We start from the raw sequence: 72,089 nt of genomic DNA, 5'->3' as shown, positions 1-72,089 counted from the left end.
GGTGTTTTTTTCCCAGAACTGCCAACTGGGCGACAAATGAGGACCTATTATGGACTTGTGTGTATAGGAGTACAGAGGCTCCGTGCAAAGGCTGGTGTGGTTTCACCAGGACTGTGAACATTAGTTTACACTCTGCATTAAATTATTCTAACACAAAAATTTGAAATACAGTAGTCTTCATACAAGTATTACCTGCTGCTTTGACAGAGTACTACTGTACTGTATTACAGTATTCGGGGGATTAGCAAGGTAAATGTGTGGGGTTACGGGAATAGGGCTTGGGTGGGATTGTGGTCGGTACAGACTCGATAGGCCGAATGGTCTCCTTCTGCACGGTAGGGATTCTATTCATTACTCCCAGTGTGGTCTCCCGACACTGGGGAGACTAAGTGGAGATTGGGTGACCGCTTTGCAGAACACCCTCTCTCAGCCCACAAGCATGACTCCCAACTTCCTCGTGTGTGCCATTTTAACTGAGCATCTTGTTCCCATGTCCACATGTCTGCCCTGGGCCTGCTGCAATGCTTCAGTGAGCATTGCACAGCACAAGCTTGAGGAGCATCACCTCATCTTCTGATTGGGCACATTGCAGCCTTCAGGACTGAGCGTTGAGTTCAATAACTTCAGTCTGTGACTCTTCTCCTCCATCTTAAATATTTAATATTGCATATACTTATTGTCTCAATGCAAAAGCTTTCCCTTCCCCGCCTCCTCACGCCCCTTCACCGCCCCGCCGCCCCCCCCCCCCCCAACTCCAAACCAGGCCATTCCTAAAGACATCAATGTTCATAAAAAGTGCATAAACTCATTAGAACTGTTAAGATAACTCTCAAAAAAACTGTCAAGAGAACTGCCAAAACAACTGACATTTAAATGTCCTACCTTTTAAATATATGGAAAAAACTATCTGCAGTGTTAAAAAAAATTCAGTGCTTGCTATTTTTCTTTTGACATATGCCTGAGAGCCATCATTACAGGATTGTTGCTGAATAACTAATTCCACAACTGTAATTCCCCATGCAAGCCCTGGTGGGGAGGGGGGGGGTGATAACCCCCAGGACTTGCATAGGGAATTATTACAGCCTATCGTTATCTCATTGGGGTGCCAGTCAGTTCACAGTTTGATTGACAACTCAAAGTGGTTATAAAGTTGTGGAAGTGAGATCTGACTGCAAATGCCTGTTTTCATTAAGGCGTCAGGGGAGTGGCAGGGTAAATATTTTTGATTTGATTTGATTTATTATTGTCACACGTATTAACATACAGTGAAAAGTATTATTTCTTGCGTGCTATACAGACAAAACATACCGTTCATAGAGAAGGAAACGAGAGAGTGCAGAATGTAGTGTTACAGTCACAGCGAGGGTGTAGAGAAAGATCAACTTAATGCGAGGTAGGTCCATTCAAAAGTCTGACGGCAGCAGGGAAGAAGCTGTTCTTGAGTCGGTTGGTACGTGACCTCAGACTTTTGTATCTTTTTTCCGAAGGAAGAAGGTGGGAGAGAGAATGTCCGGGGTGCGTGGGGTCCTTCATTATGCTGGCTGCTTTGCCGAGGCAGTGGGAAGTGTAGACAGAGTCAATGGATGGGAGGCTGGTTTGCGTGATGGATTTGGCTACATTCACAATCTTTTGTAGTTTCTTGCGGTCTTGGGCAGAGCAGGAGCCATACCAAGCTGTGATACAACCAGAAAGAATGCTTTCTATGGTGCATCTGTAAAAGTTGGTGAGAGTTGTAGCTGACATGCCAAATTTCCTTAGTCTTCTGAGAAAATAGAGGCATTGGTGGGCTTATACCACGATCCCACCCAGGCCCTATCCCTGTAACCCCTGGGGATTACAGGGGTAATCGATAGGCCGAATGGCCTCCTTCTGCACTGTAGGGATTCTATGATTAAAGGGAGGTAAATGTAGTGAATGGAGTTTTTAATCAACAAGATATTTTTTAGATAATGGATTTATCAATAGTCACTTAAGAACTTTATTTACTCTCAGATGATGGTGGATAGTGAGTGAATTAGCATAGGAAAGGTTGGGGAGGCCAGGGGACGTGGGTTGGCACTAACTTGGCATAAAGATCAATGGGTGTGGATAGAGGGGTATAAATTGCCATCAGTGCTATAAAGGATCATCCAGGTGTGGAGGGTGCATTGCCTGACATGAGAGTCTGAGGGACCATTGGGGTGGATAGTGAGGCATTAGTGGACATGGAGGGAATGAATGGGCATGGGTTGGCATGGATGAGGCATTGGGAGTGTGTGGGAGCTGTTGGACCGTGAGGGGTGAGAGGCTAATTTTTGTGATATCTTTGTCTAAGTGTCTGAGCATCAAGTTGGGCCTTCTGTCCAGCCCGCCTCCACACCCAACAGGCTCCAAACTCTTTCCAGAGTCACCCCTGTTTCACCCACCCCCTGGACCGGAAATCGTAACTTCTGGGGCACTTCTGCCCGGATCAGGTTTGTGGAGCAGGAGGTGTCTTGATTCTGTAATTCTGACCAGGGAGCAAAGATTCAGGCCTTTTTCTCACTACTGCCCATCACCTTCACCAACTAATTTCTTTACCCCAGCCATTCTTCTCTCTGGGAACCTTCTTTCTTTCCCTATTCCAAACAATTGCTCTGTACTCCACATAACTCCACGTACCAACCGCCTCAAGAGCAGTTTCTTCCCTGCCACTGTCAGACTTTTGAATGGACCTACCTGATAAAGAACAAAGAACAGTACAGCACAGGAACAGGCCCTTCGGCCCTCCAAGTCTGTGCCAACACAGTTGCTTCTCTATAATAATATTTTCTTGCCTCTACGTAGTCCACATTCCTCTATTCCCTGCTTATTCACGTATCTATCCAGATGCCTCTTGAATGTTGTTGTCTGCTCTGCTTCCACCACCTCCTCCAGCAGCACATTCTGGACATTCACCACCCTCTGTGTGAAACATTTGCCCCTTACATCTCTTTTAAACTTTCCTCTCACTTTGATCCTATACCCCTGAGTAATTGACCCTTTGACCCAGGGAAAAAGGCTCTGACTAAGCTTGTCATAATCTTGTAAACCACTATCAGATCCCCCCCTCATCCTCCGACGCTCCAATGAAAACAATAATAAGCTAATCTTTCTCTACACCCGATCGATGATTGTAACACTACATTCTGCACCCTCTCCTTTCCTTCTCCTCTATGTACTATATGAACAGTATGTTTTGCCCATAGCGGGCAAGAAACAATACTTTTCACTGTATCTCAATACAGTATCCCAAAGAGTGGTGAGCCTGTGGAATTCATTACCACAGGAAGTATTTGATGCCAAAACATTGAATGTATTCAAGAGGCGGCTGGATATAGCACTTGGGGCGAATGGGATCAAAGGTTATGGGGAGAAAGCAGGATTAGGCTATTGAGTTGGATGATCAGCCATGATCGTGATGAATGGTGGAGCAGGCTCGAAGGGCCGAATGGCCTCCTCCTATCTTCTATGTTTCTATGTGACAATAATAAATCAAATCACTTTTCTCCCAATCGCAGTATTTTTTGTTTGGCTCATGCAGGCACCAATTATTTAAACCCATTTTGTCTGTAAACAGCAGAAAGCAGTTCTAAAGTCTCTCACACCGACGGTAATGGTGCTGTGCCCATGGTGAGGCAACTGAGCTGCTTTAGCCTTTAGCATCAACATTTTTCTCAAGCCTAAAAGGCTTGGCTCAGATGGCAACATCATCCTTTCATTTGAGAGGGTAAGGGGGCTCAAGCCACCTTAAGCGAATGAGTGCAATACTGATGTTCTGTTCCAGACAGCCAACGAGTGATACTGGAACCAAACTTGACTCACAGTCTCCCATTTATTTACAGAGTGAAGCATTATAAGCATGTATCTCCTAACACAACCACACCACAGTTTCAGTAAGTACCACTTTTCTTTCCACAAGTGAAATGTTAATTAATCCCCACTACTGGCAAATCATATAATTAAGCACAACTGGTGTGCAATTGACATTGAGAGTGTGTTACACTGTTCCTGCCAGTAAATCAATGCACTGTCCGTCTACTCAAGAGGATGTAAGAATTCATGGTCATTCATTGAGGACCTGGGGTGTTCTCCTGGTGTCCTGAGCAACATTTATCCCTCAACCAATGCCAAGACAAACAGATTTAAAGGATCGTCCCTTTAGCCTGAGGTTGTGGACCTCAGTTGTGTAGGGGCGGCACGGTAGCACAGTGGGTTAGCACTGCTGCTTCACAGATCCAGGGTCCCGGGTTCGATTCCCGGCTCGGGTCACTGTCTGTGTGGAGTTTGCACATTCTCCTCGTGTCTGCGTGGGTCTCCTCCGGGTGCTCCGGTTTCCTCCCACAGTCCAAAGATGTGCAGGTTAGGTTGATTGGCCAGGTTAAAAATTGCCCCTTAGAGTCCTGAGATGCGTAGGTTAGAGGGATTAGCGGGTAAATATGTGGGGGTAGGGCCTGGGTGGGATTGTGGTCGGTGCAGACTTGATGGGCCGAATGGCCTCCTTCTGCACTGTAGGGTTTCTATGTTTCTAGATTGAGTAGTCATCTGTCTCATTGCTGTCTATAAATCGGGCTAAAGCATTTGCTAACTAAACAAGATTGCACCTCAATTTCTGAATGTCGATGCACCCCATGTCGAAGGAAGGATGTGCTGGCCTTGGAAAGGGTCCAGTGGAGGTTCACAAGAATGATCCCTGGAATGAAGAGCTTGTCATATGAGGAATGGTTGAGGAGTCTGGGCCTGTACTCGTTGGAGTTTAGAAGGATGAGGGGGGATCTTATTGAAAGTTACAGGATGCTGCGAGGCCTGGATAGAGTGGACGTGGAGAGGATGTTTCCACCAGTAGGAAAAACTAGAACCAGAGGGCACAACCTCAGGCTAAAGGGACGATCCTTTAAATCAGAGATGAGGAGGAATTTCTTCAGCCAGAGAGTGGTGAATCTGTGGAACTCTTTGCCGCAGAAGGCTGTGGAGGCCAGGTCATTGAATGTCTTTAAGACAGAGATAGATAGGTTCTTGATTAATAAGGGGATCAGGGGTTATGGGGAAAAGGCAGGAGAATGGGGATGAGAAAAATATCAGCCATGATTGAATGGCGGAGCAGACTCGATGGGCCGAGTGGCCTAATTCTGCTCCTATGTCTTATAGTCTTATAAAAACACTTCAAATCACCCTCAGGATATGAAAGGTGTTGTAAAGTAAAAGTAAAATAAAGTTTATTTATTAATCACAAGTAGGCTTACATTAACACTGCAATGAAGTTACTGTGAAAATTCCCTAGTCGCTACACTCCGGCGCCTGTTTGGGTACACTGAGGGAGAATTTAGCACAGCCAGTGCACCCTAACCAGCACGTCTTTCTGACTGTGGAAGGAAACCGGAGCACCCGGAGGAAACCCACGCAGACACGGGGAGAATGTGCAAACTCCACACAGGCAGTAACCCAATCCTGGAATCGAACCCGGGTCCCCGGTGTTGTGAGTCAGCGGTGCCAACCACTGTGCCACCGTGCCGAGGGTTATCACAAACTGAAAATTCTTTAAGTTGCCAACAAGCTGAGGACATTATATCGGGGGCTACCTGCAGTCACCAGCAATTGCCTACAATTAACTCTGCCACCTGCTCGGTTTAGCAGTAGGTAAGATAAGAGAGCAGTACAGAAAGCGGTGAAACTGTTCCTCACAGAACAACAGTATGTGTCACAGGAAGCCCGAATGCGAGGAGGAAAATGCACAGCACTTTAAAAATACAGATTTAAAATAAAATCCATTAGCGCGGTCTGCTTTTCGGTGTCTAACTAACGAGTAAATCCATGAATCGTTTGTTTTAATCAATGACTATTATTCCTCACCTGTAAATCATTCATCACTATGGCTGATTTTTCTTCATCGAGGGAATTTTTAGACGCTGTATCCTTGTCAGTGTATTTCTGATTCATTTTTGCCATCTTTGCTGGAGGGCTGCCAATGTTACCCTCGCAAGAATCAATCTGATTACTCATTGCTTCCCTGTTGCTCTAACAAGACCAATGATTTTCATTTTGCTTCATGTCAGATTAACATTCGAGTCAAGTTGCACAAAGATTCAACTAGGTTCTAATCAGTAGTGTGCCACCATAGAGTTAACTCAGACAAATCAATCCAGCATACCTCCTCGTCCAAGGAAGAAAGGCAATAATTGATCATTCTGCAACTGGCTAGTGCTGGATTTGGGTTCCTCTCGAACCACATGGGGAGCAGCGCAACACATCATAAAATGTGAAGATAGAATCTACAGTGCAGAAGGTGGCCATTTGGCCCATCGAGTCTGCACCGACCACAATCCCACCCAGGCCCTATTCCCGTAACCCCTCATACTTACCCTGCCAATCCCCCTGACACTAAGGGGTAATTTAGCCTGGCCAATCAACCTAACCCACACATCTTTGGACTGTGGGAGGAAACCGGAGCACCCGGAGGAAGCCCACGCAGACAGGTGCGGGGGGGCGGGGGAACACGCAAACTCTACACAGACAGTGACCCGAGGCCGGAATTGAACCCGGGTCCCTGGTGCTGTGATGCAACAGTGCTAACCACTGTGCCATCATACTGCCCTATGATCCATCTGGCCACAGTAAGGACACGTACCCAATGTGGTTCAACCGCTTGAAGTACAGGCCTTCAGTAACCGCTTGGCTCTCTGCAACTCAATTAAGGCGTTCACATACCTGTCCTCTAAGCCTTGTTTTTTCTCAGCTGTTCTCTTGGGCTGCAGAGGCTCCTAGCTACTTAACAAACACTAGCCTTCAGCGCGGTAAAGGTAGGTTGGAAACCTCGCAGCACAGAGGTCCAAGATCAACGCTGTGTCCCAGGCAGGCTCAACAGGAACATTTTAATCCAGGACCCCAGGTAAAACACGAAAACAGTGGTGGAAGTCCACCAAAGGCTGTGTTCCAGTCTTTGAGAGAGATTCAAACCATCATCATTCATCATCATTCGACCATCGTCCTGGTACCTAAGAAAAGTCAGGCAGCGTGCCTTAATGACTATCACCCGGTGGCTCTGACATCCATCATTATGAAGTGCTTCAAAAGGCTAGTCATGGCACAAATCAATTCCAGCCTCCCAGATTGCTGGATTCACAACAGTTCGCCTACCACCGCGACAGGTCCACAGCAGATGCCATCTCCCTGGCCCTGCACTCAACCCTGGAACACCTAGATAACAAGGATACCTTTGTCAGACTCCTATTTATTGACTATAGCTCAGCCTTCAACACCATTATTCCCACGAAACTCATCTCCAAACTCCGTGGCCTGGGCCTCGGCAGCTCCCTCTGCGACTGGATCCTGAACTTCCTAACCCACAGACCACAATCAGTAAGGATAGGCAACAACACCTCCTCCACAATCATCCTCAACACCGGTGCCCCACAAGGCTGTATTCTCAGCCTCCTAACTATACTCTTTTTACACCTATGACTGTTTGGCCAAATTCCCCTCCAACTTGATTTTCAAGTTTGCTGACGACACCACCGTTGTGGGTCAGATCTCAAACAATGACGAGACAGAGTACAGGAATGAGATAGAGAATCTGGTGAACTGGTGCGGCAACAATAATCTCTCCCTCAATGGCCACAAAACAAAAGAGATAGTCATCGACTTCAGGAAGCGTACTGGAGAACATGCCCCTGTCTACATCAACGGGGATGAAGTAGAAAGGGTCGAAAGCTTCAGGTTTTTAGGTATCCAGATCACCAACAACCTTTCCTGGTCCCCCCATGTCAATACTATAGTTAAGAAAACCCACCAACGCCTTTACACCATAGAAAGCATTCTTTCTGGTTGTATCACAGCTTGGTATGGCTCCTGCTCTGCCCGAGACCACAAGGAACTACAAAAGGTCTTGAATGTGGCCCAATCCATCGCGCAAGCCAGCCTCCCATCCATTGACTCTGTCTACGCTTCCCACTGCCTCGGCAAAGCAGCCAGCATAATAAAGGACCCCACGCACCCCGGACACTCTCTCTTCCACCTTCTTCCGTCGGGAAAAAGATACAAAGGTACCAACCGACTCAAGAACAGCTTCTTCCCTGCTGCCATCAGACTTTTGAATGGACCTACCTCGCATTAAGTTGATCTTTCTCTACACCCTAGCTATGACTGTAACACTACATTCTGCACTCTCTCGTTTCCTTCTCTATGAACGGTATGCTCTGTCTGTATAGCGCGCAAGAAACAATACTTTTCACTGTATGTTAATACGTGTGACAATAATAAATCAAATCAAATCAGGCCACCAGCAGTGGTGGATGCCATCCAAACTTTACAACTAAATCACTGCATTGTAATTCACTGTCAGAAATACTTAATTATTTCTTACCCAAAGAAATTCCCCGACTACACATCACTATGAAGAACACCATGCAGGCTCCAGCCATTTTAACCTCCATGTTTGACAAATGCATGAGGATCTGAACTTGGACCTTTGCTTGAAGAACGAAGAGCAGAGTTCAGAGATATATATAGCTGCAGATATAATCTAAGTAAATTACTTTACACAAGCACAATAAATTTAATAATAAAATTAATAAAATTCCAGTGCCGTCACCCAGCGCATAAATTTATGCAGGTAACTACTGGACATCTACACTCCTTACATTGCAAATATTCTATCCACCTCAGCGTGGCGACTTCTTGCAAGCTGTGCCCTGCGTAGCTTCTAATTCTATCTCTTACCAACTCTTTTACACTCTCCAACAATGCTCTAATTCACTCTCTTGCAGATTTGGCAATGCTTAGGACCCTGGAGATACCCGCTCTGAAGTTGGCCTGAACCAGCCGACCCATGTGGAATCTGCGGCCTAGGCTGGGAGCCCGGAGCCGGGCCTTTTCCCTACACCGGCTCTCAGTTCTCAGGAAAATGCCCTAGAAGCAGAGGCCTTCACTCTGCCGGTCTCCACTGGCCAGACCTGCATACCTGGGGCTGGAGTCTCCGCCCACCCCCCCCCCCCCCCCCCCCCCTCTTCCCCCAGCTCCCACCGAACGCAATGGCCAGATCAACAAATTTGGAGCCAAAGCCTGCACCCCACCAGCCCCAACCTCTCTGACCCAGAGAGCTGTGATCTCCTGCAGGCCCCAAGCACTCCCCCCAATCCCCCCCCCCTCCCCACTTCTACAGTCACCCCCACACTCCTAAAAAAAATCAACTCCCACTGCCTAAAAATCATTAACACTGCTCTTTTAAACTTACCCGCGGGTCTAGAGGTCCTCCGACCTCCGAAGGAAGACCCCGACTTGGCAGTGACCCCGAGGACCCCAACACATGGACCTGGACATCAGCACATCCGCAACCCCAGAGACGTCATCGACTTACCGGCCCTCGTACCAATCTACGCCGGAACGTGGTCTGGACATCCTCCAACCTCCGAAGCTGAACCGCAGCCCGACAGTGACCCGGAACGCCGAATCGCGCAGAGCCATCTACCAACGCAGGAACCGCAAGCAAGGCAACAAATCCTCCATCCACACACCCACCAGAGTGAAGAACCTCATTGGACGCACCTATACCCTTAACACTGCATACTATTCTCACTGTCTCACAGGCCCGAAAAGAAGCAGACACTCCAGGGAGCATGGGAAACGTGCAGGCCTGCAGGTGAGAATGAAACAACACAGTCCCAACGCCCCCCCTCCCTAGCTTAATCCCAGCAAATGTCCAATCTCTGGAAAACAAGCTGGATTAACTTAAAGCTAGTCGCATTTTCCAAAGCGAACTGAGGGACTGCTGTGTGTTCTGTTTCACGGAGACGTGGCTCACTCCTGCTTCACCGGACTGTGCCTTACAACCAGAGGGCTTCTCAATCCACCAAATGGACCGTACAGCGGCCTCAGGCAAGGGGAAGTGGAGTCTGCCTTCTAATCAACACCTCATAGTGCCGAGACGTAGCAACACTGGGAAGTTTCTACTTCCCGGACCTAGAATACCTGACGCTAAAATGCCGCCCCTACTACCTTCCGCGGGAGTTCACCTCTGTTATCCTGACAGCTGTTTACATCCCATCCCATTTGTGGTTAACCACCGTAGTTAGTATTTCTCAGTACCTGTATATGTGGCACATCCCTGTCGGTTCCGCCCAAGTCTCCTCCCCCTGGTCTGGGTATAAAGGCGGTGGCTCCTCCCCCCTTGCCCTCAGTACAGACCAGATCACCGACAGGGATGGCTCCAAGTTCTTGCTAATAAAAGCCTATTTGTCTTGCTCACAACTAGTCTTGGCTCGATTGATAGTGCATCACCATGCGAACGTGAAGATCGCGCTGGACGAAATATACACCACTACGAATAACCTTGAGACAAAACATCCCGAGGCCTTGTTCATCGTGGCCGGGGACTTCAATCAGACCAAGCTCAAGAGCGTACTACCAAGTTACCACCAACACATCTCCTGTTCCATCAGAGGCCCGAACATCCTAGACGACTGCTACGCAAATATCAAACATGTCTACCGCTCTATCGCCACCCATACTTTGGCAAATCAGACCACAAGGCTGTGCTCCTGCTCCTGGCTTACAAGCAAAAACTAAAATGGGAGAATCCGTCAAAGAAAGTCGTGCAATGTTGGCCTGAGGAATCGGATGATCTCCTACGGGACTGCTTAGAGTCAGTAGACTGGTCAGTATTTATAAACTCTGCGACCAGCCTGAACGAGTACGCTAGTACAGTAACTGACTTCATTATTAAGTGTGTAGAAGACTGTGTGCCAAAGAAGCAATTCCACATGTTTCCCAACCAGAAACCATGGATGAACAGGGATATCCACTGCTTGCTGAAGTCCAGGTCTGAGGCGATCAAGTCAGGTGACATTGACCTATACAAGTTATGATCGAAGGGGATCCATCAAAGATGCCAATAGACAGTACCGGCCAAGCTAGAGTCCCAGGCTAGCCACACGGACCCCCGTTGGCTATGGCAAGGTCTGCAAGACATAACAGTCTACAAGACAAAGGCGTGTAAAATCGCCGGCTCCAATGCACCCCACCCCGATGAGCTCAATGCATTCTATGCCCGTTTTGAGCAACAGCTCAGCAAGAGCACACCCTCCATCCCAGAAGCCTCGGACCAACTTGTATCTGAGGTCACTATTACCAATATCAGAGTAACTCTCTCAAAAGTCAACCCACGGAAAGCATCTGGCCTGGATGGGGTACCCGGATGAGCAGCTGGCGGGAGTATTGGCAGACATCTTCAACCTCTCTTTACAACAATCTGAGGTCCCTACCTCCTTCAAGAAGATGACCATCATCCCGGTACCAAAGAAAGGTCAGGCAGCGCGCCTTAATGACTATCGTCCGGTGACTCCGACATCCATCATTATGAAGTGCTTCAGCCTCCCAGATTGCCTGGATCCACTACAGTTCGCCTATCACCACAAAAGGTCCATTGCAGATGATATCTCCCTGGCCCTACACTCAACCCTGAAACACCTAGATAACAAAGACACCTATGTCAGACTCCTATTCATAGACTATTCAGCCTTTAACACCATTATTCCTACCGGTCTCATCTCCAAATTTTGTGGCCTGGACCTCGGCTCCTCCCTCTGCAACTGGATCTGAGACTGCCTAACCCGCAGTCAGTAAGGATAGGCAACAACACCTCATCCACGATTATCCTCACCACCGGTGCTCTGCAAGGCTGTGTCCTCAGCCCCTTACTATACTTCTTATACACCTCTGACTGTGTGGCCAAATTCCCCTCCAACTCGATTTTCAAGTTTTGCTAATGACACCACCGTAATGGGTCGGATCTCAATCAGTGACAAGACAGAGTACAGGAATGAGGTAGAGAATCTGGTGAACTGGTGCGGCAACAATAATCTCTCCCTCAATGTCAACAAAACGAAGGAGATTGTCATCGACTTCAGGGAACGTAGTGGAGAGCGGGGACGAAGTAGAAATGGTCGAGAGCTGCAGCTACCTCCCTACAGGTAATAGTTCACATTTATTCGGCCTTTTGACTAAGATCAAGCATCAGATTAAGCCCAAGATGGGGTGCGGTGCCTTATCTTGTCAGCCTGGGTCTTGTTTGTCTGTCACCATGAATTGGATTCAATTTGAATTTGGTGTTTGGAGCAAGCAAGGAGATGGATTCGGGTCCAGCCAGTCCAGCCGGAGCACTGGCTTTGTAACTTTTAAGAATGGAGTAAAAATGTAAAATAAAATATAAAATTTTACATTTATTTCTCAATGATTACCAGAAGAATTTCAATGCTAACCCTTGTCATAAAAACCTAATTAAAATTTTTAACAGTAAATTAGAAACAAAGGTCAAGAGTTGTAATACTTTATAGATAACGGTCCCAGATTAAGCTCCAACTTTCCTGGAAGGTGCACTTTTTCCTGTATTTCCTTGGAAAGGCTTCTTTGGTATAAATTGCATCAAGAAAGGTATGAAATTGTTGCCGTTCTTTGCAAAATAATGCTAGTTAAACCTAGCTGATACTGACATGCACCATTAAGTGTCAGTTTCAAATTTGATTGATTGGATATACAAATCAGTCATTACCAAACAGGCAATTTAAGTTGCACAACAGTAAATCTAATTGTCAGGACAACTTATGTGTATAGCTACTGGAGTACACAGAGATCGACTCCCAGCAATGAATGCTTCGAAAGTGCAGGTGGCAGAAAATACAATCTCAAAACGTTCAAATAAATCAAACCTGAGGAGTGAGAATGGAATCCTAGCATTTCTTAAACTTGGTTAAGTTGTCATATCAAAGTGGCACTTACCAAAATCACAAGTGGCATCCTAGGGCGGCACAAAGGCACAGTGGTTAGCACTACTACCTCACAGCGCCAGGGATCCAGGTTCGATTCCCGACTTTGGGTCACTGTCTGTGTGGAGTCTGCACGTTCTCCCCGTGTCTGCGTGGGTTTCCACCGGGTGCTCTGGTTTCCTCCCATAATCTGAAAGACGTGCTGGTTAGGTGGATTGGCCATGGTAATTTTCTCTCAGTGTACCCGAACAGGCGCCGGAGTGTGGTGACTCGGGGAATTTCACAGTAACTTCATTGCAGTGTTAATCTAAACCTACTTGTGACACTACTAAGTAAACTAAGAAAAATACTATGTGACTGCAACCATTGTTATCTTTCCTCACCTTCCTCAACCTCTATGCAGCTTTCAACACCATAAGACTATAAGACATAGGAGCAGAATTAGGCCACTCAGCCCATCGAATCTGCTCCACCATTCAATCATGGCTGATATTTTTCTCATCCCCATTCTCCTGCCTTTTCCCCATAACCCCTGATCCCCTTATTAATCAAGAACTTATCTATCGTTGTCTTAAAGACACTCAATGACCTGGCCTCCACAGCCTTCTGCGGCAAAGAGTTCCACAGATTCACCACTCTCTGGCTGAAGAAATTCCTCCTTATCTCTGTTTTAAAGGATCATCCCTTTATCCTGAGGTTGTGCCCTCTGGTTCTAGTTTTTCCTACTAGTGGAAACATCCTCTCCACGTCCACTCTATCCAGACCTCGCAGCATCCTGTAAGTTTCAATAAGATCCCCCCTCATCCTTCTAAACTCCAACGAGTACAGACCCAGAGTCCTCAACCATTCCTCATACGACAAGCTCTTCATTCCAGGGATCATTCTTGTGAACCTCCTCTGGACCCTTTCCAAGGCCAGCATATCCTTCCTTAGATATGGGGTCCAAAACTGCTCACAATACTCCAAATGGGGTCTGACCAGAGCCTTAGACAGCCTCAGAAGTACATCCCTGCGCTTGTATTCTAGCCCTCTCGACATGAATGCTAACATTGCATTTGCCTTCCTAACTGCCGACTGAACCTGCATGTTAACCTTAAGAGAATCTTGAACAATTACTCCCAAGTCCCTTTGTGTTTCTGATTTCCTAAGCATTTTCCCATTTAGAAAATAGTCTATGCCTCCATTCCTCCTTCCAAAGTGCATAACCTCACACTTTTCCACATTGTATTCCATCTGCCACTTCTTTGCCCACTCTCCTAACCTGTCCAAGTCCTTCTGCAGCCCCCTGCTTCCTCAATACTACCTGTCCCTCTACATATCTTTGTATCATCTGCAAACTTAGCAACAGTGCCTTCAGTTCCTTCACAATCAACTGCACCAACTTCTAATATGTTGTTCAGCTTAGTTGAACCATTCTTACTTGATTCCATTCTTAACTATCGAACCATAGCCAGAGAAACTACCACTGTGATTTAACATTCCACCTCTGTATTGTTACCTTTAGATGTCCCAAAGTATTTCACAGTCAATATATTATTTTTGAAGTGCTCATTGTTGTTGTGTAGGCAAACACAACCTTAAAAGATGGTTGAGAAATTAGCTTATTGAAACATACAAGGTTATAAATAATATGAGGAAAGCAATCAGGAACATTAATATTAAACTAAGATTAGGATAAGGGGACAGAATGTCACAAGAGCAAGTCAAACTCAGACCCGATGTCAGGAAATTTCTTTCCACACAATACATGGGACAGTGGGTAGAATGGTATTGGTGCAAATCACTTTATAAAACAATGGAATGCCATGATAGGCAAGATAAAGGAACTTTCTTATTGTCTGAAGGACATCAAATGGCCACCCTTAAGTGTATTTATCTCATGATTTGGGAAAGCCTTTGGGGGTGGCACAGTGGTTAGCACTGCTGCCTCACAGCGCCACAGACCGGGGTTCAATTCCAGCCTCGGGTGACTGCGTGGAATCTGCACGTTCTCCCCGTGTCTGCGTGGGTTTCCTCCGGGTGCTCCGGTTTCCTCCCACAGCCCAAAGATGTGCGGGTTAGGTGGATTGGCCATGCTAAATTGTCCCTTAGTGTCGGGGGGTTAGCAGGATTAATACGTGGGGTTAAGGGGATATGGCCTGGACAGGCCTGTTTTCGGTGCAGGCTTGATGGGCCAAATGGCCTCATTCTGCACTGTAGGGATTCTATGATTCTATGAATGTCTGGATAGATTATAGGAAAAAAATCTGTTTTCTAACAGAGTTGCTCTCTCATTCTCATTCTCTCAAAATATGAACAAGTTTCATCGGCTCCACACAGATAAAATGCTTCTCCTTGTTGGGGGAGACCAAAACTAATCGGCACAAATATAAAATAGTCAGTCATAAATCCAGTAAGAAATTGGGGGTGAAACTTATCCAGAGAAAGGTGAGAACATTGAACTCAGTTATATTCCCAAAATCCAGAAAGTGAAGAATAGAATTTAAGCCCAATCTTTACATTTTATAAACATTTATTTATAGATATACAACTTACAAATAAAAGCAGAAAATGCTGGGGAAACTCAGTAGACCTGGCGGCATCTGTGGAGAGAGAGAGAGAGAAACAAAGTTAATGTTTCAAGACTATATGACTCTTCTTCAGAGGAAATTTGCAGCTCCTTATACAATAACCAGTTTCAGTCTGTTCCTATTTATAGGAAAGCGCTGCTGCCTCACAGCACCAGGGACCCGGGTTCGATTCCCGGCTTGGGTCACTGTCTGTGCGGAGTCTGCACGTTCTCCCCATGCCTGTGTAGGTTTCCTCTGGGTGCTCCGGTTTTCTCTCACAGTCCAAAAGACATACTGGTTTGGTGCATTTGTAATGCTAAATTCTCTCTGTGTACCCGAACAGGCGCCGGAGTGTGGTGACAAGGGGATTTTCACAGTAACTTCATTGCAGTGTTAATGTAAGTCCACATGTGACTAATAAACAAACTTTTACTTTTACTAGTGAATCCCCAGTTATTGCACACCACCTGCATACAACTAATACAGGTATCCCCCCAGTTAAAGCGCGCTCTAATAACATATTGTTCCATTAGTAACTTAGGGAACTCATCCGTACAGTGCTGCCTCCGGTGATGTATTGGTGAGATCACTGTGAATGCACCTAGGGCCATTTTGTCAATGCGCATGCTTCACTCCCCACACCTCCTAACCTCCTCCCTCCTTCCTGTTTACCTCTTCCTCCCATTCACCATTTCCCTCTCCCAAACCCCTCACTGCATCCCTCCTGCTCCCAATCTTTCCACCACCTCCCTCACTGCTTCCCTTTCCTTGGAGGCCAGGGCTCCATGGCCTACTTACCTCCAGGCCACTGCCCCTCTCCTGAGCCAGGGCTCAGGAGAGGGGCAGTGAGTGGGAGGTAAGTAGATAAGAGTAGCAAGTTACTAAGAGCAGTACGTTCATAAGAGGATATCTGGGCCAGTTAAGTTCAAGGAAACTAATAGGTTTTTAAATGTAAAAGTTATGAATGCAACACACTCTTATTTCATGGATTTATGGGAAAAGGTTTTAGTTCAGCACATTTTCACTGGCATGCCATTTTTTATGGACACCTTAGGAGCGCTAAATGTGGGATGGTTCATACAATTATCACTCACTAGCTCCAGGAGGATTTGCAGTGAATCGTATAGATATTACCGGGACTGGAAGGTTTGAATTATAAGGAGAGGCTGGGACTTTTTTTTCCCTGGAACGTAGGAGGATGAGGGGTGACCAGATAGAGGTTTATAATACCATGAGGGGCATAGATAAGGTGAATAGCCAAGGTCTTTTCCCCAGGGTAGGGGAATCCAAAATTTAGAGGGCATAGGTTTAAGGTGAGAGGGAAAAGATTTAAAAGGCTCCTGAGGAGAAACTTTTTCACACATAGAGGAATGAGTTGCTAGAGGAGGTGGTAGAGGTGGGTACAATTACAACATTTAAAACATATTTGGACAGGTATGGGAATGGGAAAGGTTTAGAAGGATATGGGCCAAACACAGGCAAATGGGACTAGTTCGGTTTAGGATTCCAAAGATGAGCAAGTTAGGTGGATTGGCCATGTTAAATTGCTCCTTAGTGTCAAGGGGATAAGCAGGGTAAATACGTGGGGATAGGGCCTGGGTGGGATTGTTGTTGGTGCAGGCTCGATGGGTCAAGTGGCCTCCTTTTGTACTGTAGGGATTCTATGATTCTTCTATGAAACATAATCGGCATGGACGAGTTGAGCCAAAGGGCCTGTTTCTGCGCTGCATACATCTCTATGACTCTCAGGTGCGTGGAGTGTGGATAAGCAATGGGGAAGGAATGGAATGATGCTGATCGTGTCTGTAAAGAAGCTCCTGGTGTGTAGCTCAAACACTATTAGGGAACAGAGGGGCAGAAGGGCCTGTTTCGGCATTGCGATGGGACTGGACGACCGCTCCTCCTGCCCTTGCAGCCTCCTCAGCGAATGGTGGAGAGGGTGGAAGGCTGACTGGGCATGAAGCTGGACACAACAACAACAACTTGCATTTCTCTAGCACCTTCAACATGTTTTTTTTTTAAAAACTCCCGAGGGCGACCAGCAGCAATTTAAAACTATATCGGACACTGGGCTGGGATTATAGATTCCCATCACACACCTGTCCACTGGGGATTTAATCAATAATCAATCTGACCATTGGCTCCATCCATTCCAATGGCTTCCCGGTGACGTCACCGGCTGGGTGTCGTCACGGATCTGCGTGACGTAACGTTATGTGTTGACGTCATCGCGTCGCGAGCCACGTGACTGCCCGCCTTACGCTTGACGCCGTTGAGCGCCGGGGAAGACATTAGGTGTGGGACCGATGGGGAAAGGGGAAGATATTTGGTGTGGGACAGATAGGGAAAGGGAAGGTATTAGGTGCGGGACCGATGGGGACAGGGGAAGATATTTGGTGTGGGACCGATGGGGAAAGGGGAAGGTATTAGGTGCGGGACCGATGGGGACAGGGGAAGGTATTAGGTGTGGGACCCGAGGTGGGTGCATTCGGCACGGTTATGGAGGGTTTGCTGGAGGAGCGGCGCAGCGAGTGGCCGCAGGACACTGTGGCCTACAGGCTTTATCACCCCGGCGGAGCCCAGGAGCCCGCGGTTTGCCGGGCGGAGTTGGAGCAGCAGCTGGAGAGGATAGTGGGCCGCTTGGCTCTGCTGTGTGCCGGCTACATCTGGCACAATGAGGCCTTCAGGCTGCAGTACACACCGGGCCGGGGTGAGTGCCTGGACCCTGATCCCCACACACTCCCCTCCACCCCCCCCCCCCCCCTTTCAGAGCAGCCAACCTCTGGCTCCCGGTGTAAATATTTATAGAATCATTGGGATATACAACAGGGAAACAGACCCATAAATAAAAGCAAATTACTGCGGGTGCTGGAATCTGAAACCAAAAGAGAAAATGCTGGAAAATCTCAACAGGTCTGGCAGCATCTGGAAGGAGAGAAAAGAGCTGACGTTTTGAGTCCAGATGACCCTTTGGTCCAACTTGTCCATGCCGACCAGGTTTCCTAAACTGAACTAGTCCCATTTGCCTGTGTTTGGCCCATATCCCTCTAAACCTTTCCCATCCCTGTACCTGTCCAAATGTCTTTTAAATGTTGTGATTATACCCACCTCTACCACCTCCTCTGGCAGCTCATTCCATATCAGCTCCACCCTCTGTGTGAAAAGGTTGCCCCAGGGATCCCTTTTAAATCTTTCCCCTCTCACCTTAAACCTATGCCCTCTAGTTTTGGACTCCCCTACCCTGGGGAAAAGACTGTGGCTATTCATCTTATCAATACCTTTCATGATTTTATAAACCTCTGTAAGGTCACCCCTGATCCTCCTATGCTCCAGTGCAAAAAAAAGTCCCAATCTCTCCTTATATTTCAAACCTTCCAGTCCCGGGAACATCCTTGTAAATCTTTTTTGCACCCTTTTCAGTTTAATATCCTTTCTATAATAGGGTGACCAGAACTGTACACAATATTCCAAATGTGGCCTTAATGTCCTGTACAGTTGTAACACAACATTCTGACTCCTGTACTCAGTGCTCTGACCGATTAAGGCAAGTGTGCCAAATGCTACCTTCATCACCTTGTCTACCTGTGATACCATTTTCAAGGACTATGTATCTGCACCCCCAGGTGTCTCTGTTTGATAACAGTCCCCAGGGCCCTACCATTGACAGTGCAAGTCCTGCCCTGGTTTGTCTTACCAAAATGCAACACCTCTCATTTATCTGAATTAAACTCCATCTGCCATACCCTCGGCCTACTGGCCCAGTTGATCAAGATCCCGTTGTAGTCTTAGATAACCACCTTCACTGTCCACTTCACTACCAATTTTGGTGTCATCTGCAAACCCACTAACCATGCTGCCTATGTTCTCATTCAAATTGTTGATATAAATGAGAAACAACTGTGGACCCAGCACCGATCCCTGTGGCACACCACTGGTCTCAGGCCTCCAGTCTGAAAAACAACCCTCTACCACCACCACCACCACCCTCTATCTCCTACCGGGAAGCCAATTTTGTATCCAATTGGCTAGTTGTCCCTGGATCCAACCTTGCTGACCAGTCTACTGTGTGGTACCTTGTCCAAGGCCTTGCTAAAGTCTGTGTAGACAATGTCAGAATCCCCTCCAACAACTTACCCACCACTAACGTTAGGCTCACCGATCTGTAGTCCCAGGCCTTTCCTGCTGCCTTTCTTAAATAATGGCACAACCTTTGCCTTCCTCCAGTTTTCCGACACCTCACCTGTGACTGTCGATGATGCATTTCTATTGAATTAATTAATAAAATCTTACCATGGCAGATTTGTCACACTATCAATACAGTGGCCCTAGTGTCAGTGTCAATACTAGGAGGAGGATATTATTATACTTGTTTAAAAAAATGACAAAGACAGTTTCCATTGTAAAGGAGAATGCAGGAATATGCAATATAATAACTTTAAATTGGAAGCAGAAATACATCCGGTATTGATCCAACTATGCCTCTAACCTACTTCACCATAGAATTGCAATGGCCCTGACTGCCTGTGCTCAATGCCATTGAAGATACCTGTATATTTAATGCATTTTTCTTTACCTTTCATGTATTTGGTTTTGTTTAGACAGAAGCACCAGTAAGTGCTAGTCATTCATTGACGCTTTCCGCGCCCGCTGGGCACCGCAGGGGTTGGGGTGCATTATTGACCCTAATAATCACATTTTAATTTGATGTTTTTAAGTTTCCTTTGTACTTTGATTTCTGTTCGAGCTGTTCCCCCTCCTTTTTGGGGAGCTGCCCCTTTTACTTTGTCCTGATTTAATCTGAGTTTGTTTACTTGGTTTGGTTTGACCTAAAAAGAGGACAAACGCCTTGGAATGGTTCCAAAGGGGAAGAGAAGGGTTGTGCACAAGGGATGGGGAAGGTAGAGGCAGTAAAGGAAACAGAAAGTGTAGGTGAAGAGGTCCATTGTACACAGTTGTGACAATGGAGTAGAAGGTCTCAAGATTTGATACATGATCTGGGCTTTATACTCGCCTTCCCTCTTGCATCCTCCCCGCCCACCCCCCCCCCCCACCCCCTTTTTGGCCAAGGTATCAGTTGCCTTCATGTTGTACCCTTGAACTCCCTTCTTGAAAGACATTTCCTCATTGCTTCTTGCTCCTCCTTTAAAAACCTTCTTAAAATATATCTTTTTATCCTAGTTACCTCTCCTAAACTTTGTTCCCCCAAGCAACAACTCATTCTTCTTACTCGATCCTGGAAAGTGTACCCAAAGAGAAAACGCTGGAAAATCTCGGCAGGTCTGGCAGCATCTGTAAGGAGAGAAAAGAGCTGACGTTTTCGAGTCCAGACAACCCTTTGCTGGAAAGTGTCTTGGATTGTTTACTTTGCATTAAATAATTCTTTCCTTCTCCCTTAGATACTCTGAGTGGGATGTTTTGTCTGTATAGCTCACAAGAAACAACACGTTTTACTGCATCCCAAACATGTGGCAATAATAAATCAATATAAATTGTAAGATGTGGTGAGATGGCTGGCTTCAGCCAGGATACCATTAGTTGCCACGTGTCTGAACTAATGATGTAGAAACAAAATTTGTGTCCAATATTTCTTCCAAGCATCACTATTAGAAATGCTGAGGTGTGATTTATAGAAGGGAGTAGGATCAGATTTGTTTGTAATGAACTCATTGTCAAATATTCCTTCAGAACTTTCCATCCAAGTACACAAGTGAAGGGAGTTCGATTGTGGAGGAGCTTGGGTATCCATGTTATGACATCCTTCTCGCAAGAGTCATTGGCTTCAGTAATGAAAGAGAGAGAAAATTCTACTTCGTTAAGACGGTACACATCTGAGATAGAATCATAGAATAGACTCCCGACAGTGCAGACGGAGGTCTTTTGGCCCATCGAGTCTGCACCGACCACAATCCCACCCAGGCCCTATTCCCGAAACCCCACATATTTACCTTGCTAATCCCTCTGATACTAGGGTCAATTTAGCACGGCCAATCCACCTAACCTGCATATCTTTGGACTGTGGGAGGAAACCGGGGCACCCGGAGGAAAGCCACGCAGACACGGAGAATGTGCAAACTCCACACGGACAGTGACCCAAGCCGGGAATCGAACCCAGGTCCCTGTGAGGCAGCAGTGCTAACCACTGTGCCACCGTGCTGCCCCTAATAGTAGGAAAAAGGGAAGCTGCGCTCCTGAGCCAGATTTGGATGCCAGTGGTTGGAAGATGTTTTCTCATTTTCCGCTTGTGTGGTTTTTTTGCTGCATCTTGTACACACTGATCCATCACTAAATGTTTTGGTTTTAGTACAGAACACTAGCCAGTTAATGTACCATGGCTGAGTATGTTTCAGATGACAATGCAAAGCTTTTCCTTTTAGGAGATGTTCCTGGCCACATTGGTGGTGTCACAAACTTTGGTGATAATGTGGATGATGAATGGTTGATCGTGTACCTTATTCAGCAGATCACCAAGGAGTTCCCCAACTTGGTGGCAAGGTATGGAATCCCTTGGCGTTAGTTACTGTAAAATCAAAATTACAAATTTGATTTGTTCTGAGTTGCTGCAGAGGAAGAGACAATATAATTTATTCAGCTTTCATCTATATTTCACGTTAACATCGAATCTTTGTTTTTGTGCATAGTGTTGAGGATAACGATGGGGACTTTCTGTTGATTGAGGCTGCTGAGTACCTTCCCAAATGGTTAAACCCTGACACTAGTGCAAACCGGGTAAGAAAACCTCCACTCTATTCCTCACCACTTCCCAATGAGGGTGATGAGTCACATTGGACCTCTGGTTGTTTACTGAAGTTGCCATTCTTTCAGTTTGTGCGTGTAGTAGCTATCCCCGAGCCTAAACTGTCCCTCCTGGTGTGATAGTACTGTGTAGCACAGTGGTTAGCACTGCTGCTTCACAGCTCCAGGTTTGAATCTATGCATCAATGGGGCTGATTTGGAAATAGAACGGTCGTAAGCTAGAAAGTAAAGTAACTTCCTTACATTTTTAAAGATTGTTCAACTGTTAATGGTTAAGCTGCTTCATTTGTTAGAGTTGATTTTCACAGTAACGTCATTGCAGTGTTACTGTAAGCCTACTTGCGATACGAATAAAAATAAATAAACAGTTATATTTAAATTGTTATTAAATAAAGTTTTGTTTCACTATAAGAATTCCCGACTTTGTCAGTGGAATCGTTCCTGAAAAGAAATATCCTGTCCTCACAATGCCAAAATAGAAAATTGTTGGAGTCTGGCCTGATATTGTACCTTGGGTTCTGGTCTGGGACCCTAACACTGGAGAGCAATCAGAAATGGGAAAACTAATTTCCCCATCTCCACCAAGAACAGTGACACTGGAACCAACTGTGTAGCACTGGCATTGTCTCATTAGACAATAGAAATTACCTGGAGAGTGTCCAGCCTCAATGCTTCTCCTCTCTGTACTATAAAAGCAGTCATTTCTCTTTGACAACCTTGTCTTAAATTAGAACAATTCCACCCAGGCCGTATCCTCGTAACCTCACGTATTTATCCTGCTAGTCCACCTGACACTAAGGGGCGATTTAGCACGGCCAATCTACCTAACCCACACATCTTTGGAGTGTGGGAGGAAACCGGAGCATCTGGACGAAACCCACGCAGCCACGGGGAGAACGTGCAAACCCCACACAGACAGCCACTCGAGGCCAGAATTGAACCCGGGTCCCTGGTGCTGTGAGGCAGTCGTGCTAACCACTGTGCATGAAAGACCAGAAAATGTAAAGACTTTTTATACTGGATTGATATTTTTAAGAAAATAGTGGTTTTCCTGTGGCACTACTGCAGGTTATAAAGCATGCCCTGATTAACGGGGACTGACTAACTGAGTTAACCATAGCTTGGTAACACTGAGTGTTATCTAATAGGTTGACCAGTGGCATCAGGCAAGTTACGTAGCTTCATGCAGTTATTTTTCTACTCTTCTTTCCTGCTTGCAATTCTATTGAAAGATTTTTATTCCTGACTATGTTGCGTTTTGCAGAAAACGTAGCTTTTATTGTTTCTGCTGTTCTGTAGGTATTTTTCTATCGTGGAGAGTTGCACATCATCCCAATCCCTCAGAATCCAGGGGAACTCTCTTGGTTACCAGCGAGCGATCCCACCATCCTACAAGCCCTCAACCTGCTCACTACTCACTCTGATAGGTGCCTGGCAGCAGAACCCATTCGCAAAGCTATAAGGAAACGCATTGAAAGGTAACTGGAATTAGTTCTGAATCTTTATTAAAATTGCATTTAGCCAATGCATTCTTATTCTCTCTCACACTCTTTCTTTCTCTGCAAAACTACACACTTTCAGAGACAGCCACAGATTAGCCTGCTGGAGAGCTTTGAGTCTCCCCCACACAATGGGTATTCTGGAATTGTGCACTTGTTCTGATGATGATTGGAATTTCACTCATAATATGATGCCACTCCACAAGAGTTCTTTCTTACGTAATCTGTAATTACTTCCTAGATTTCTGACCCTTTCAACCCTCCTTTCTTCAGTCTTAAGTGTTACTTCTTTGTCTTCCGCAGTTACCCAGAAAAGATTCACGCAGACAGACATCGAGCTTGCTGCTATGTTCCAGCGGGGATCGCTGCAGTGCTGAAGCATCGTCCTGACCTGTTGGCACCTGCCGTCCAGGCCTTCTACCTGCGCGATCCTATTGACCTACGCGCTTGCCGCCCCTTTAAACGCTTTCTCCCCAAGACCCGTGTAATGACTCTGGTAAGGGCCTTCACCATAAGCTGTAGAAAATATTGCACCATCGGATTTGGTTGATGGCTGGATACAATGTGATGGGTTAAAGGAAAAAGAACGACGTGCATTTATGTAGCACCTTTCATGACTACCAAATGTCCCAAAGTGCTTTACAGCGAATTAAGGACTTTTGAAGAGTAGGACAGACAATATACAGTTGTAAGTTACATCTTGGGTTTCTTATGTAGGTTGGGCATAGGAAGCAGCTATTAATTTATTACAAGCACTGCACCTAAGCATAATAACATAATAATGTACTTCTGAATGTATTATCCAAAGGGGAATCAGTTCTTAAATGTCCCCTTGCATTTCCTTTTAGGTGACATTTACAAAATGTCTGTACGCCCAATTACAGCAGCAGCACTTCGTGCCAGATAGACGGAGTGATTACACGCTGCCACCACAATCCAACCAGTATTTCAAAGCACACGAACTGGGCATGAAACTGGTAGGTAATATGGAATGTGGGTTTTTTCGGATTCCTTGCCTGTCCTACTGCTGTTTTAAAAGCGATTATACTTGGACTGGCTTCCTGCGGTGAGCAACCTGGTTATTGTTTGAAAGATGCTGGGAAGGTGTAGGGGGGTAGCAGTGGCCTTAAATATTACATCCAGTTGTAGAAACATAAGAACTAGGAGCAGGAGTAGGCCATCGAGCCCCTCGAGCCTGCCCCGCCATTCATTAAGATCATGGCTGATCTGAAGTGGATCAGTTCCACTTACCCGCCTGATCCCTATAACCCCTAATTCCCTTACCTATCAGGAATCCATCTATCCGTGATTTAAACATATTCAACGAGGTAGCCTCCACCACTTCAGTGGGCAGAGAATTCCAGAGATTCACCACCCTCAGAGAAGAAGTTCCTCCTCAACTCTGTCCTAAACTGACCCCCCTTTATTTTGAGGCTGTGCCCTCTAGTTCTAGTTTCCTTTCTAAGTGGAAAGAATCTCTCCACCTCTACCCTATCCAGCCCCTTCATTATCTCTATAAGATCCCCCCCCAGCCTTCTAAATTCCAACAAGTACAAACCCAATCTGCTCAGTCTCTCCTCATAATCAACACCCCTCATAAGAACATAAGAACATAAGAAATAGGAGCAGGAGTAGGCCATCTAGCCCCTCGAGCCTGCCCCGCCATTCAATAAGATCATGGCTGATCTGACGTGGATCAGTACCACTTACCCGCCTGATCCCCATAACCCTTAATTCCCTTACCGATCAGGAATCCATCCATCCGCGCTTTAAACATATTCAGCGAGGTAGCCTCCACCACCTCAGTGGGCAGAGAATTCCAGAGATTCACCACCCTCTGGGAGAAGAAGTTCCTCCTCAACTCTGTCTTAAACCGACCCCCCTTTATTTTGAGGCTGTGTCCTCTAGTTTTAACTTCCTTACTAAGTGGAAAGAATCTCTCCGCCTCCACCCTATCCAGCCCCCGCATTATCTTATAAGTCTCCATAAGATCCCCCCTCATCCTTCTAAACTCCAACGAGTACAAACCCAATCTCCTCAGCCTCTCCTCATAATCCAAACCCCTCATCTCCGGTATCAACCTGGTGAACCTTCTCTGCACTCCCTCCAATGCCAATATATCCTTCCTCATATAAGGGGACCAATACTGCACACAGTATTCCAGCTGCGGCCTCACCAATGCCCTGTACAGGTGCATCAAGACATCCCTGCTTTTATATTCTATCCCCTTCGCAATATAGGCCAACATCCCATTTGCCTTCTTGATCACCTGTTGTACCTGCAGACTGGGCTTTTGCGTCTCATGCACAAGGACCCCCAGGTCCCTTTGCACGGTAGCATGTTTTAATTTGTTTCCATTGAGATAGTAATCCCATTTGTTATTATTTCCTCCAAAGTGTATAACCTCGCATTTATCAACGTTATACTCCATTTGCCATATCCTCGCCCACTCACTCAGCCTGTCCAAATCTCTCTGCAGATCTTCTCCGTCCTCCACACGATTCACTTTTCCACTTATCTTTGTGTCGTCTGCAAACTTCGTTACCCTACACTCCGTCCCCTCCTCCAGATCATCTATATAAATGGTAAATAGTTGCGGCCCGAGTACCGATCCCTGCGGCACGCCACTAGTTACCTTCCTCCAACCGGAAAAACACCCATTTATTCCGACTCTTTGCTTCCTGTCGGATAGCCAGTCCCCAATCCACTTTAACACACTACCCCCAACTCCGTGTGCCCTAATCTTCTTCAGTAGCCTTTTATGGGGCACCTTATCAAACGCCTTTTGGAAATCCAAAAACACCGCATCCACCGGTTCTCCTCCATCAACCGCCCTAGTCACATCTTCATAAAAATCCAACATGTTCGTCAAGCACGACTTTCCCCTCATGAATCCATGCTGCGTCTGATTGATCGAACCATTTCTATCCAGATGCCCTGCTATCTCCTCTTTAATAATGGATTCCAGCATTTTCCCTACTACAGACGTTAAGCTGACCGGCCTATAGTTACCCGCCTTTTGTCTCCTTCCTTTTTTAAACAGCGGCGTAACATTAGCCGTTTTCCAATCAACCGGCACTACCCCAGAATGCAACGAGTTTTGATAAATAATCACTAACGCATCCACTATTACCTCTGACATTTCTTTCAATACCCTGGGATGCATTCCATCCGGACCCGGGGACTTGTCCACCTTCAGTCCCATTAGTCTACCCAGCACTGCCTCTCTGGTTACATTAATTGTATTAAGTATTTCTCCTGCTGCCAACCCTCTATCGTTAATATTTGGCAAACTATTTGTGTCCTCCACCGTGAAGACCGACACAAAAAACTTATTTAAAGACTCAGCCATATCCTCATTTCCCACTATTAACTCCCCCCTCTCGTCCTCCAAGGGTCCAACATTCACTCTAGCCACTCTATTCCTTTTTATATATTTATAAAAACTTTTACTATCATTTTTTATATTAATTGCTAGCCTAGCTTCATAGTCTATCCTTCCTTTCTTTATCGCTTTCTTAGTCTCTCTTTGTTGTTTCTTAAATTTTTCCCAATCACTTGTTTCTCCACTATTTTTGGCCACTCTGTACGCAGCTGTTTTTATTTTAATACTCTCCTTTATTTCCTTCGTTATCCACGGCTGGTTCTCCCTTTTCTTACAATCCTTGTTTTTTGCTGGAATATATTTTTGCTGAGAACTGAAAAGGATCTCCTTAAAAATCCTCCACTGTTCCTCAGCTATCCTACCTGCCAGCCTGCTCTCCCAGTCTACCTTAGCCAATTCATCCCTCATCCTATCATATTTCCCTCTGTTCAAACAGAGGACACTGGTTTGGGACCAAACTTTCTCCTATTCCATCTGAATCAGAAATTCGACCATATTGTGGTCACTAGACCCAAGAGGGTCCTTCACAATAAGATCCTTAATTCTACCTACCTCGTTACACAATACCAGATCCAAAATAGCTCGTTCCCTCGTCGGTTCCGTAACATGCTGTTCAAGGAAACTATCCCGACAGCATTCTAAGAACTCTTCCTCCATTCCACCCTTACCGACTTGAGTCTGCCAGTCAATGTGCATGTTGAAGTCCCCCATGATTATTGCCGTTCCGTTTTTACACGCATCCCTTATCTGCTTGTTTATAGCCCTCCCCACCTCAACATTATTATTTGGGGGCCTATATACCACACCTACTAGTGTCTTTCTCCCTCTACTATTCCTCATCTCTACCCATAACGATTCCACGTTTTGTTCCTCAGAGCCTATGTCATCCCTCAGTACTACCCTGATATTATCTCTTATTAATAGCGCGACCCCACCACCTTTTCCTTCCTGTCTATTCTTCCTAAACGCCTGATACCCCTGGATATTCATCTCCCAGTCCTGGTCACCTTTCAGCCACGTTTCTGTAATGGCCACTAGATCGTACCCACTCGTGCTGATTTGCACCATCAACTCATATACCTTGTTCCGAATGCTTCGTGCATTCAGGCAAAGTGTCCTTATTCCAGCTTTTATCTGGACCCGCTTTGATGAGTCGCGAACACCCTCTCCCTCTACTCCCTTATCTAAATTACCGCCTTCATTCACTTGCACCCTCTCCTCTACCATTAATTTTGTAATTCCCCTTACCCCTGCATCCTCCACCCCATCAATTAGTTCCTTGATCCTAGTCAACTCTTCTAGCTCCCCTCCCCCCAACCTATCTAGTTTAAATTCTCCCCAGTAACTTTAGCCAACCTACCGGCCAGGATATTGGTCCCCGTGTGATTCAAGTTCCACCCGTTTTTTGTATACAGATCACCCCTGCCCCTAAAGAGGTCCCAATGGTCCAGGAACCTGAATCCCTGCCCCCTGCACCAGTCCCTCAGCCACACATTCATCTTCCACCTCACTCCATTCCTGCCCTCACCTTCCCGTGGCACAGGCAGTAATCCTGAGATTACTACCTTTGCTTTCCTCTTTCTCAGCTGTCTCCCTAATTCCCTGTACTCCCTTTTCATGACCCCTTCTCCCTTCCTACCCACATCAGCGGTACCAATATGTACCGCTACCTCAGGCTCCTCTCCCTCCCACCTCAGGATTTCCGGGACGCGACTAGCGACATCCTGGATCCCGGCCCCAGGGAGGCAGACCACCATGCGAGAATCCCGCCTACCTCCGCAGAAACGCCTGTCTGTCCCCTTCACCATCGAGTCCCCGATTAATACCGCCTTCCTCCTCTTTTCCTTAGCCCTCTGAGTTACAGGGCTGGACTCCACTGCAGAGACACGGCCACTGCTGCTTCCCCCAGGCGGGCTGTCCCCCCCAGCAGTACTCAAGCAGGAGTACTTGTTGTGCAGGGGCAAATCCACTGGGGTGCTCTCAACCACCCTAGCCTTACCCTTCCTGGCCATCACCCACTTGGCCTCCTCCCGTTGCCCTGGTGTGACCACCTGATGATAGCTCTTGTCTATCACCTCCTCATTCTCCCTCATCAGCCTAAGATCCTCGAGCTGCAGTTCCAGCTCCCTAACACGGTCCCTCAGGAACCGCAGCTCGACACACCCCTCACAGATGTGGATGTCCGGGAGGCCAGATGCCTCCAGGACCTCCCACATCCTACACTGGGAACAACACACTGGTTTCACACTCATACTGGACACTTTATGTCAAGTAAGACAGTGAAAAGTTAATAAGAGTGTAAGGAAACAAAAAAATAAATAATTAATTAAAGTCAGAAAACCCACTCTCTTACCCTCAGCCTGCTCCTGGGAACAAATCCCTGATATTAACAACTGATATTAAACCCAAACAACTGAGATTAAACCCAAACAACTGAGATTAAACCCAAACAACTGATATTAAACCCAGAACAACTGAGATTAAACCCAGAACAACTGAGATTAAACCCAAAACAACTGAGATTAAACCTAAACAACTGATATTAAACCCAAACAACTGATACTAAATCCAAACAACTGAGATTAAACCCAAACAACTGATACTAAATCCAAACAACTGATATTAAACCCAAACAACTGATACTAAATCCAAACAACTGATATTAAATCCAAACAACTGAGATTAAACCCAAACAACTGATACTAAATCCAAACAACTGATATTAAATCCAAACAACTGATACTCATCTCTGGTATCAACCTGGTGAACCTTCTCTGCACTCCCTCCAAGGCCAATATATCCTTCCGCAAATAAGGGGACCAATACTGCACACAGTATTCCAGCTGCGGCCTCACCAATGCCCTGTACAGATGCAGAAAGATATCTCTGCTTTTATATTCTATCCCCCTTGCGATATAGGCCAACATCCCATTTGCCTTCTTGATCACCTGTTGCACCTGCAGACTGGGTTTTTGCGTCTCATGCACAAGGACCCCCAGGTCCCTCTGCACAGCAGCATGTTGTAATTTCTTTCCATTTAGATAATCCAATTTGTTGTAATAAACCCGGGCCGGGGGGTAGGGGGGCGCGGGGGGGGGGGGGGGGGGGGGGCAGGGCAGACATTCAGACACTAAAGCTGTTGCAGAGCGGGAGTCACAAGGTTCCCACGTGTTAAGAGCGCTAAGTTATGAGGAAAACCTGGAGAAATTTGATCTTTTGGGGCGACACCGGTTAGCACTGCTGCCTCACTGCACCAGGGGCCCGGTTCAATTCCCCTCTTGGGCCACTGTCTGCACATTTTCCCCATATCTGCGTGGGTTTCCTCTGGGTGCTCCGGTTTTCTCCCACAGTCCGAAAGTAGTGCTGATTAGGTGCATTGCCCGTGCTAAATTCTCCCTCAGTGTACCCGAACAGGAGTGTGGCGACGAGGGGATTTTCACAGTAACTTAATTGCAGTGTTGATGTAAGCCTACTTGTGACACTAATAAATAAACTTTAATTTTTAAGTTTGGAATCCCTGAGAGATGACCTTTATGGGTAATCGTTATAGTTAAGAATATAAAAGGGACCAGTTCCATGTATTAACATTAATTTCACGAGCCAGAAAATGGGATTTGGGTAAACGGCAGATTTAAGGTTGATATCAGGAAAGCCTCTTGACACAGTGATCAGCACCTTGAGCAGGTGAGAATAGTGGAGGCAAAATCCCTGGAATAATTTAAATGACAATTCAATGATGCAGTGGCAGCCAGAGAGAAAATATAAAAAGATACAGGGAAATTTGACTGGAGGAGAGTTCCAGTTTTTAGGAACTAGCACCAGTATCAGTACTACCGAGTGACCACAAGCTCTGCTATAAACTCCATGAGGAAAACACCCATGAATCATTAATTGGTGAGTTTACAAGTAAGGTTTTGATTACCAATTTAAAAAGTGTTTCTTTATTCCTAATTTTTGCTTTTTCCCATCCATCGGAACCCATCTTGTTTCCCTCCATCTCCCTCTCCATTTTCTTGCATGGTTTTAAGAGCTGCTCACTATCCTTTCACAGGATTTCTCCTTCACCTTATGGTGGGTATTTGATAAAAATAATACGGCGGCACAATGGTTAGCACTGCTGCCTCACAGCACCAGGAACCCGGGTTCAATTCCAGCCTTGGGTCACTCTGTCTGTTTGGAGTTTGCATGTTCTCCCCGTGTCTGCGTGGGTTTCCTCCGGGTGCTCCGGTTTCCTCCCACAGTCCAAAGATGTGTAGGTTAGGTGGATTGTCCATGCTAAATTGTCCCTTGGTGTCCAAAGATCTGTAGGTTAGGTGGATTGGCCATGCTAAATTTGCTCCTTAAGGTCCAAAGATGAGTAGGTTAGGAGGTTCAGTGAAATGAATGTATGTGGTTACGGGGATCGAGCAGGGGGTGAGCTTGGGTAAGCTGCGCTGTCAGAGAGTCGGTGTGGCCTCGATGGGCCCAATGGCCTCGTTCTGCAATGGCGGAATGAAAAATTACAATTTAAATGAGTTACAGAGAATGCTCAAATATCACATTCTCCAGCTAGTACCTGTAGTCCCCAAATTAAGAAAAGTGACTTTCAACGTGCTTTTTCTGATGTTATGTTAATTTTTAACTTTCTGTTTGTCTGTCTCTGCTGTTTGGTTAATCAGCTTTCCAACATCATCTATCCTCGAGGTACTGGAGGTTTGTGAGATAGAAGAACGGGTTCATGGATGAGAGGAGGTGTGGAGGGATATGGTCCAAGTGCAGGTCAGTGGGACTAGGCATAAAATGGTTCGGCACAGACAAGAAGGGCCAAAAGGCCTGTTTCTGAGCTGTAATTTTCTATGGTTCTAAGGGGAGATAGTTGAGATCTAACACAGGTAGAGAATTCAAACTGCCTCCTGCCCAAATCTCAAATCATACCCTAGCTGACAACTTAAGGTGGCCAAGTGTCTTTTGAAGATGGTTTGTTTACTGCACTGTTTTACTTACTGTTCTTTTATGAATACTTTGTACTGTTAAACTTGTTTTAATGTTTGTATCGTATCTATTTTATATCTTTCGTAATCCAGGCCCATGGCTTTGAGATCCTGTGTTCCAAGTGTTCGCAGTCCTTGCCTAGTTCCAAGACGGAAAGCAGCATTTCCAGTGACCCACTCTGGGAAGGTTTTCTAAACAGTCTGAAGAAGAACAACTATTTCAGGGTAAGGTCTACAGCTGCGTTCAGTGACTAGCGTCTCTTCAGCATTGCTGGAGTGTTACGGCTGAGCTTGTTCAGTTAAGTTGCAGTTAATCTTTGTCAGAGTTTTAACGTCCATGTCACGGGTTTTTAAAAGAGATTAATTCAGCCACCCTCCCCCATCTCTGCACTTGTGCCTCTGTATGTTTTTTTCTGCCCCAGATCTCCACTGTTTCTAATTTGAATAAGCAAGCAGATGAATGGACAAATTCTGTTGTGCAGAAGTAACATTCGTGCCCAGTTTAAGTGTAACAGGGGGCTGAGGTATTTTCTTGAACCTAACATCATAACTGTGACTGCACTTTATAAAAAGAAACTGATTTATTTATTCATTCATTCCTGGGACATGGGTGTCGCTGGCTGGCCAGCATTTATTGCCCATCCCTAGTTGCCCCTTGAGAAGGTGGTGGTGAGCTGCCTTCTTGAATCGCTGCAGTCCATGTGCTGTGGGTTGACCGACAATGCTATTAGGGAGGGAATTCCAGGATTAATTGGCTGTAAAGCAGTTGAGGACATCCTGAGGTTGCGAAATGTTGCAGATCCTTCTTTTTGTTCTATCTGTATTTGAACTATTCTCCCAGAGAAATAGCTGCGTATTTGAATTCTGGATGAACACTGAACAACTTGCACAATAATTCTTCCCTTTTATTGTGAAATTTCAAATGTAGGTAAAGTGGATAGAGCCGTGAAGAAGGCCTATAGTGTGTTAGCGTTTATTAACAGGGGGTTTGAGTTTAAGAGCCGGGGGGTTATGCTGCAACTGTACAGGACCTTGGTGAGACCACATTTGGAATATTGTGTGCAGTTCTGGTCGCCTCACTATAAGAAGGATGTGGAAGCACTGGAAAGAGTGCAGAGGAGATTTACCAGGATGCTGCCTGGTTTGGAGGGTAGGTCTTATGAGGAAAGGTTGAGGGAGCTAGGGCTTTTCTCTTTGGAGCGGAGGAGGTTGAGAGGCGACTTAATAGAGGTTTATAAGATGATGAGGGGGATAGATAGAGTGGACGTTCAGAGACTATTTCCTCGGGTGGATGTAGCTGTTACTGGGGGCATAACTATAAGGTTCGTAGTGGGATATATAGGAGGGATGTACGAGGTAGGTTCTTTACTCAGAGATAGTTGGGATGTGGAATGAACTGCCTGCAGTGATAGTGGAGTCGGACACTTTAGGAACTTTCAAGCGGTTATTGGATAGGCACATGGAGCACACCAGAATGATAGGGAGTGGGATAGCTTGATCTTGGTTTCGGGAAAGGTTCGGCACAACATCGTGGGCCGAAGGGCCTGTACAGTGCTGTACTGTTCTATGTTCTGTGAATTGCATCAAAAGGAAACACGCCCATCCGGGGAAATAAATATTTTCTTATTTTTGGTGGCCAATGATGTGTCGCACACTTTTTCTTGTTAGGGTAGCAAGATAAATGCCTTTATTCTGCTTGGATGTGAACTCCGGTATTGGATTAAAAGTACAATATGTTTCTAATCAAGTTAAACTGACCTGGAGGTCACACTTGAGAACTCCACTTCTACAGAATAGCCCTCCTGTTGTGTTATAAATTCTTATTTCCCACAGCAACTTCTTTGTGAAGCCTGAAAACCTGTGATGCGTAAAACCCTCGAGTAAAACATGCACCACATGTTCACTAAATCCATCGCAGTTTAGAAAAATGAGAGGTGATCTCATTGAAACTTGGCGAACATGATAGATTGCAGAGAGGTTGTTTCCTCTCGCTGGACTGTCTGGAATTGGGGATTATAGACTCGGGAAAATAGGTCAGACATTCAGGACTGTTTTGAGGAAAATTTTCTTCACTGAGAAACTGTTAAATTCTTTACTGCCCCCCCCGCCCCCCCCCCAGGGCTCAGTTGACAAGTGTATTCCAGTCCGGGATTTATAGATTTCTGGGCACAATGGAAATCAGGGGTATTGTGACAGGGTGGGAAAGTGGAGTTGATGTAGGATCAACCATTTTGTTTTATAAATGATGGAGAACATTTGAGGGATTGTATGGCCTACTCCTGATCCCATTTCCTGTATCCGCATTACCTCTGGAGCCCCCAGGGAATCTATCCTTAAACTTCCCTCTTCCTCAACCACAGGCTGCCTCTTGGTGACATTGTCTATTTCCTGGTTGGGGTGGGGGGGTGAAGATGGTGGCACTGGAGATGGTCAGTTTCCTCCTATGTACTGATGATACCCAATTCTTTTTCACCAATGCTCCAGTTTCCTCCCACACTCCAAAGACGTGCTGGATCGGGTGCATCGGCCATGCTAAATTCTCCCTCAGTGTACCCGAGCAGGTGCCGCAGTGTGGCGACGAGGGGATTTTCACAGTAACTTCATTGCAGTGTTGATGTAAGCCTACTTGTGACTAATAAATAAACTTTTGGGCGGCACGGTGGCACAGTGGTTAGCACTGCTGCTTCACAGCGCCAGGGACCCGGGTTCGATTCCAGACCAGGGTGACTGTGTGGAGTTTGCACGTTCTCCCTGTGTCTGCGTGGGTTTCCTCCGGGTGCTCCGGTTTCCTCCCACGCTCCAAAGATGTGTGGATTAGGTTGATTGGCCGTACTAAATTGCCCCTTAGTATCAGTGGGATTAGCTAGATGGTAAATACGTAGGGTTAAGGGGATAGGGCCTGGGTGGGATTGTGGTCAGTGCAGGCTCGATGGGCCGAATGGCCTCCTCCTGCACTGTAGGGATTCTATGATTCTATGAACTTTTTATGAACTCTCTCGACTCCTTCATGGCCTCTGTGTCGTCAGACTGCTGATCTGATAGCACAGTCTCTGATTAGCAACAATTTCCTTTATAAAGCACTGATAAGATTAAAGCTATGATTTTTGACCCAACCACCTCCTGCTCACTACAAACCTCATGTCCTTACCACAGATTCAGTCGCTGTGCTCAGCCACTATCTCGGCTGAGCCAGACTGTTCACAGCCTCAAGGTTCTATTCAGTCCTCCGCAGATTTTCTGATCCATGTCCTGTCCATCACAACGACTGCCTTCACCTATCTCACTTACATCACTCGCCTCAGTACCTGCTTCTAAAACTCACCCTTCATCACCCCCACACTTAACGGTTCCAGTACATTCCTGGCCAGTGTCCATTACCTTCACATGCCCTTTGCCCCTATTATTACTGACCCTCATTGGCTCCTCTACTCTCAATGTTTTAACTTTGAAATTGTGAGTTTAAATTCATTCATTCGCTGTCTCTATATATGTACAACCTCAACCCCAAGGTCTTCAACGTCCCTCTTTTTTTTCCCTCCGCCCCTTCAAAAACTTTCCGTTCCTCAGACTTTGCCCCAGCTTCCCCCCCCCCCCCCCCCCCCCCCACCATTGGTGGCCACTTATACTGAAATTCCCTCACTGAATCCCCCTGCCTTACTACCTCTCTCTCCCCTCACCATCTCGCTCTCTCTTTCCACCATTAAACCCCTTCTTAACATCCACCTCTTTAACCAAGCTTTTGCTCACTGCTCTAATCCCCTCTCCTTTAGCTTTCTGCTTGTTTCTTCATTAAACCTCTGTGAAGCAGCGAGGGGCATTTCTTTCTACATTGACAATGATGTTATAAATTCTACAGAGTCCTTGTGATCCTAAATGAGACCTTGTCTATTCACCCAGCTGTGCCAAAGCATTTGACTAGTGGTGCCAAGCAAATTGCATCTCTTGTTTTTCTCAATAAAACTCAGGATCTGTTTGATTCTGTTTGGGTGGCACGGTGGCACAGTGGTTAGCACTGCTACCTCGCAGCGCCAGGGACCCGGGTTCAATTCCCGGCTCGGATCGCTGTCTGTGCGGAGTCTGCACGTTCTCCCCGTGTCTGTGTGGGTTTCCTCCCACGGTCCGAAAGATGTGCTGGTTAGGGTGCATTGGCCATGCTAAATTCTCCCTCAGTGTACCACAAACAGATGCCAGTGTGTGACGACTAGGGGGTTTTCACAGTCAATGTAAATCTACTTGTGACTAATAAATAAACTTTACTTTTAATTCTTACCAGCAGATGGCAGCAGTGCACTACTTAATGTTCAGATGCCATTTAGTGAAGCTTTAGTGTTACATTGTTTATGGCGTTGAAATATAAATTTAGCCTCCTACAGATCTCGGTAAACATAGACAACTGCTTGCATTTATGATAGAAGGAACATGTCCCAACACACTTCACAGAGGAGACATTAAAGGAGTGCAGTAGTGGGAGGAGTTAGAGATGACTGAAAGCAAGGTTGAGCAGGTAGGTTTTGAAGAAGTTCTTAAAACTGCAGGAAAGTTTGCACAGTGAGAGAGGGGAAGGGCAATGCCACATCCACTCCCTCCACCACCGACGCTCAGTAGCAGCAGTGTGTACTATCTACAAGATGCACTGCAGCAATTCACCAAAGATCTTTAGACTCATCTTCCAAATCCATGACCACTTTAATCTAGAAGGACAAGGGCAGCAGATACATGGGAACACCACCACCTGCAAGTTCCCCTCCAATCCACTCACCGTCCCGACTTGGAAATATGTCACCGTTCCTTCACAGTCGCTGGGTCAAAATCCTGGAATTTCCCCCCTAACGGCACTGTGGGCCAACCCACAGCAAGTGGACTGCAGCGATTCAAGAAGGCAGCTCACCACCACCTTCTCAAGGGCAACTAGGGATGGGCAATAAATGCTGGCCTAGCCAGCGACGCCCATGTCCCACGAATAAATAAAAAAAGGAGCAAGACTGAGGGGACTGCAGGCTTTGCCATTCCTGGGGCTGGTGAGGACTGCCAGGTTCAGAGGAGAGCAAGCACTTGGGTGGAAAGCTGGAGGAGGTTACAGAGATCAGCTGGAACAAAGCCATGCAGAAAGGTGTTGCTGATTCATGTACATAACCTATATTCCATAAGATATAGGAGCAGAATTAGGCCATTCGGCCCATCGAGTCTGCTCCGCCATTCAATCATGGCTGATATGATTCTCATCCCCATTCTCCTGCCTTCTCCCCGTAACTTTGATTCCCCCTAATTGATCAGGAACCAATTCCCATTGTCACCCAGTGACACCAGCAGCCATTTGCTAATCAATGCAACAGATTGTGTTGGATTCAGGTATCCAGGTGTGGGGGAAAGGTGGTCTTGTGGAGCTGAGCTACAAATCACCCATTGAATGGCAGAACATGCTTGAGGGGCCAAATGGCCTCGTCCTGTTCCTATGTGTTCCTTCCATAAGCAATTTCTGCATGTGAAATCCCCTGAACCTATCGAGCACTCGAGGTTCACTGCTCCAGCATCCTCCATCATTCCGAAGTACCAGCGTGTGAAAGATTTCATTCGATGATAGGTTAGAATATATTGGAACTATAAAGCACAATTAAAGCCGCTTTGTCGAAGGTTTTCTACTGAGACACCTCAGGCAGTAAACAACCGAGTGAGACTTCTCAGCAAAGTCTGAAAGCCATCAGAACAGGTCCCACTATCCTAGCTGAACGAGAAAGATAATAATTTGAACCACCTCACAATTCAGGCAGTGCATTCACTTTTAACACTTGGTTTTATTAAACACTTGACCTGAGCCAGTTGTGTGTTTGTGTCCGACAGGGAGAGCTGGAGGGTTCGGCACGATACAGGGAATTGCTCCAATCAGCGGAGATCTTCTTCCAGCACTCTGTTCCCAGACCGAAAAGGTAGGAGTACAAGATAATGTGCTCGTGCGTGTTAACAATAAATGAACTTCAACCACTCGCTCAACCCCGCGGAACAGGGAACTCTTTCTGTTGGAAGTAATTACTTGATATAAAGAATAAACGTGGACCGGTGCACTGCATTGTCAGGAATAAGCTTCATTGGTTATATTAACTGCTCACCCATTTAGAGTCCAGAGTCTAAGCAGCTGTGTTGGCACACACAATTGTTTTACTGCCTTTGTTTAAGGCTCACTATCTGGTGACAGCACCATCCTCCACAGTTGGAATGAAGCCAGGCGTTTGAATAAACAGCCTCACTGTACACTTGAACATTGGGAGCACCTGAGCTGCTTCCTTTGACGATAGATGAAAACTTCAGATTCTTGTTGGACTGACAGACAGAGTCACCTGTGGAAACCACCCCCATTTTGAGGGTGTGCAGTTGCCCACCATGGCAGCGTTGCTCTTTCCGCACTCTGCCAGTTTTTACTGTCTACGATGAACTGACAATGCATGCGCAGGAGCGCAGTAGTGATGTCCGTGGACGAGTAATCCAGAGAGCCAGGTGAACACCGGTTCAAAGCCCGCCATCGAAGCTGGTGGAATTTAAAATCCAATTAATAAATCTGGAATATAAAGCTAGTCTCTATAATGGTGATCGTTGATTGTCAGGGAAACCTATATAGTTCACTCGTGTCCTTTAGAGAAGGAAATCTGCCATCTTTACCTGGCCTGGCCTACATGCAACTCCAGGGCTGCAGCAATGTAGCTAATCCTTAACTGCCCACTGAAATGGCCGAGTAAGCCACTTAGTTCAAGGACAATGATGGACTTGCCTTGTCAGCGATGTCCGCAACCCAGTGAAAGAATAAAGAGGGGAAAATAATCAAAATTGCTGACTTGGCTGTGATTTAAGTGAAACTCTTAATTACCAGATAAGACATCTGTAAAGAAAGGATTAAATTTGATGCTGAATTATAAATTGCTTTGTCCCTCTGCAATATGTTCTTTGTTTGTTTTCTGGCAAATCTCACCCAGCTGTATTTACTACAGGAAAACCCTGAAGGATTGCAACATTGATTAAAAGCTGCCACATAATTACAGCAACATTTGTATAGTACCGTTCACAAGATAAAAACAAGCTGTGATGCTTTACGAGGGATCAAGGGAGCGACTGAGCTGCGAGTGAGAAATGGGTTTTCCGAGATGTGGCCTGAAGCTTAGTCAAATAGGTTGGCATTGAGTATGGTTTTGTAGGTGCCGACAGCCATAACATTGAGAAGAGGGGCACGCAGATCAAAGGAGACAGGACATAAGGCTGGAAGTGATTGCAGCTATGGATGGTCATAGGGCGACTTGAAGGCTAGAATGTTAGTGTGGGTCCATGCTGGTCATGCATGATACTCCAACTCAAACTAACACCTTGCGTATCGATATATTCTTCTACTCTCCTAATATCTCTACCCTAATTTCATTGGTTGTCATAAATCGATTTCAGGCTGTGAATTTAAGTTTAATCATAATTCCACAATGTTTAGCACCATTTTAACTCCTCAGATACTGGGGAGTCATTGTCCAAATGCAACAACACCTGGACAATATTAAGGCTTGGGCTGATAAGTGGCAAGTAACATTTGAACTACACAAGTGCCAGGCAATATTCTATTCTATATTCTATTCTATTCTATTTCCAACAAGAAAAAAAATCTAACTATCTTCCCTTGACACTCTATGTCATTATCATCACTGAATCTCCCAATATTCTGGGGTTTCTCTAGAGAAACAGAACAGAAAGGGGCGGCACAGTGGTTAGCACTGTTGTCACACAGCACCAGGGACCCGGGTTCAATCCCGGCCTCGGGTCACTGTCTGTGTGGAGTTTGCACATTCTCCCTGTGCCTGCGTGGGTTTCCCTCCGGGTGTTCTGGTTTCTTCCCACAGTCCGAAAGATGTGCGGGTTAGGTTGATTGGCCATGCTAAATTGACCCTAGTGTCGGGGATTGGCAGGGTAAATACGTGGGGTTACGGGAATAGGGCCTGGGTGGGATTGTGGTCGATACAGCCTCGATGGGCTGAATGGCCTCCTCCTGTACTGTACTATGATTCTATGAAACAACTGTATAAATACTGGCTCCAAGAGCAGGTTAGAGGTTGGGAATTCTACTTAAAGTAACTCGCTCCTGATTTCCCCAGAGCCTATCCACCATCTACAAGGCACGAGTCAGTGTGTGATGGAATACTCTCCACTTGCCTGGATGAGTGCAGCTCCATCAACACTCAAGAAGCTCGACACCATCCAGAAGAAAGTAGCCCATTTGATTGGCACAATCCCATCCACAATCTTAAACATTCACTCTGTTCATCACTGTTGCACAGTGGCAGCAATGTGTACCATCTGCAAGTTGCTCTGCTGCAAATCACCAAGGTACCTTTGAAAACACCTTCCAAACCTGCAACCTCTACCACCTAGAAGGACAGGGGCAGCAGATGCACGGGAACACCACCGTTCAAATACGTTTCCCCTCAAACTACACACCATCCTGACATGGAACTGTATCGGCCGTTCCTTGACTGGGCCAAATTCCTGGGATTCCCTCCCTAACAGCATGGTGGGTGTATCTGCACCACATGGACTGCAGCGGTTCAAGAAGGCAGCTTGCCTCCATCTTCTCAAGGGCAACTAGGGATAGGCAATAAATGCTGGCCAGCCAGCATGCCTACCTTTGCATAAACAAATAAAAATAACACGATTAGAAAACAAAAGCAAAGTATAAGTTCTATCATTTAAATTGATGAGTATCCCAATATAATACAGTATCTTCTCCACTTGATAAACACATTCTTTATTAGGTGTTCTTTTTAACTGTATTCATAGAGGGAATTCCAGCCACGGATGGGGTCCGTTGCTAACATACCATTTCTGTTGTTGTATGTTAATCCGCAAAAAAGGATTTTCTGCAACAGGTTCACTGCTTTCCTTAGGAAACTGATAGTGTCTTGACTTCCAAAAGGCCTTTGACAAGGTGCCTCACGGGAGACTGCTGAGTAAAATAAGGGCCCATGGTATTCGAGGCAAGGTACTAACATGGATTGACGATTGGCTGTCAGACAGAAGGCAGAGAGTTGGGATAAAAGGTTCTTTCTCAGAATGGCAACCGGTGACAAGTGGTGTCCCGCAGGGTTCAGTGTTGGGGCCACAGCTGTTCTCTTTATATATTAACGATCTAGATGACGGGACTGGGAGCATTCTGGCCAAGTTTGCCGATGATACAAAGATAGGTGGAGGGGCAGGTAGTATTGAGGAGGTGGGGAGGCTGCAGAAAGATTTAGACAGTTTAGGAGAGTGGTCCAAGAAGTGGCTGATGAAATTCAACGTGGGCAAGTGCGAGGTTGTACACTTTGGAAAAAAGAATAGAGGCATGGACTATTTTCTAAACGGTGACAAAATTCATAATGCTAAAGTGCAAAGGGACTTGGGAGTCCTAGTCCAGGATTCTCTAAAGGTAAACTTGCAGGTTGAGTCCGTAATTAAGAAAGCAAATGTAATGTTGTCATTTATCTCAAGAGGCTTGGAATACAAAAGCAGGGATGTACTTCTGAGGCTTTATAAAGCACTGGTTAGGCCCCATTTGGAGTACTGTGAGCAATTTTGGGCCCCACACCTCAGGAAGGACATACTGGCACTGGAGCGGGTCCAGCGGAGATTCACACGGATGATCCCAGGAATGGTAGGCCTGACATACGATGAACGTCTGAGGATCGTGGGATTATATTCATTGGAGTTTAGGAGGTTGAGGGGAGATCTGATAGAAACTTACAAGATAATGAACGGCTTAGATAGGATGGACGTAGGGAAGTTGTTTCCATTAACAGGGGAGACTAGGACGCGGGGGCACAGCCTTAGAATAAAAGGGAGTCACTTTAGAACAGAGATGAGGAGAAATTTCTTCAGCCAGAGAGTGGTGGGTCTGTGGAATTCATTGCCACAGAGGGCTGTGGAGGCCGAGACGTTGAGCGTCTTCAAGACAGAAATTGATAAATTCTTGATTTCTCGAGGAATTAAGGGCTATGGGGAGAGAGCGGGTAAATGGAGTTGAAATCAACCATGATTGAATGGTGGAGTGGACTCGATGGGCCGAATGGCCTTACTTCCGCTCCTATGTCTTATGGTCTTATGGTCTTTCAGAGGTTAAGACAGGGGATCCCTGGACATGTGCCAGTGTTGCAGGGGATCCCTGGAATTGTACCATTATTGGCAAGTGACCCCTTACAGAAAAGTTTTAAAATGCTACACTAATGCATTGTGCAGTAAGAAGTCTCACAATACCAGGTTAAAGTCCAACAGGTTTATTTGGAATCACGAGCTTTCGGAGCGCTGCCCCTCCATCAGGTGAGTGATTCTCACTCACAAGAAGAAGGAATGACATTCCAAAAGCTTGTGCTACCAAATAAACCTGTTGGACTTTAACCTGGTGTTGTGAGACTTCTTACTATGTTTACCCCAGTCCAATGCCGGCATCTCCACATCACTAATACATTATAGCCATGAATTGCAAATACAAATATTTTACTTGCGACTGGATGAAGTATTTATTTGAATCCCAAATGCCAGCACACTGGAAATATGTAATATTGTTCCCACTTAAGCGAATACTAACTACCTTTTATGTGTTTACAGCAGCTGTTTATAGTCACAAGTGATGAAACACTTCTAATTTTTTTGCATTTTCATCTGGCGTCCCATCGAACGTCTTAAGCGCTCATAAATAATTTAGCATTAGTCTTTTTGTTTTAAGAAAGTCACACTCACTCTTTCTGGTCTCCTCAGTTCATCTGCCTTAAGCCCAGGGGAACAGGTCCTGCAGACTCTGCAAACTCTGTCCTACAGTGTGGAAGAACTACAGAAAGAAGGAGACACCCTCCCTCCAGAGGATGGTGGGTACATTTGAGCGACCGTGCCTGAGAAGTTCATAGCTTAGACCATGGAGTGATTACGCTGTTGTAAGGGCTGCAGTCACACCACAGCCTCCGTCGTTGAGGCAGTTATCAAAGCCCCAGGGGCAATAATGGACCCTGAGATTGGCCTTTAGGAGTTACGAGAAAAGAAGTATTGAAACCTGAAATGCAGTAATAGAAGGAGGCTTTATAGAAGTGTTCAGAGATAGTAATCAGCAAAAATGAAGTAAATCTGAAACATTGCTTCAAATTACATTATCGTAAGGGGAAGCCTGGCCCTGTGGTATTATCGCTAGCTTATTAATCCAGAAACTCAGCGAATGTTCTGGGGACCTGGGTTTGAATCCCGCCACAACAGATGGTGGAATTTTATAGAATCCCAACAGTGCAGAAGGAGGCCATTTAGCCCATCGTGTCTGTACTGACCACAATCCCACTCAGGCCCTATTCCCACAACTCCCAAGCATTTACCCTGCTAATCCCCCTGACACTAGGGTCAATTTAGCATAGCCAATCAACCTAACCCGCACATCTTTGGACTGGGAGGAAACTGGAGCACCCGGAGGAAACCACACAGACACACGGGGAGAACATACAAACTCCACACAGACAGTGACCCAAGGCCGGAATTGAACCTGGGACCCTGGCGCTGTGAGGCAGCAGTGCAAAACCACTGTGCCACCATGCCGCCAATTCAATTCAATTTTTAAAAATCTGGAATTAAGAATCTACTGATGACCATGAAATCATTGTTGGGAAAAACCCATCTGGTTCGCTAATGTTCTTTAGGGAAGGAAATCTGCCGTCCTTACCCGGTCTGGCCGACATGTGACTCCAGAGCCACAGCAATGTGGTTGACTCTCAACTGCCCTCAGGCAAGTAGGGATGGGCAATAAATGCTGGGCCCAGCCAGCGACGCCCATGTCCCACGAATGAACAAAAAAAGGCTGGACAATTAGAACATAGAACAGTACAGCACAGAACAGGCCCTTCGGCCCACGATGTTGTGCCGAGCTTTATCTGAAACCAAGATCAAGCTATCCCACTCCCTATCATCCTGGTGTGCTCCATGTGCCTATCCAAAAACCGCTTAAATGTTCCTAAAGTGTCTGACTCCACTATCACTGCAGGCAGTCCATTCCACACCCCAACCACTCTCTGCGTAAAGAACCTACCTCTGATATCCTTCCTGTATCTCCCACCACGAACCCTATAGTTATGCCCCCTTGTAATAGCTCCATCCACCCGAGGAAATAGTCTTTGAACGTTCACTCTATCTATCCCCTTCATCATTTTATAAACCTCTATTAAGTCTCCCCTCAGCCTCCTCCGCTCCAGAGAGAACAGCCCTAGCTCCCTCAACCTTTCCTCATAAGACCTACCCTCTAAACCAGGCAGCATCCTGGTAAAATGGTGAGATGGTGTTGCTTGGAGATCCAGGTCGACAATCTTTGCTGGATTCGAGCTCGTACCTCCACAAAAGTGCTCTAGCCATGGGCGTCTTCCATCAGTGGCTAGGCAATAGGGGAGGGGAACTTCAACCTCACTCCAGGTTCCCATTCTCCCCAAGGGGTCGGGGGGGTTCTCTGGTCACCTTAACCGAGAAGGAGCACCAAGCAGACACATTAGGTACATTGCTCAGGACAATCCAAGGGTGTCCTATCATACATCTGCCTGTGACCCCATCAACTCCAACAGGTTAGGCCAAATAAGCCCCATTGATGCATAAATCAATTCTCCTTTAAAATAATATAGCTAGCAAACCCAGGCATACTTTAATGTTTGTTAACAGCCTTTTAGCTTTCAGAGAGAGATGGAGTTCCAGAAACCTGCAAAATCCTTCTCACTTCAAGGCTTCCAGGCTTCAATTGCAACAAACTACTTTCTGAAAAAGTGCTTTCCTCTGCTACAGACCCAGCTATGCACATAAACCACATCATCACAGGACCCTGTCAATCACGTTAAACCAAAATCCCAGGGGAACTTAAGTAAATTAAAGTCCATTAGCTTTACTTAAAATAAACACTTGCAAGGCTGAAATGGGTAATTATCCTGCTCTCCCAAAATCTGAGCTGCAAACCCTCCAGACATACAGACTGGGGGTAGCATGAGTTGAATGTTTAAACATTCTCCCAAACACCAAAAGAAATACATATATCTAAATCAATTGTACAACTATCATCACAATTTGCTCCAGGGAAGAAAACCTTAAGTAGGTTGGGGCCTTACACGCCTCAGGCCACCAAAGGATGCCTGCCAAAGTTATTTCACATAACGGGGCATAGCCACAGATATCGAGGCTGCACCTCGTCATAGCAGTCGAGTTAGGAAAATTAATACATTTTGAATGCACAATGGTGGTATTGTTTTCTCGTTTATTTGTTTTCAAGTCTTAGGTATTGAATGCTAATTGATGTGATGCAAGGTACTGCGTTCATTCAAGTTTACAAAATGAATACCCTCCCACCCCAATTATGTCTCAGCTTGTTTCTCCATTTAAGTCTCACTCAATCTCATCAAAGCGATTTGCCTTTAGTTCCATGTCAGCAACATGAGCAAAGGCATTTCCTGTGCTAAACTGATGGCTGCACAAGACATGTGTAACCCTTGTATCCGAGGCAACATATGTGACCTCCTCTTGATGTGTATTCGCGTTGCTCCTAGTTGGAACAAGGGCATTTTAAGGCACCTTCTTTGAAAAAGAAGCGAGGTAATGCTGAAACAATTTGTGGCACATCATGCTTACGCAAACACTTTTCAAAGGAAAAATGGTGGGAATCTTTGGTGCTGTGAGACAGAACACCAAGCGATGGAGCTCATATCCTGAAAGATTAAATTATTTTGTCCCAGCAAACAAATTGCAGCAGATATTGTAATCCTAATTTTCCCGAGTAGGGGAGTTGGTGGATGGAAACATTCAACCTCCTGAGAAGTCTGGTCCAGCTGGAAAAGCCAGGCTCGAAAACCTACAAGATAGCTGGAATCTTGCAGGGCTCTTTCTCACCTAAACCTTTGGTCATCGCCGAGAGGTTCAGGTTCCATAAGTGTAACCAACAAGAAGATGAATCAGTAACACAGTTTGTCGCTACTTTGAAGAAATTAGCTGAACACTGAGAATTCGGGGATGTCTTGAACGACACCATTGGAGTCAGACCAGCGTGTGGGTCAAGAAGCGAAGCTACGCAAAGGCGGTGTTAACAGAAAGGAACCTAAACCTAAAGAAGGCTTTAGAAGTTGCAGTCTCCATGGAATATAGAACTGTTATTCAGCCACAAGGTGTTGAGGATGATTTTGGAGGAGGTGTTGTTGCCTATCATTACTGATTAGGAAGTCTAGGATCCAGTCAAAGAGGGAGATGCCGAACCCGAGACCTCGTAGCTTAGAGATGAGTTTTGTAGGAATAATGGTGTTGAAGGCTGGACAGTAGTTAATAAAAAGGAATGTCATAGGTATGCTTGTTATTTAGTTCTTCCAGGATAGAGTATAGGGCCAAGGAGATGGCGTCTGCTGTGGACCTGTTGCGGTGATAGGCAAGCTGTAGTGGATCCAGGCAATCCAGGAGGCCAGAATTGCCATGATTAACCTTTCAAAGCACTTCATAAAGATGGATGTTAGAGCCACCGGATGATAGTCATTAAGGTGCGCTGCTTGGGTTTTATTTGGTACAGGGATTATGGTTGTCTTCTTGAAGCAGATAGGGACCTCAGATTGGTGTAAAGAAAGGTTACAAATGCCTGCGAATATCCACGCCAGCTGGTCCGCGCAGGATCTGAGTACTCATCAGGGTAGCCCATCCGAGCCAGTCACTTTCTTCACTGAATTCGCCCCACTCCTCCCCCCACCCCCCAACACCACCTCCCCCCACCCTTCCCCCGCCCTTGCTGATGAATCAGTATTCCTGCATGTTGAATGCCACTTGGAGGAAGCACTGAGGGTGGCAAGGGCACAACAGGATGTACTCTGGTTGGGGGACTTCAATGTTCATCACCAAAAGTGGTAGTACTACTACTGACCTAAAGGACATGGGTGCTAGACTAGGTCTGTGACTGGTGGTGAGGGAACCAACAAGAGATAAATAACATACTTGACCTCGCCCTCACTAACCTGCCTGCCACAGATGCATCTGTCCATGACAGTAACAAGTAGGAGTGACCCCTGTGCAGTCCTTGTAGAGACAAAGTCACATCTTGACATTGAGGATACCCTCCATGGTGTTGTACGGCACGATCACCATGCTAAATGGGATAGATTTCAAACAGACCTAGCAACTCAAGGCACTATGAGCCACCGGCAGCAGCAGGACTGTCTCAGCCACAATCTGTGACCCCTTGGCCCAGCCACTGAGAATGTGGCATTGGCCCTGCTTTGAGTTTGGGTTTGTGGTGGCAACAGCAGAGAGATTTCAATGACAACCTGTTCAGTAAAGTGATTTCTCAAGTATTACTTGTGGCTGATGTTCAGGTGCAAAAGATTGCTCTTCGAACACCCGAGGGCAACAGGTCAAACTCATTTCACCACTCACCCACCCAAAACCCATTCTGTTTAAAATCAGGGTGTCAACATCTTGGCTCATAATGTATCCAGAACTTAAACACATTACTAGGCTGATATGTTCAGTGCTGTACTAGGTGCTGCATTGAAAGAAGTGCCTTCTTTTGCATGAGCTGTGAAACTGAAGCCTCCGTCTGTCCTCACAAGTGGACATAAAAGATGCTATATCACTATTGGAAGAACTGGGGAACTCGCACTGAATTCCTGGCCAATATTTTACCCCTGAACCAGCTTATCGGATCATGATTACATTATTATTTACAGAAACTTGTTTTACACACATTGCTGCCAGGTTATTTATATTACAACAGTAATTATCCTTCAGAACTTCTTCATTGCCTGTGAAGTGCTTTGGGTTGAAAGGGGAATAGAGATGCAAGTTATTTGTCTTTCCAACATCAACATGTGTTTGATGGTCTTCAGGGGGTCGTCAGGCTTAGGCGATGGTCAGTGCAGGGTCAAGGTTTCAGAAGATTCCTTTGCCTCACATTACTCACTACACTACTTCGATATCGCTTCAAAAAGAACATTTCATCGCAAAAAATCAATGTTCCTTTATCCGTCCAATTCAGTTCACTAAAATGTTAATTTGCCAATCGTAGCTTGCCCTTTACAAAGCCACATTATCTGTTCTCAATTAGCACAATGGGTATTTTTTAAGATGCTCACAATTTTGACCTTGAATTATGGATTCAGTTGTTTGCACAGAACTGATATTAGCGGAACTGCTTCAGTTACCCAGTTGATCCTACTTTCTATTCTTGAAGTAACATCAGTGTTCTCTGCACGAAATTACATAGGAGGGAGAATTGAGGAATTGTGACCAGATCCTCAAATCTCTTCTCTCACTTCCTTCAACACCTTCATGTGATGCCACCACAGCCCAGTTTGAGTTCTGTTATTTTTGTAAGGACCTTTTCTGCAGTTTTCTAATAATTGCTTCAATTCATCCTTTTGTACAACAGCATTCTCATTCCATTACATGTAAAATCTAACAAATATATAGACTCTTGATTCTGGTCTGCATCTTTTTTCTTTTTATTTTGACTGGTCATAACCTCGATTTAACATTTACCTTTTTATATGTTTAATAAAACATTCACTTTGCAAAGAAAAGGACAAGAATCACTATTTAAAAATAGCAAGATGGCCAAATTGAAATAATACAATCAAACTGACTTAAATTTATGCCTTCACATCCATCTTGTTCCTTCATTTTGTTCTATTATTACTATAACCCAGGGTTTCTCAACCTTTGAGCGGTGGAACCCTTTGTGACTTACCAAGAGTATTGGGGAACCACAAACATTCTCAATGTTGGTGCCCCTTTCTTTTGCTGTGAATCATAGAATACCTACAGTGCAGAAGGAGGCCACTTGGCCCATCGAGTCCGCACCGACCACAATCCCACCCTGGCCCTATTCCCATAACCCCACTTATTTAACCTGCTAATCCCCTGACATTAGGGTCAACTTAGCAAGACCAATCAACCTGACCCACACATCTCTGGACTGTGGGAGGAAATTGGCTCAGGTTCAATTTGGCAAAAGACAAATGTTGTCAGGAAATTCTTCCCACAGGTCAATCCGTGTGATATTGCCGATGGAAAGCGAGGGAAGATGTCCTGGAATGGTTTAAAAAGCTGGGGATTATGATGGGAATGATTTGGTATTTCTCGATGGATAGGCACAAATGGATTAAATTACTACCCTCCTATTTGTGTACATATTGGAGCTGATTTGTGGTCAGATCGAGTGAGACAGTGTGCCTGGGAATGAAATGCTCGCTGCAATGAAATTCGGAATGTAGTCCAGTTCAAAAGCAAAATGCTGTGTGTGCTGGAAATCTGAAATTAGGCTAATTTAACTTGTTTCGCAGTTATCTTTTCGATGTTCCTGACATGACTTCAGTTGACAGGGACACGTGTGTTCCAGGTTCAGCCTGCTCCGTCCTCCCTTCTCTCAGTAACAAGTTTGGGGTGGAAATGCTTGTGCGAAACGTCTCCTGCCCAGGGATTCGATGTTGCATCGCACAGCCTTTTTTCCTCAAACCCTTCCCATTCTCAATGAGAGCATTTTTAATGAATATTCCATGTAACCACCTCCTGTCCAGATGGCTCCCTCGCATCTTGTTATTTCACATTTTTTGGCTGCTTTGCCTCCCTAGATGACAGCTGGTTGGATATTTCACCGGAGGAGTTGGATCAGATGCTGGAAGAGGCCTCGGGAAGGAAGCTCCTAAACTCCGTCAGACCGGAGGAGGAACTGGATTATGATCTAAGTGATGTCACCAAGAGTATGAAGGCTTTTGTCTCGAAGGTGTCCTCACACGAAGGTGCAGAGATACCACGGTATAGAACCTAAGTATTAATTATATGTGTATTTTTTAAAATTGGTGTAGACTACAGTGAACCAGCATCCCCCCTCACCCCCACCAATCACCCCACCCCGCCCAACCAAGTTAACTCTCCACTCCCGTGACTTATCTATTTAGCTGACACTTCTCACATCCAGACTTTCTTCCCCCCCCCCCCCCCCCCCCCCTTTCCAAAGTGCAGCAGCTTTTGTTTCTTTCCTCTCATGCACACTTGAGTTCTCCCAACACCTCTTCCTCCAGCCGTCCCTCCATCTGGGGCACGGAATGTGTCCCAGCTCCGTTCTTTCGTCCTTCCCAGGTGAAATCCAGCACCTCAGGTTGTGACCCTGCTGCTTTCTGCGAAATTCACTATTTACCGCTAAAATCAGCAAGTGTCATAGAAAGAAGTGACCTCAACACAGAGACTGAATTCCTCCCACAGTCCAAAGATGTGTGGGTTAGGTGGATTGTCATGATGTGGAGATGCTGGCGTTGGACTGGGGTAAACACAGTAAGAAGTTTAACAACAAGTCCTAACAGGTTTATTTGGTAGCAAAAGCCACAAGCTTTCGGAGCCTTAAGCTCTTTCTTCAGGTGAGAGTGATTCTCACCTGAAGAAGGAGCTTAAGGCTCCGAAAGCTTGTGGCTTTTGCTACCAAATAAACCTGTTGTACTTTAACCTGGTGTTGTTAAACTTCTTATTAGGTGGATTGGCCATGGTAAGTTGAGCATCAGTGTCAGGGAGATTAGCAGGGTAAATACATGGGGTGACGGGGATAGAGCCTGGATAGGATTGTTGTCGATGCAGACTCAATGGGCTGAATGGCCTCCTTCTGCACTGTAGGGATTCTATGATTTAAACAGGATCTGGTCCCATTATTGCTGCCCTCTCATCCCAGCTTCACACGAAGATCACAGTTGTCCCAAGTCCGCACATGGAGAGCCAAAGGGGATTGACTAGTACATACTGAACTGTTAGCTGGCCAACAAATAGACAACTGTCTCCAGCTTTGGATGCTCAACCTTATTGCGTAATCATTAGGTTTGTTGTGATGTGCTTTGAAAATGGTTACTAAACTGAGCCCATCGACAATGCATCATAAAGATCTTGCTGCTGTGATATCATTTGTGATTCTTTCCACTCTCTCAATCTCAGATCTTCAGCTACCAGCCAAGTCCAATTTGATGTGAATTCCTTCACCAGTGCTTTGGAAAGGATCCTAGGTAGGAATGTGCAGCGTGGGAAGTGTCACCTTAATGCTGGACGTGTGAGGCCTCTTTTTTAAAAAAATTCATTTGTGGGACATGGGCATCGCTGGCTGGCCAGCATTTACTGCCCATCTCCAATTGCCCTTGAACTGAGTGGCTTGCTAGGCCATTTCAGAGGGCAGTTGAGAGTCAACCACATTGCTGTGCCTCTGGAGCCACATGTAGGCCAGACCAGGTAAGGACGGCAGATTTCCTTCCCTAAAGGACATTAGTGAACGTCTGCCTATTCAAGTGGATATCATGTGTGTAATGAGAGAAGACAGGTTATTGTTTCAGGTACAGACCCAGCATCAGAACTGAAATGTTAACCTGTATTTCCATGTTTTAACTGGCCTACTGTTTCTATTCTTTCAATGTAATTTTGCTTCCCACCTCAGGTCATTGTCAGCCCTGGTGGCAATGGCTTCATACATGGCTCACTTGGCAGCTCGCTTGTCTCCGAGTCACAAGGCTGTGGGTTCAAGTCCCATTGCCGGGCTTGAGTACAAAGATCAAGGCTGGTGTTCCAGTGCAGTAGGGAGACTGTGCTCCACTCTCCAAGGTGCCATGTTTCAGATGAGATGTTAAAGAGGCTCCGTCTACCTGCTCACATGGGTGTAAAAAGATCCCATGGCACTATTTCAGAGAGGATGGGAGAGCTATCTCCAGTTCCCTGGTCAATTGATCAACATAATGCCTGGGCATTATCACATTGCTGTTTGTGTGTGTGCATATTGGCTGCCGTGTTTCCTATATTACAAGTGACAACACCTTCAAAAAAAAAGTAAAATACTTAATTGGCTGTAAAGTGCTTTGAGGTGTCCATTGGTCGTGAAAAGTGCCAGATTGATGCATGATTTTTTGAGTTGGCTGTTCTGTGGTCTTGTCTACAGGGGTGGAATCCGATGAGCTTGACTCGGACGATGTTGACGAGGAAGAGGATTATGATTTATTGGACAGCGAAGCAGATTCTGACAAAGAGGGTAAACTGGAGGGGGATATGTCAGCAGCAAAGGCTCTGGAGAATATTCGCGACTACATGGAGCAGATGGACCAGGAGCTGGCTGGCACCCATATCGGCAAAAGCTTTACTAAACTCACTGAAGAGGTACGTTACCTGTGAAAAAGACAGTCGGTTCATATCTAGATTCCTGCCGCAGGAAAACCAGGTTTGCGCATGGCACCAAGATTAGATTGGTACATCTCGCTCACTGTAATTTTTAACAGTCGTCTTGTCCCTGCCCATTGGTAGTCCAAGCATCAAGTAGACCCCAAATGTCATTCTATTCCCTTTTCTGATGTCAAATGGTAAATTGAATTATAATACGTACAGGACAATCAGAACTTTGATTCCATTTGTCCCCTCTGCTTTTTGGACACCAGTGGAGCCCTTATTCACCCACACTTACACTCCATCATGAGTGCCATGTGCTCTGGAGCTCTTTCCCCCAATGCTTTGTGACTTATCGCCTCACTCACAACTTCTAAAGCCTCTGAACTTTGTCATCATCACAGCTTCCAGTCTGAATTCCTTTTTACTCATCGTCCACATTCCCCACTAAGGTACTGCAAAATACCTAGCCCTATGAGAGGAGTGGTATTAAAATATAAGTACACGGGTTTGCAGGTAGTACAATGAACTGTCTGTTTACTGGCTTAAGAAAATTTGTGGGACACCAGAATGCTGGGTTTGTCCATTGTTGTCCACGAGAAGTGACACGTTTTTCTAATTTTGTGTTTTCCCACTCAACTGCTCTGAGTACTGGCCATCACGATGAATATACTTGGCTTGACATCCTCCTGAGGATGTCAAGCCAAGCATATTCTCTCTCAACCTGACTTGAGAGAGGTATGGTTGGAGACCCCTCGAGTTTAACATTGTATGGAGCGCAACTCCAAATCTTAAAAACCCCTTGGTGGTTTACGGAGTCTGTTCAGAATTTGTCTAAATGGGAGACATGTTTCTTATTAGCACAGACATGCAGAGTTCTCTTCTGGTCTGGATGGAATGAAACAGTAAGAGTTTTAACAACACCAGGTTAAAGTCCAACAGGTTTATTTGGGAGCAAATGCCATTAGCTTTCGGAGCGCTGCTCCTTCGTCAGATGGAGTGGAAATCTGCACTCCATCTGACGAAGGAGCAGCGCTCCGAAAGCTAATGGCATTTGCTCCCAAATAAACCTGTTGGACTTTAACCTGGTGTTGTTAAAACTCTTACTATGTTTACCCCAGTCCAACGCTGGCATCTCCACATTAGGATGGAATGAGACAGTAATAATAAAATACTGTGTTACATCACCCCCACCCTTCCCCATTATAAGGAGTAGGAACAACTCCAAATTCCTCTTCACAAATGATCATGTAGTGGGTTTTTTTTCTCGCCCCGGCCTATGCATGCTTCAGCCTCACCTAAGCTGATACTAAATGGTGGTTAGCACTGCTGCCTCACAACACCAGGGATCCCGGTTCGTTTCCCAGCTTGAGTCAAGGTCTGTGCGGAGTCTGCACGTTCTCCCCGTGTCTGCGTGGGTTTCTTCCAGTTTCCTCCCACAGTCTGAAAGACGTGCTGGTTAGGTGGATTGGCCGTGCTAAATTCTCCCTCAGTGTACCCAAACAGGCGCTGGAAATGTGGCGACTAGGGGATTTTCACAGTAACTTCATTGCAGTGTTAATGTAAGCCTACTTGTGACATGAATACATCAACTTTAGATGATAGAGACCACCTACATTACTGCCTCTAAACTCTTCCCAAACCCAGCTCACTCCCAAACTCTCCTAGTTGTGCCCTTGCATCTTCTTACTACATAATTGTTCTTCCATCTCACCGACTCACTCAATTTATTTCTTCCAAGAAGGCGACCATTTGCTTGCTGGTGCTAAATGTGCAGGATAGTTCTGGGTCTTGTGGTGACTCGAGATAGAGAGATCTGGTTGGAGACCCCTCGGGTTTAGTGTTGCATGGAGCGCAACTCCAAATCTTGTACATGTTAAAATGACCCCTTGGTGGTTTAGAGTCTGCTCAGAATTTGTCTAAATGGGAGACATGTTTCTTAATAGCACAGACATGCAGAGTTCTCTTCTGGTTAGGATGGAATGAGACAGTAATAATGAAGTACTGTCCTGTTGTAACTAGCTCAGTGTACGTGCACCATTAGGCTCAAAGCATGTGTTTTCTTAGGCTTACCTGTGATGTACTCGATGTTGCAGTTTTCTCTTTGGTCTCTCAGGTTGGCTCGGATGAACCTAATGTAACTACAGAAGCAGAGGGTGAATCGGAAAGCGACTCTGAAGGGAATTTGAAGATTCTGCCCGTGGATGTGGACTTGAACCTGGTGGAGAACCTGTTGGAGTCGTACAGCTCACAAGCCGGCCTGGCTGGGCCTGCCTCGAACATTCTACAAAGCATGGGGATACGACTACCCGATAACCAGGACAAATGAAGACAGTCGTGGCACCTCTACAAAGTCACCACTTTTGCAACTACTCTCTAATTCTTTATCTCTGCCCCGCAAGATCTACTGTTTCACTATGACACAGCCAAGTGGGCTTTAAGGCTGGCCGCAGTGTAGATTTACCATAAACTGGAAGACTCGAATGCTTCAAAAGCAAATTATTGAGCGAATGCAACGTTTTATATTTTTTAATTTTCCACAAAATCTCGAAGAAACTATTTTTGCCGTTGTAAATAAATGCAAATATCAGAACTTGTTTTTAATTCTTCCATGGGGATGTAGGTGATGTTGGCAAGGGCAGCATTTGTTTTCCATCGCTAATTTTGAAACACGTGGTATGCTGGACCGCTTCAGAGATCAGCCGGAATAGGGATCAAAAACCCTGTGAAGCTGACGCTGGTCGTCCAGCCAACTGAGCCATCCCCCAAGGAGTTTGTGTTGCTTTTGGCACCACGCAGAATTATATGCATGTTTTTTATTCACGGGCAAGGCCAGCATTTATTACCCATCCCCAATTGCTTTTGAGAAGGCAGTGGTGAGCTGCGTCAGTAACATTTTTACCTCATTCTTTTTTTTAAATTTATTAGTGTCACAAGTAGGCTTACATTAACACTGCAATGAAGTTACTGTGAAAATCCCCTAGTCGCCACATTTCCAGCACCTGTTTGGGTACACTGAGGGAGAATTTAGCACGGCCAATGCACCTAACCAGCACGTCTTTCGGAAACCGGAGCACCCGGAGGAACCACACACAGACAGGAGGAGAACGTGCAGACTTCGACGGTGACCCAAGCTGGGAATCGAACCTGGGTCGCTGGCGCGGTGAGGCAGCAGTGCTAACCACTGTGCCAGCCATTTAATTCTGCAAGTATATTTTACATATTTTTATAGGGTATCTGACAGCACAAAGTTGTACAACCATTTTCAGTAACTTCTCTGGCAGCAGAGTACACAGGTTCCAATGTACTGGGCAGAGAGATGAGGGTCTGTGACCCTTTGGGGCCTGGGCAATTTGCTGTTGTTCAGTTACTGGGAGAGACGAAGGAAGGTGGAGTTCTTCAAGGAGCAAAGGCATGTTCAAAATCATGAAGAGTTTTGGTAGAGTGAATAAGGAGAAACAGTTTTTGGAGGCGGATGGGCGAGTACCCAGCCAATACGGATTTAAAAGACCCTAAGACAAGATGAGATTTGCTTTTAACATGTTAAATTAAAATTAGGAATGCATTTCCCAAAAGGGTGGCTGGAGGTTGATTCAGTAATAACTTAGAAAGCGAGTTGATACATTCTTGATGGGCTGCCCTCAAAAGACCCAAAGTTTGTGTAACGTCATGTTTCAGTGCTTTATTTGCAATGGGAATCTATACAGATCTCTTTGTATTTAATTGGATAATACACTCCGTGCTATTGAGCGACATTCAGCCAATAAATCTCCGTTTGATATTTAGCCTGGCCTGCTTGCTGCTCTATGATGTTAATTACCTTATCATTCTGCTATCAGCTACAAAACCTTCAGTTGTCACATCTCCACACTCTGGGATTCTCTTTATAAACCCTTTGAGCTTGCAACATCTATGACTCAGTTCAAGTTACTGTGTACAGGTTCGGCATTTATAAAGTCCAATGTGCAAGAAACTCTGCACGTACTAACAGGAGGAAAGGTCTACACCTTGCTGGGCTAGGGAGGACTAGAAAACTGACCAAGGTTCTCTGTCATGGTAGATTGCTCAGAATTGGATGGGCTGCAGAGTACGTGTCAATAACCTGTTGAATCTGACTGTAGACCCCCGCATGGAGAATGGCCACTTCCACAAGGACAAAGAACAATATAGCACAGGAGCAGGCCCTTCGGCCCACTAAACCTGCACCAATACGCAGTTTCGAATCCTCTCTTCGCCTCCTGTTCGTGTCTATCAAGATACACCTTGAATGTTGCTAATGTGCCTGCTTCCACCACCTCCACTGACAGTGCGTTCCAGGCACCCACCGCCCCCTGTGTGTAAAACCTTCCGCTGCACATGTCCCCTAATCTTTCCCCCTTACACCTTAAACCTGTGCCCTCTTGTATTTGACCTTTCCACCCTGGGAAAAAGGCCTCTAACTATTCACCCTATCTATGCCTCTCATAACTTTGTAGACGTCTATAAGGTCTCCCCCCTCAACTCTCTGTCTTTCCAGTGAAAAAAAGGTGCTGGAGGACAGTCAGTGTCCGTCAACATTGCACCTTGAAATCTGAAGGGGAAGACATTAGAATCATGGAATCCCTACAGTGCAGAAGGAGGCCATTTGACCCATGGAGTCTGCACTGACAACAATCCCACCCAGGACCTATTCCCGAATCTCCACATATTTACCCCGCTAACCCCCCTGACATTAAGGGGCAATTTAGCATAGCCAATCAACCTAACCCGCACATCTTTGGACTGTGGGAGGAAACCCACACAGGCATAGGGAGAACGTACAGACTCCACACAGACAGTGACCCAAGGCAGGAATTGGACCCGGGTCCCTGGCGCTGTGAGGCAGCGGTGCTAACCACTGTGCCACCGTGCCACCCATTTTCTTTAAACATATACAAAATATATACCAATTGCAGTACTATCATCACACCAGGAGGGACAGTTTAGGCTCGGGGACAGCTACCACACGCACAAATTGAAAGAATGGCAACTTCAGTAAACAACTAGATGGTCCAATGTGACTCATCACCCTCATTGGGAAGTGGTGAGGAATAGAGTGGAGGTTTTCTTACCCGGTTTGCACTAGTGTCAGGGTTTAACCATTTGGGAAGGTACTCAGAAGCCTCAATCAACAAAAGGTCCCCATCGTTACATTGCAAGAAGTTGGAGTTAGAAGAATAAAAAACTGACAGTATTTTGGCAACGGATTAATTTATTCAGAAGAAAAAATATATTTTCAGCAACTACCCTGAGTAACAGTAAAGGGCATTTAAAGTACAAAGGCCCACAGCTCACAAAATATTTAACCCATCTGGAAAAGGGAAAAGCCACTAAAGTATCTGGACAGAGGAGAAGGTGCTAGATTTTGCAAGCACAGAGTTAAGATGGCTGGAATTCACCGGGGACATGTGTTGCTCTGATGGCTTTTTATCTTATCCCACGAGATACGAATGTCCCAGCTGATTTAGCTCTTGGCAGTGGGGGGCTCAGTCTCTCTACCTAATGGACAAATCTGAGTTATATTGCTGATAGCTTTCTGATGGTCCATGCTGAAAAATGTGTTTGGGAGAGAACATCAAATGACAGTGGTGCATTGAACCTATCATGTTTCATCAATTGGGGCTCTCTGGGTAGCACTTGTTCCTCTTTGAGTCAGAAGGTTATGTGATCAAATCCCACTCCGGATACTCGAGAAATGGAGGCTGAGACATCAGTGCGGTACTGAGGGAATGCTGCACTGCTTAAGGTGCCTTATTTCAGCTGAGACATTAAACCGAGTTACCATCTGCCCTCTGAGGTGGACTGACAAGTTCACAGGGTACCATTTGAAGAAGGAGTTCTCCCTGGTCATTAATCAACATTACTAAAAATGAGATAGCTGACCCACATCACATGATTGTGGGCACTTACTGTGCATAAATTAGTTGCCTTGTTTCCTGCAATACAATAAATAAAAGTATTTTGTCAGTTGTAAAACACTTTGGATGTCCTGTGATCGTGAAAGCAGCTATATGAATTCAAACCTTTCTTAAGTTGCATAACTTGCCACCATTTTTTATATTCAGTCGTGGGAAATGGGTGCCACTGGCTGGTCAGCATTTATTGCCCATCCCTAGTTGCCCGAGGGCTGTTAAGAGTCAACTACATTGCTATGGATCTGGAGTCACATGTAGGCCAGACCAGTCATGGATGGCAGATTTCCTTGCCTAAAGGACATTAGCGAACCAGATGGGTTTTTCCGACAATCGACAATGGTTTCATGGTCATCAGTAGATTCTTAATTCCAGATTTTTTTTATTGGATTCAAATTCCACCATCTGCCGTGGCGGGATTCGAACCCGGGTCCAGAATTTCTGGATTACTAGTCGAGCAATAATACCACTAGGCCATTGCCCTCTCAGTACTGAGGTTCATGTTTTATATGACAAGTTGGACATTGTACTGGAGAATGGTAGACACGGAATGAATCAGCACCCTCAGGTGACAAAGGAGGAAAGTTATCCATTGACTTAAAGTCCAATACTTGGAACATACTGATTTTCATTGCATCTTTCCTTGTTGCTGTATTTGTCTCTCTAGAGTCTTTGTACATATAGATGCCTACTCCACTGGTACTGATGAGAAGTGGGAGTGAGGAGGAAGTCCATTCATGTGTGACAATGTTCCTCAGTGCCAACATGTCCGTCTTGGCCACCTCGATCATGCTCATTGTCAGTGCCGAGCTCAGCAAGGTGCACAGGAAAACGAGGCAGTTCAGCAAAGACCCCAGGAGTAACACCAAGGCAAAGAAGCCCAAAAAGATCAAACTGGACCAGCTGCCTGAAGGAAGAATCTGAGGAGTATCCGGGTGGAGCAGGCAGTACACAAACAGCAGCGGACAGCTGTTAATGGTGCAGGTGTAATAGACATCCAACACTGACATCTTGTGGTCTTGACCAAGCTTTTGGATCAAAGTGAGGTAAGTACTCTTGAACATGAGGTTTAACAGTCCGTATACGTACACAATAACTTCATCAGTGAAGTTCTGAAAACCTAGGCAGGAACAAATCAGAGCAGTTCATATTTAGAAAGCAGGATAAGCATGTAGTAAGTTACGTTTCCCCGATTTTTAACATTCCTCAAAATAAATCAGTTTCCCAATAGGACATGAATTTAACAGTTGCTATAGCAGCCCTGCAACAGGGAGATGTGATGTGCTCTGTATGAATTTAATGATGTAGAGATGCCGGCGTTGGACTGGGGTAAACACAGTAAAAGTTTTAACAACACTAGGTTAAAGTCCTGGACTTTAACCTGGTGTTGTTAAAACTCTTACTGAATTTAATGAATCATAGATTCCTACAGTGCAGAAGGAGGCCATTTGGTCCATTGAGTCTGCACCGACCACAATCCCACCCAGGCCCTATCCCCATAACCCCACATATTTACCCTGCTAGTCCCCCTGACACTAAGAGCTAATTTAGCGTGGCCAATCCATCTAACCCGCACATCTTTGGAGTGTGGGAGGAAACCGGAGCACCCAGAGGAGACCCACGCAGACAACGTGCAAACTCCACACAGAGAGTGACCCAACCTGGGATTCGAACCCGGGTCACTGGTGCTGTGAGGCAGCAGTGCTAACCACTGTACCACCATGCTGCCATGATAAGGGAAATGGATGACATGTACTCTGAACGGTGTTGAACTAATAATAAAATTGAAAGGAACCCAATATTCTTAATCATGTGTGACCAATGTCAGACAGCAGTCAACAAAACCATTGAAATATTCGCCAGTGGAAGTCCTAATCTAACTGCATAGTGCTCCAATCTACCAATATCTTGAGAAATGTGATAAAGAGTCATCCAGACTCAGAGTTTGGCTCTATTCTCTCTCCGCACACCTGCTGAGATTTTCTAGCATTTTCTGTTTTTGTTTCAGATTCCAGCATCCGCAGTATTTTGTCTTTATCTTGAGACATGTATCCAGTTCTGGTCACATTCATTTTCTAAAGGAAGTGCACAGTAGGGCTGTGATCCCAAGCATCAAAGATTTTACTTATGAGGAAGAAATCATAGAATCTCTACAGTAAAGAAGGAGGCCATTCGGCCCATCGAGTCTGTACCGACCACAATCCCACCCAGGCCCTATTCCCGTAACCTCACACATTTATCCTGCTCATCCCCCTGACGCTAAGGTCAATTTAGCATGGCCAATCAACCTAATCTGCACTTCTTTGGACTGTGGGAGTAAACGGGAGCAGCAGGAAGAAATCCACGCAGGCACTGGGAGAATGTGCAGACTCCACACAGACAGTGTGGAATTGACAGGCTGGAATTGAACCCGGTTCCCTGGCTCTGTGAGGCAGCAGTGCTAACCTTTGTGCCACCGAGCCGCCCCTTGTAATGGAGAAATTTGGGGTATTTTCACCTTAAAAAGTGATCTTCCAAAATAACAGAACAGAAAAATAAAAATAAGATACATGAGGGACCCGGGTTCGATTCCCGGCTTGGGTCACTGTGCGGAGTTTGCACATTCTCCCCGTGTCTGCATGGGTTTCCTCCGGCTGCTCCGCTTTCCTCCCACAGTCCGAAAGGCGTGCTGGTTAGGTGCATTGGCTGTGCTAAATTCTCCCTCAGTGTACCCGAACAGGCACCAGAGTGTGGCGACTAGGGGAGTTTCACAGTAACTTCATTGCGGTGTTAATGCAAGCCTACTTGTGACACTAATAAATAAACTTTAACTTTGAATAGACAAGGATACACAGGCAAATTTACAACAGAGGAGATTCTTCTATCCATAGCGGCATGAATACATGGAATGGGCTCTATAAAAAAATCAAAACCTCAGAATCATTCAATTGACCTCTTAAGTAATTTATCTGGCAACAAATTATCTGTTGGTGTATTCAAGTCACCTTTCACTCAAATTAAAATAATTGTAGGGACCAGCAATAACTAATTTTAACAACCATGTTGGCGCCATGCGAATTAATGCTCCAGCAACCATTTATTGATCTATCTTCGACAATCTTTGGAGAGGGGAATGATGTTGCTGTGGGTGACCCTTCAGAGACACATGGTTCACGGTCCCACATCGTGCAGGTAGAGGGGAGAGAGGAATGATGTTGCTGAGGGTGACCCTTCAGAGACACATGGTTCATGGTCACACATCGTGCAGGTAGAGGGTTCACCGTCCTTTTAAATCACTGGAATGAGATGCAAAGAGAAATTTGGCAGTTGCCCCAAAGGATAGAATATTTATTTCCCTTGTACTGCCCTCAACTGGACAAACAAAAGCTAATGGAATCTAACCTGTGTGGCTAATGATTGGCAATATTTTGTGAGATACCGTGACTAGGATAGGGAAGAGGTCACTTTGTCTAAGGGCAATGTTCAGTAGAGATAAAAAGAAAGATCACTGCAAATTCTGGTTGACATTTATAAAGTGAAAAGTTAACATTTTGGTCACAGATTCTTTTAAAGAACCAAGAAGAGAGATCGATGCCAGACCAGCAGAAAGAGTTAGTTATATGTTAGTTCATCTTCTCCCTTGCATATGTTGATGGACATGTACATTTACCAGTGTTTCCTTTTTTATTTCACTATTGACAACACTTATAATAGTGCTGGCACTAACATACATCAGAGCGTGAGTGTAGAAAGATGTTGAATGCTTGATCATAAAGGCATGTTGTGATCAACTATTTACAATCTAAATCGATGACTTGGATGAAGGGATTGAATCTATAGTAGCTAAATTTATTGATGACACTTAGATAGGTAGGCAAGTTGGAGCCTCAGTCGTTGAGCATGTTCAAGACTGAGATCAATAGATTTCTACATATTTGAGGGAGAGGTATAGTAAGGTGTTAACATAGGAGATAGGAGCAGGAGGAGGCCATTTGACCCTTCAAGCCGGCTCCGCCATTCATCACGATCAGGGCTGATCGTCCAACTCAATAGCCTAATCCTGCTTTTTCCCCATAACCTTTGATCCCATCCACCCCAAGTGCTATATCCAGCCGCCTCTTGAATACATTCAATGTTTTGGCATCAACTACTTCCTGTGACAATGAATTCCACAGGGTCACTACTCTTTGGGTGAAGAAATGTCTCCTCATCTCCATCCTAAATGGTCTACCCCAAATCCTCAGACTGTGACCCCTGGTTCTGGACTTCCCCACCATCGGGAATATCCTCCCTGCATCTACCCTGTCTGGCCCTGTTAGAATTTTATAAGTTTCTATGAGATCCCCTCCTCATTCGTCTGAACTCCAGAGAAATCCTAACCTAGCCAATCTCTCCTCATACATCAGTCCTGCCATTCCCGGAACAGCCTGGTGTTATGGAAGGACATTCCAACATGCAACAGCACAAAGACCAAAAGGCTTTGCCACTGAGGAGGGAGCAGAGAGAGAAAGTGAAGGAAGTTGAGTCAAAAATGCCAACTGGGGCGTAGGGCTAGAAAATGGTGTGGGATGAATATTAAGTTGAGACAGTAGAGTTTGAAACTAGACTTGTATTTATATAACATTTAACATGAATTGAATTACTTTGAAATGACGTAATGTATAGAAGCTATGCTCTGGTTTATTCTTCATTGCATCTTGGGCAGCATGGTGGCATAGTGGTTAGCACTGCTGCTTCACAACACCAGGGACCTGGGTTCGATTCCCAACTTGGGTCACTGTCTGTGTGGAGTTTGTACATTCTCCCCGTGTCTGCATGGGTTTCCTCCGGGTGCTCCGGTTTCCTCCCACAGCCAAAGATGTGCTGGTTAGGTGCATTGACCATGCTAAATTCTCCCTCAGTGTATCCGAACAGACACCGGAGTGTGGTGACTAGGGGATTTTCATAGAAGACATTCAATGTTTTGGCATCAACTACTTCCTGTGGTAATGAATTCCATTGCGGTGCTAATGCAAGCCAACTTGTGACTAATAAATAAACTTTAACTTTATCTTACCTGCAAAAACGGTGCAAGAAGTGACCATGAGCACCAGAAAAGCACTGCTGAAGGAGGTTCTCTTTTTCAAGTTGAATATTTCCATGAATGTCAAGGTGGCCAAGGGTGTAAACCGCCCGATGAATGTGAAGACACTGGAATTGGAGCTGCTCATAGCCCACAGGGTTAGGACTGAATGGAAACTAAAGCAAATGGAAGGGAGCAGGAAGATCTCTCCACTCTCTAGTAAATAAGGCTTGATCTTCAACAGTCTGGCTTGCCTCAATAACTGCAGCACCACAATAGTCAGCAGCGCCTAACAAAGAATAACACAGTGAAACAGTATCGCACAGGAGGACTTGTATACATTGCATACATCCTAAAATGTCTCAAAGGATTTTGTATGCAATAAATTACTTAAAATGACTGTGAAGTACATTAAACAGTTATTTTGTGCAGCGGAAGATCCCACAAATAACAATGAGGTGAATTGCCAGCCAATCTGCTTTTCATAGTCTCTGTCGAGGGAGGAATGTGAGCCAGGCCATTAGGCTACCTGCTCTTCAGATAGTGCCACTGGACTTTTGACTTGCCCTTGCCGCTGCACTAAAGAGTCTGCCCACTTTGTGAAACCCCAATTCCTTGAGTGGAGCTCAAACCACAAAGTGGCACAGTGGTTAGCACTGCTGCCTCACAGCGCCAGGGACCCGGGTTCAGTTCCGGCTTTGGGTCACTGTCTGTGGGGAGTTTGAACATTCTCCCTGTGTCTGCGCGGGTTTCCTCCGGGTGCTCCGGTTTCCTCCCACAGTCCAAAGATGTGCGGATTAGGTGGCTTGGCCATGCTAAAATTGACCCTTCATGTCTAAAGATATGTCGGTTAGGGACATTATCCATGCTAAGCTGTCCCCTTAGTGTCCAAAGATATGTATATTATGTGAATTGGCCATGTTAAATATACGGGGTTATGGGAATAGGGTGGAGTCTGCACTTTCTCCCCGGTGTCTGCAGTGGTTTCCTCCGGGTGCTCTGGTTTCCTCCCACAATCCAAAGATGTGCGGGTTAGGTTGTTTGGTCATGTTAAATTGCCCCTTAATGTCCCAGGATTAGCGGGGTAAATGTGTGGGGTTGTGGGGATAGGGCCTGGGGTGGGATTATTGTCGGTGCAGACTCGATGGTTTGAATGGCCTCCTTCTGCACTGTAGGGTTTCTATGATTCTACGATAAGATAACATAATTTCTGGACACACAAAACTGTTCATCACTGGAAGTAAGTGAGAGTTGGAGGGCTCATTCACCGCACTCTACAGCAACATTTAAAGAATTGACATCAACAGGTGAGCTAAGAGCAGCAGTCCTTCACCCTGTACACTGGAATGAGCGACCTCATGTTCCTCCAAGTATCTTCACCAGATGGACTGCAGCAGTTCAAGACTCATTGTCACTTTCTCAAGGGGAGAAGGGGGCAATGATTGCTGGCTGTGCCGGTGATGCCCACATCAGTGAATAAAAAAGAAAGCTACCAGTAATGTTGAATGCCAAAATAAAACTATTACTAATTTTGTGGGGCATTTATCCCTGAGGCAACAAAGCAAATATGTGATCACTGAAGCATCATTTTTTTTTTAAATGGACAAACCATTGTAACAAACAGGGAGCTTGACTTACTTAATTGCCACCAAGGAGTGAGTTAAGGCAGAAAAAGCCCCATTATAGAGATGTGAAGGGGGAGAAAATACAGGAGTGTTTGGAAAAGAACAGGACAAAGAACAAAGAACAGTACAGCACAGGAAACAGGCCCTTCGGCCCTCCAAGCCTGTGCCGCTCCTTGGTCCAACTAGACCAATCGTTTGTATCCCTCCATTCCCAGGCTGCTCATGTGACTATCCAGGTAAGTCTTAAACGATGTCAGCGTGCCTGCCTCCACCACCCTACTTGGCAGCGCATTCCAGGCCCCCACCACCCTCTGTGTAAACAACATCCCTCTGATATCTGAGTTATACTTCGCCCCTCTCACCTTGAGCCCGTGACCCCTCGTGATCATCACCTCCGACCTGGGAAAAAGCTTCCCACTGTTCACCCTATCTATCCCCTTCATAATCTTGTACACCTCTATTAGATCTCCCCTCATTCTCCGTCTTTCCAAGGAGAACAACCCCAGTTTACCCAATCTCTCCTCATAGCTAAGACCCTCCATACCAGGCAACATCCTGGTAAACCTTCTCTGCACTCTCTCTAACGCCTCCACGTCCTTCTGGTAGTGCGGCGACCAGAACTGGACGCAGTACTCCAAATGTGGCCTAACCAGCGTTCTATACAGCTGCATCATCAGACTCCAGCTTTTATACTCTATACCCCGTCCTATAAAGGCAAGCATACCATATGCCTTCTTCACCACCTTCTCCACCTGTGTTGCCACCTTCAAGGATTTGTGGACTTGCACACCTAGGTCCCTCTGTGTTTCTATACTCCTGATGACTCTGCCATTTATTGTATAACTCCTCCCTACATTATTTCTTCCAAAATGCATCACTTCGCATTTATCCAGATTAAACTCCATCTGCCACCTCTCCGCCCAATTTTCCAGCCTATCTATATCCTGCTGTATTGCCCGACAATGCTCTTCGCTATCCGCAAGTCCAGCCATCTTCGTGTCATCCGCAAACTTGCTGATTACACCAGTTACACCTTCTTCCAAATCATGTATATATATCACAAATAGGACAGTGAGGCTGAATCAATGAACTATCCAGTCTACCCTGTCCACTGCCCTTATTGTTTAATTTCCCTCTAATTATTTAATTGCTGTTTAAAAATAAACTATTTCAGAAAAGTAACATAACAATCCTCTGAAGAACATTTTCTAACCTACCCTTCGATTTATTTTAAATTCATGCTCTTTCATTATTATCTTGCTATCATAACCTAACACAGCTTTGAATATATCAGGTTATATTTTAATCGATTGGGCTTTAATGAAAAGCCCTAATTCTCTTCATAGCTGTAATCTTGTAACGTACAAGTGAAATTCGAGCTGCAAACTTTCTACTGCATGCACATCTTAAAAATACTGCAGATTAATCGCTATCTGTTAAAATTTAACATTACTGTCTTTGCTTATTGTACTCCAGGCACAAAGCCAGACCATTCTGGTGGCCTTTAAATTTAAGTTGCCACACAGTCCAAAGATGTGCTGGTTAGGTTGATATGGGCGGCACGGTGGCTAGCACTGCTGCCTCACAGCGCCAGGGACCTGGGTTCAATTCCGGCCTTGGGTCACAGTCTGTGTGGAGTTTGTACATTCTCCCCCTTGTCTGCGTGGTTTTCCTCCGGGTGCTCCGGTTTCCTCCCACACTCCAAACATGTGCTGGTTGGGTTTATATAGGCGGCACAGTGGCACATTGGTTAGCACTGCTGCCTCACAGCGCCAGGGATCTGGGTTCAATTCCGGCCTCGGGTCACAGTCTGTGTGGCGTCTGCACGTCCTCCCCCTTGTCTGCGTGAGTTTCCTCCGGGTGCTCCGGTTTCCTCCCACAGTCCAAAGATGTGTGGGTTAGGTTGATTGGTCATAGTAAATTGTCCCTTAGTGTCAGGGGGATGAGCAGAGGGAGATACGTGGGGATAGGGCCTGAGTGGGGTTGTGGTCTGTGCAGACTCGATGGGGTCGAATGGCCTCCTTCTACACTGTAGGGATTCTATGATTAAATTACCTGTTATTTGCAACTAAGAACTTGCTAAACCTCTGCTCCATTTAATTCGCAGTAACTTCATTGCAGTAAGCCAACTTTAACACTAAGAGATAGCACAGATATGATGGACAGAATGGTCTCCTTCTGTGCTGTATGGTTCTATAATTCTGTCTGAAAGGATAAGTGGGGGGAGAGTCAAATCCCTAACAGACCGGGTTGTGTTGGCACCAAGAGCAGAATGGCAGCGCTGGCCCCTGGCTACAAGTAACAATCTCCTAACCTGACAGAGAGCGATGAAAGCGGGCAAGTTGAAGCGATATTGATTGATGAAGACGCCGTTGAAGAACTCGGAGAAGCCGGAACAGAGCACGTAGAGAGCCCCGGAGACTGAGAGGCAGCAGCCGCAGAGCAGCCTCCTGGATCCGGCTTCCTGAGCAGAGACTGTCGCCTCCATCCCAACACACACACACACAGTCCAACTGCAGCGCATTAAAAATTAACCACCAGCTCCATGGTAGCCTGAACTCACAAACCCTTCCCTTCCAACCCAGTCAATCATCTACAGCTAAACTGCAAACCCCTCCTACGTTTCAACAAGATATTAAAAACCTCCAGAAATCAGAGAAAAGGTTCAAGGCACACAGCAACCAAGACTAGACTGGTAAGTGTCTGGACTTCGCATGAGGTGTTGTCATTAAAAAAAGACGGCGGAACTGCATTTATATAGCGCCTTTCACAACCTCCCACCCAACTGGGAAGAGGGGAGGGAGGAGGGGATGAGGAGGGAGCAGGGAAAGGGAGGGAGGGGTGGGGTGGAGAGGAGGGGCGAGGTAGGGTGGGGGAGGAGTGGGGTGGGAGAAGGGGGGAGGGGGAGGCAGGAGTGGGGGAGGAGGGGGAAGGGTGCAAATCCATCCCAGCCAGAGCAGAGATTGAACCCTGTGCTATGAGACCATAAGACCATAAGACATAGGAGCAGAATTAGGCCACTCGGCCCATCGAGTCTGCTCCGCCATTCAATCATGGCTGATATTTTTCTCATCGCCATTCTCCTGCCTTTTCCCCATAACCCCTGATCCCATTAATCAAGAACCTATCTATCTCTGTCTTAAAGACACTCAATGACCTGGCCTCCACAGCCTTCTGCGGCAGAGTTCCACAGATTCACCACTCTCTGGCTGAAGAAATTCCTCCTCATCTCTGTTTTAAAGGATCGTCCCTTTAGCCTGAGGTTGTGCTCTAATGTTGGCACTAATCTGATCCACACTGGCTGTGGATACTGGATGCTGGGACGTAGTCTCCTCTGGCTGGAGGGTGGTCTAGAACAAGTCTCAGGATACGGGTTAGCCATTTAGGACTGAGATGGAGAGAAACGTCTTCACTCAGAGGATGGTGAACATGTGGAATTCTCTACCCAGAAGATGGTGGGAGGCCAAGTACAGGAGTACAGTTTTGAGATAGAGGATCAGCCATGATCAGGTTGAATGGCGGAGCAGGCTCGAAGGGCCGAATAGCCTACTCCCACTCCATGTTCAGCCAACGCACTCCCAAGTTGCTGCTGAGGCTCACATGTATGTTGAAGTCTTGGAGCTAGGAACAGTGATGGAAGAGGCTCCAATTTCTGTCCATCACACGGCTAACCAGGAATTTCTCCAACCCTTACCACCTGCCATTGGCGTGTCTTGGAAGGATTTACAATTTCATACTCAATACATTTCCATGAAATAAAAAAAGAAAATGCTAAAAAATATTCCACATCCTCAATGTAGGGGCAGCACGGTGGCACAATGGTTAGCACTGCTGCCTCACAGCGCCAAGGACCCAGGTTCGATTCCAGCCTGGGATCACTGTCTGTGTGGAACAAAAGAACAAAAAGCAAAGAAAATTACAGCACCGGAACAGGCCCTTCGGCCCTCCAAGCCTGCACTGACCATGGTGCCTGACTGAACTAAAACCCCCTCCCCTTCCGGGGACCATATCCCTCCGTTCCCATCCTATTCATGTATTTGTCCAGATGCCCCTTAAAAGTCACTATCGTATCTGCTTCCACTACCTCCCCTGGCAGCGAGTTCCAGGCACCCACGGTCACCCTCTGTGTAAAAGACTTGCCTCGTACATCTCCTTTAAACCTTGCCCCTCACACCTTAAACCTAGTAAGTAGTCTCACAACACCAGGTTAAAGACCAACAGGTTTATTTGGTAGCACGAGCTTTCAGAGCGTTGCCCCTTCATCAGGTGAGTGCAATGCTCTGAAAGCTCGTGCTACCAAATAAACCTGTTGGATTTTAACCTGATGTTGTGAGACTACTTACTGTGCCTACCCCAGTCCAGTGCCGGCAACTCCACACCCTAAATGTATGCCCCCTAGTAATTGACTCTTCCACCCTGGGAAAAAGCTTCTGACTATCCACTCTGTCCATGCCCCTCATAATCTTGTCGACTTCTATCAAGTCGCCCCTCAACCTCCGTTTGCACATTCTCCCCATGTCTGCGTGGGTTTCCTCCAGGTGCTCCGGTTTCCTCCCACACTCCAAAGATGTGTGGGTTAGGTGGGATGGCTATGCTAAATTGCCCCTTAGTGTCAGGGGGGCTAGCTAGGGTAAATGCATGGCGTTATGGGGATAGGGCCTGGTTGGGATTGTTGTCAGTGCAGACCCGATGGGCCGAATGTTCTTTTTCTGCACTGTAGGGATTCTATGATTCTACAAAGTCCTAGAGTTTGACTCGAACTCGCAGTTCTGCCTCAGAGTCAGGAACACTATCACCGTGCCACAAGACCTCATCTATACTTGGTTATAAACCATTAACGTCTTCTGGATCTCGTGTGAGCTCATCAACCTGAAAGATTAACTCCGTTTCTCTTTCCACAGACCTGCTGTGAGTCACCAGCTTTCGCTCTTATTTCAATCCTGTAGCATCCAAAGTATTTTGTTTTGTCGAAGTGTGCAGAACTCTGGGAGGCAAGAGAAGTGATTGCAGAGCCTCTGGCTCTGATCTTCAGGTCGTCGTTGGCCTCTGGTATAGTACCAGAAGATTGGAGGTTAGCGAATGTTGTCCCATTGTTTAAGAAGGGGAACAGAGACTTCCCCGGGAATTATAGACCGGTGAGTCTCACTTCTGTTGTCGGCAAGATGTTGGAAAAAATTATAAGGGATAGGATTTATAGTTATTTGGAGAGTAATGAATTGATAGGTGATAGTCAGCATGGTTTTGTGGCAGGTAGGTCGTGCCTTACTAACCTTATTGAGTTTTTTGAGAAAGTGACCAAGGAGGTGGATGGGGGCAAGGCAATGGACGTGGTATATATGGATTTTAGTAAGGCGTTTGATAAGGTTCACCATGGTAGGCTTCTGCAGAAAATGCAGATGTATGGGATTGGGGGTGATCTAGGAAATTGGATCAGGAATTGGCTAGCGGATAGGAAACAGAGGGTGGTGGTTGATAGTAAATATTCATCATGGAGTGCGGTTACAAGTGGTGTACCTCAGGGATCTGTTTTGGGGCCACTGCTGTTTGTAATATTTATTAATGATCTGGATGAGGGTATAGTTGGGTGGATTAGCAAATTTGCTGATGACACCAAAGTCGGTGGTGTGGTAGACAGTGAGGAAGGGTGTCGTAGTTTGCAGGAAGACTTAGACAGGTTGCAAAGTTGGGCCGAGAGGTGGCGGATGGAGTTTAATGCGGAGAAGTGTGAGGTAATTCACTTTGGTAGGAATAACAGATGTGTTGAGTATAGGGCTAACGGGAGGACTTTGAATAGTGTGGAGGAGCAGAGGGATCTAGGTGTATGTGTGCATAGATCCCTGAAAGTTGGGAATCAAGTAGATAAGGTTGTTAAGAAGGCATATGGTGTCTTGGCGTTTATTGGTAGGGGGATTGAATTTAGGAGTCGTAGCGTTATGTTGCAACTGTACACAACTCTGGTGCGGCCGCACTTGGAGTACTGTGTGCAGTTCTGGTCCCCACATTACAGGAAGGATGTGGAGGCTTTGGAGAGGGTGCAGAGGAGGTTTACCAGGATGTTGCCTGGTATGGAGGGGAGATCCTATGAGGAGAGGCTGAGGGATTTGGGATTGTTTTCGCTGGAAAGGCGGCGGCTAAGAGGGGATCTTATTGAAACATATAAGATGATTAGAGGTTTAGATAGGGTGGATAGTGATAGCCTTTTTCCTCTGATGGAGAAATCCAGCACGAGGGGGCATGGCTTTAAATTGAGGGGGGGTAGTTATAGAACCGATGTCAGGGGTAGGTTCTTTACCCAGAGGGTGGTGAGGGATTGGAATGCCCTGCCAGCATCAGTTGTAAATGCGCCTAGTTTGGGGGCGTTTAAGAGATCCGTAGATAGGTTCATGGACGAAAAGAAATTGGTTTAGGTTGGAGGGTCACAGTTTTTTTTTAACTGGTCGGTGCAACATCGTGGGCCGAAGGGCCTGTTCTGCGCTGTAATGTTCTATGTTCTAAAAGAGCAAAAAGAAATGTTGGAAATACTCAGTGAGTTTGGTAGCTTTGGGGCTGAGAGACAGAGTTGAGTCCTTTTGTTATTAAATTCATGTTTTTTTTGTGAGGACAGTAAGAAGTTTAACAACACCAGGTTAAAAGTCCAACAGGTTTATTTGGTAGCAAACGCCACTAGCTTTCGGAGCGCTGCCCCTTCTTCAGTTGGAGTGGAGAAATGCTCACAAACAGGGCATACAGAGACACAAACTCAATTTATAGAATAATGATTGGAATGCAGTCTTTACAGATAATCAAGTCTTAAAGGTACAAACAATGTGAATGGAGGGAGCGTTAAGCACAGGTTAAAGAGATGTGTATTGATAAAGAGATGTATATAAAGAAATGTGTATTTTTGTGAGGTACAGGGGAAAGAGTTCAAGGGTAAAATAAGCCAGAGGTGTGTGATCGGGTAGAGGACAGGAGTGATGACACAAATGATAAAGGCGCAAGGCAAACTGAGCTAGTACTAAGATGAATATCGAAACAAAAGGTGAGTCCAGAGGAGATGGGGAGATAAAGATGTGTCGAATTCTATCGAGACTGAGAGCATTAAAGGATGAAAGTAAACATCAGTGCAGAGAAGACAATGGTTTGAAATTACCAGCGTTAGATGAACAGCTACACTCTGTTGTGTGCTTTGGGCACTCCATTGTGGAAAGGATATTGGAGCCAAGGGGAAAGTACGAGGATATCACCATGAATGAGAAATTATGGTTACAGTGTGAGATTTCGCGAGCTGAAATCGCCAAGGGAAAATCCAACTGCTGTTCGAAATTCTGAAAGCAATTGGCAGCATAAATAATGACAGATTATTCACACTGATTGGTGAATCGGGAAGGAAAGGAGGTGTAAAGTAATGAGGGAGGTGAGAAGAAGCTCTTCAGGATCCAGTCCCGAAGGTGATTATTG

General features: G+C 45.8%; 2 protein-coding genes across 3 annotated transcripts; one reads left to right on the top strand and one right to left on the bottom strand.

Moving 5' to 3' along the window:
• Window positions 1-17,691: 17,691 nt before the first annotated feature.
• On the top strand, window positions 17,692-54,646 carry ecd (ecdysoneless homolog (Drosophila)). 2 transcript variants are annotated; one of them, XM_078199378.1, is made up of 14 exons: window positions 17,692-17,699; window positions 17,766-18,011; window positions 21,676-21,793; window positions 21,940-22,027; window positions 23,354-23,532; window positions 23,857-24,049; window positions 24,402-24,530; window positions 32,002-32,133; window positions 37,747-37,832; window positions 42,661-42,767; window positions 49,506-49,689; window positions 50,851-50,918; window positions 51,836-52,050; window positions 54,170-54,646. In XM_078199378.1, the coding sequence occupies exons 2-14, from the start codon at window positions 17,801-17,803 to the stop codon at window positions 54,380-54,382; spliced, it is 1,923 nt and encodes a 640-aa protein (XP_078055504.1). In that variant the 5' UTR covers window positions 17,692-17,699; window positions 17,766-17,800; the 3' UTR covers window positions 54,383-54,646. The 2 variants fall into 2 exon arrangements, with proteins under 2 accessions (XP_078055504.1, XP_078055505.1); XM_078199379.1 differs by lacking the exons at window positions 17,692-17,699; window positions 17,766-18,011; window positions 21,940-22,027 and adding an exon at window positions 20,987-21,121.
• Window positions 54,647-57,269: 2,623 nt separating this feature from the next.
• LOC144480201 (uncharacterized) lies at window positions 57,270-67,168 on the bottom strand. The gene is made up of 3 exons (XM_078199380.1): window positions 66,964-67,168; window positions 63,019-63,313; window positions 57,270-59,103 (listed from the first exon to the last, which is right to left on the bottom strand). The coding sequence occupies exons 1-3, from the start codon at window positions 67,135-67,137 to the stop codon at window positions 58,469-58,471; spliced, it is 1,104 nt and encodes a 367-aa protein (XP_078055506.1). The 5' UTR covers window positions 67,138-67,168; the 3' UTR covers window positions 57,270-58,468.
• Window positions 67,169-72,089: the final 4,921 nt, after the last annotated feature.

This window comes from Mustelus asterias, chromosome 28 (assembly GCF_964213995.1).
Source record: "Mustelus asterias chromosome 28, sMusAst1.hap1.1, whole genome shotgun sequence".
NCBI lineage: Eukaryota > Metazoa > Chordata > Chondrichthyes > Carcharhiniformes > Triakidae > Mustelus > Mustelus asterias.
This window is presented reverse-complemented; position numbering and strand designations above follow the sequence as displayed.

Coding starts and splice junctions, on each gene's coding strand:
- ecd (XM_078199378.1), top strand. CDS start 17,801: ATGGAGGGTTTGCTGGAGGAGCGGCGCAGCGAGTGGCCGCAGGACACT. Junction 23,533..23,856: donor ATAAGGAAACGCATTGAAAG/GTAACTGGAATT, acceptor TGTCTTCCGCAG/TTACCCAGAAAAGATTCACG. Junction 24,531..32,001: donor ACGAACTGGGCATGAAACTG/GTAGGTAATATG, acceptor TTCGTAATCCAG/GCCCATGGCTTTGAGATCCT.
- LOC144480201 (XM_078199380.1), bottom strand. CDS start 67,137: ATGGAGGCGACAGTCTCTGCTCAGGAAGCCGGATCCAGGAGGCTGCTC. Junction 63,314..66,963: donor CTTTCATCGCTCTCTGTCAG/GTTAGGAGATTG, acceptor ATTCTTTGTTAG/GCGCTGCTGACTATTGTGGT. Junction 59,104..63,018: donor TTCTTGCACCGTTTTTGCAG/GTAAGATAAAGT, acceptor GTTCCTGCCTAG/GTTTTCAGAACTTCACTGAT.